General features: G+C 40.7%; 3 protein-coding genes across 3 annotated transcripts in view; 2 read left to right on the top strand and 1 right to left on the bottom strand.

Moving 5' to 3' along the window:
- Window positions 1-484: 484 nt before the first annotated feature.
- On the bottom strand, window positions 485-43,458 carry igf1rb (insulin-like growth factor 1b receptor). Its single transcript, XM_053316685.1, has 21 exons — window positions 43,368-43,458; window positions 35,406-35,972; window positions 13,895-14,198; window positions 13,371-13,507; window positions 12,875-13,019; window positions 11,827-12,035; window positions 11,437-11,563; window positions 9,691-9,926; window positions 8,446-8,613; window positions 8,144-8,351; window positions 6,355-6,659; window positions 5,995-6,128; window positions 5,617-5,779; window positions 5,395-5,494; window positions 4,581-4,651; window positions 4,210-4,439; window positions 3,991-4,098; window positions 3,694-3,856; window positions 2,595-2,724; window positions 2,315-2,449; window positions 485-1,115 (listed from the first exon to the last, which is right to left on the bottom strand). Exons 1-21 carry the CDS (start codon window positions 43,456-43,458, stop codon window positions 590-592), a joined length of 4,257 nt encoding a protein of 1,418 aa, XP_053172660.1. The 3' UTR covers window positions 485-589.
- A 7,538-nt stretch (window positions 43,459-50,996) lies between these two features.
- The window catches only part of ap3s2 (adaptor related protein complex 3 subunit sigma 2), a 10,698-nt gene continuing 746 nt past the window's right edge, over window positions 50,997-60,948 (top strand). The window contains exons 1-6 of the mRNA XM_053316753.1: window positions 50,997-51,164; window positions 52,435-52,526; window positions 53,083-53,194; window positions 54,035-54,106; window positions 56,758-56,865; window positions 58,889-60,948. The exon at window positions 58,889-60,948 is cut by the window's right edge and continues 746 nt beyond it. Of these exons, the coding sequence (XP_053172728.1) occupies window positions 51,096-51,164; window positions 52,435-52,526; window positions 53,083-53,194; window positions 54,035-54,106; window positions 56,758-56,865; window positions 58,889-59,014 (579 nt within the window). The 5' untranslated portion in view covers window positions 50,997-51,095 and the 3' untranslated portion in view covers window positions 59,015-60,948. The remainder of the gene's footprint in view (window positions 51,165-52,434; window positions 52,527-53,082; window positions 53,195-54,034; window positions 54,107-56,757; window positions 56,866-58,888) is intronic.
- Window positions 60,369-60,948, top strand: part of LOC128356214 (aminopeptidase N-like) — a 14,236-nt gene continuing 13,656 nt past the window's right edge. The window contains exon 1 of the mRNA XM_053316696.1: window positions 60,369-60,497. The gene's annotated coding sequence lies outside the window, so the exon portion shown is untranslated. The remainder of the gene's footprint in view (window positions 60,498-60,948) is intronic.

The following is a 60,948-nucleotide window of genomic DNA, read 5'->3' as shown; positions in this document are numbered from 1 at the left end:
TTCTTCATTAGATATGCTTAACAGTTTCACCATAATGCCCGCTCAAAAGCGACCAAAACGCTAGTCATTTATAAAGGCCTACACATTTTTCTTTTTTCCCCTATTTGGAAATACATATAAAAAAGTAACAAACGACAATTTATAAAATAAGTTCAGCCAAAGGGAGAAATAGAGAGCTCTCATAATGATTTTTTTTCTTTCTTTTGTTCTGTTTTTTGTTCTTCCGACTCAGCAGCAAGGCCAGTGTCAACATCTGACAGCCAGCTGGTAGAAACCAAAACTAGAATATGAAAAAAAAAAAGTGTGTGGAGGTACAGCAGAACATTGACCAATGACAGCCTTTCTCAACCTAACTGTGAGTCTCTGCTCCTCACCGAGAATCCACGCCCAGCTGGTGGACGTGGTTTTGCTGTATTTCATTTTAAAAAAAAAAAAAGAGAGAGAGAGAGAGAGAGAGAGGGGGGAGACATAGAGAGAGAGAGAGAGAGAGAGAGAGAGAGAGAGAGAGAGAGAGGTCCCACCCGCTGAGACATCAGGCTCTGCGGAGCAGCGGATGGCAGGGTTTGCAGTCTGGTGGCTGTCTGTCCCATCAGCAGGCAGAGGACTGCGGGAGGGGCATGGCGCGCTCATTTTTGCGTCCTCCGTTCATGTGCGCGTACGGCGGCAGTTCGTCCAGAGACGGCCGCATTGTGACACCTGAACCTGTCCCGAGCCCCGACCCTGCTGCGAGGCCCGCCCCCGACAGCCCATTGGCCGCCTGCTGGCTGGAGGGCTGCTTGTCCATGGCAGCGGTGGATGTACAGGGAGAGGAAGGGGAGCTGGGGGCTAGCGAGGGGGCCGGTGGGGCCTCTGAGCTCGGGGAGGGCGGGGTCTGTAGCGGGACTGGGGCTTGCTGTGGTTGGGTAGAAGAAGGGGGGTCCAAAGGAACGTCATCCATGTCGTCGATCTTGTCCAGGTGGAGCTGCGGAGCGTCGGCCGGCTTGTTGTCGGCGCTGTAGAAGAAACTGACCTCACTGAAAGACGGCTCCAGCTCGTCCTTTATGCTGTTGATGATCTCCACGAAAGATGGACGCATCTTCGGGTTGTACTGCCAACACATTCGCATCAGCTCGAACCTACACACACACACACACACACACACACACATACATACAGGTTAACTCGGTCCACATCAACAACATATCCCCCTGTAGTAAAGACTCTGTACCCTCCTACCAATAAACCAATATTTACTTTTGCCAAATGTTTGCTCTCTGTTGCTAAAACGGCTGTATGTAACCCCCCACTCCGTGTTTATGAAGCGCGGAGCCGATACCGCTTTCACCTCTGTCCAGCTACTGACACTGAGAGGTCTGCGTCTAGCCCGGATCTGACAAACAAGCCTGATGTACCACAACGGCAACCTTCAGGTCACAGTAAATGTAGAGAAACTGCAGCATCAGTGTGCTGAGATGCAGATGTGTTACACTCCTAGTGTCTATTTATGCAATGACAAAGGCAGCAGTATCTGATCTAAACCAAATGCTGATTTAGTCATCTGTGACACAACATTTGATCTGTGATTAAAAGTTTTCTCCGTGTGTCTTGATACAGTGACAGCAAGCGAGACTAAAGTTACATTTTGGAAAACATTTGGAAATCACTTTCCTGTCATCAGTTTAGAGAGAAGATTGATTTTGATTTTATAGCCGAGAGTGGTATTTATCTTCTCATCTAACTCTCAGCAAAAAAACCAAATAGGCACATTTCCCAAAATGTTTAACAATTCCTTTAAGGCTAAATAATATTCTTGAAGTGAATATGGTACGATAGCATCCTGTCATTATTTATTGGTGTTAGAAAGCTCTCTCGTCGATAGAAATTAATTTTTGGAAGTAAGACATCATCCTTGTTCCCACAGGAAAAATAAACCCTTGTGGCTTCACATTTGTTCTCATTACGTCACCATCTGATGCATCCCCAATCTTTTTGTGGTGGGTGGCCAAATTTGTCTGCCACGCTCACAAGTCGTTTGATGTGGATTTATACGTGGGCTGTTTCATATTAAGAACAAACGCATCACAGAGAACGCGACAGTGCCCAGAGAAAAACAGACGGGCTGTGAATGGAACGGAAATCCTCGTGACCACAGGCTGAAGAGCGGCAGTACTGCTTCACTTGTTTGTGTGAATAAACAGCAGTCAGAAAAGAGGAGAAAAACAGTTGAGAAACAAACAGGAAGTCGAGGGTTTATTATAGGCATAACGACTGCGTTATTTAGCATACATGAGAGCATAAAATGTGAATCTGCAGAGTGTGAGTGTTGATTACTTACAGCATGTCAGGACAGTTCTGTGGTTTCTCCAGCAGTCCTCCCTCCATCACAAACCGGAGAACCTGCTCATTGGACAGACCCTGGTAGGGCTGTTCTGCCAGAGTGGCAATCTCCCACAACACCACCCCAAACGACCTAAAGGGAAGGAGAGAGGAAGGGAGGTTAAATTAGTGTGTCTCCTCTTATCGCTATCGTCCTCTTAAGATGTTTCTTGGAAACGATACACACAGAGAATGAAGCTGCCATGTGTGTTTGTTTGTGTTTACATGGACCTGCTTACCAGACATCAGAGTTTGTAGTGAAGACTCCGTCTTTCAGAGACTCGGGTGACATCCAGCGGACAGGGAGCAAACCTTTACCACCTTTGCGGTAATAATCTGTCTCATAGATGTCTCTGGTCATGCCGAAGTCTACACACACACACACACACACACACACACACACACACACACACACATGGCAAATATAGCCAAGATGTTAGAATGCTATTCTGCAGAGAAAATTGTGTTTCAGAGCTGCAATTAATTAGTCAATTTACAGAAATGTTTTCTGGTAAAGTATTCTGCTAATCAATTAATTGTTATGTGTCTTTTTTTTTTTAGAAGAAGAAGAAGAAAAGCTGCTCAAATGTGAATCTTTCCTGATTCTTTTCCTGAAGTCTTCAGTGACGATGAAAATAACAGAAAAGACACTTTTTTTGGGAAATTGTGATGAACATTTTTTTTTTACATTTTATAGATGTAACCACTAAACGATTAATCCAGAAAATCATCGCAAATAATCTGTCATCATCTCTAATATTGTTAATACTTCTTGGCACCTTGTCAAATGTAACACCTTCCTTGTTTATATGACAGTAATCAACTGACCAACAATGCCAGACTCCACCCAATTAAAACTTAACTTCAAGCTACTGCCACCATTTTCTTGCCAAATTGTATAAAGTGTATACACTTCTTCAAGCCTTTAGCTTTACTTGTTGCCTACCCTTATATTACACAGGAGGGCGCTCTTTACTGAGATTATCAGCTTGAAACAACAGCAGTCAGTACCATACAAGTCACTATTCTGCTATTCTAAACTTAAAAATAAGGTGTACAGATCTTGCAACCATAATTGCCTGGATGGCGCTCTATAAATATTTTTTTTCTAAACTCAAAGAGCTTTAACATTCTAACTGGGTTGGATTTCATTTCCTGTTGCAGTATTTGATAATATCAGCAGCTGACATAAGATGTTTACGAGCAACAGATTTCAACAGAAAAAAGGTCAGCTGTGGATCAGTGCACATAAACATGTTGACACGGCAACTGTGCTTAATGAGCATGCTTCTGACTCCCTCCCATTCATTCTCCAAAGCTGAGCGCAACCTCCTTTACCTCCTATCTTAACGGTGAAGTCCTCGGCCACCATGCAGTTCCTGGCTGCCAGGTCTCTGTGGACAAACTTGTTTGCGTTGAGGTACGCCATGCCGTCAGCGATCTGCCCGGCCATCTGAAGCATTTTCTTCAGAGGAGGCAGAGACAGGCTTGACCATTGCTGCTGCAGATGTAGAGAGAGGGATGGGTGAGAGAGTGAGTTCACAGAAGAAAAGTCCTCATCGACATGAATTAGAAGGTCATGCAGATTTTTTTATTATTAATTTATATTATATTATATTACAAGCCTGTCAATACCTCTTTAGGTCGGAGGGAGCGCAAGTAAGTCTTCAGGTCTCCTCGCGTCATCAGCTCCATAATGACCAGGGTGGGCTGACCCTGAGAGACCACTCCCAGGAGACGAACCTGCACAAATCACACAAGCATTGACTACCGAGCTTGTTTTTTTACACAAAATTACGTCCACCCTACCCATCCGCTACTCTGCCTCATCTGAATATGTGTGTGCGTGCGTACCACATGGTGACAGTTGAACTCCTTCATGACGGAGGCTTCGTTCAGAAACTCTATCCGTTCCCTCATGCTGGCTGACTCGTTCACAGTCTTGATGGCGACGCGGGTCTCCGGTTCGTCTTTGACCACGCCCTTCGCCAAGCCCTCGTACACCATGCCGAACGACCCCTGGCCGAGCTCGCGACTCAAGCTTATTTTCTCCCGTGCGACCTCCCACTCATCTGGTACGTACACTGCACAGGAAAAAAAAAGACACGCAGTGGTTATAAGTTAGTCCGACCATAACAGTACTACTAATACTACAGATATGTTTAGTCGATTGTGTCATCTATAAACTCTGCAATACATTTCACACATATTCAAACTCTACTCACTTTCAGCTGCACTAAAGTACTCTGGGTTGACTGAAGCATACAGGACACCATTTCCAAGCCGATCGCTGTTCCTGGCCAAAACAAAGACAGACAGTTTACAGACAGACAAGACACACATACACACGTGCACATACTTTCACACTCACACACCACATGCATGCCTAATTTGGGGATCTGCATGGCGTATAATCACACATATCACTGTTTTAACTTCCACAGAATACTGCTAAACTGCAATCACAAAAAAAACCCAACATTTCAGTTCCACAGCCCAATAGCCTGCAGCTATTCAAAATATTGATTCAAGCTGAAAAAATGAGCTAATTTCATTCCCTACAGAACACTCCCAAGCATGGCAGGAGTTGTTTATTTCCTGCATAAAGTTAAAGTCATTTCTTTGTATTTAAATCATATTAAAACTTTTTTTTTTTAACTATCTGGCACAAACACACAAGGAACTCCCACCAAAAAGAAGGCTGCCAGCTTTATTTGCCACTTTGTTTTAAGGACTAAAACTAGTAAAGGCATTATGGTCTGTATGTTGGTTTGAATCCTAATGTGACCACACAGTCCATTAGCAACAAATCTAAACATTTATTCTGGGAATGGAAAAAAAGGAAAAAAACTGCACATTTAGCTAACTCAATGTATTTTACATGTTTCCCTTTTTTTCTGAGGGTCTTGTGCTCAGGATAGGTAGATTTATTTTATATTTCTCTTACATGATACTCCACACTTTGTGTTTTGCTACTGGATACTGTATTTTAATGTAATGGAGTAGTTGCTGTGCTGTACCCACAGACATGAAACACACCTTTTCTTGTTGAAGACAACCAGCATTGAGACCAAGAAGCAGATGAAGAGGATGATGGCAATAGGAACAAAGATCATAGCGTAGAGGGCATTTGCATATCCTGTTGAGTCAAACAGTTTCATTGCAGATTGTTTCATTTAAATGCATTTCTATTGTTATTTGACAAACCGGCAAGAAATACAAAGACACAAAGAAGTGAGCGCATGAGAGTTTGTGTCTTACGTTCTGCCACATAGAGATCCAGAGCGTGGATCCAGGATCCGTTGCCAGCCAGGGACGTGGCTCTCACTCTGACTGAGTAGTTTCCTGGACTGAGGTTGGACAGCCGAACACCGCGCTGTGTCTGATACGCCTGACCAGAGACACAATCGTGCTTCTCAGTACTCTGACCCACAGAGAGAGAGAAAGAGAGAGAGGGAGGGAGAAAGGGCTTATTACAAGCTTATAAATTGAGATTACAAAGCTGGTCAGTCATAATAAATAAAAATCTTTCAAAGAACAGTGAATTAACATGACTTCTGAAAGTATTTTCTGGCTCCAGTGAGTTCTTGAGGGAGCAGCAAATGGCAAGTACAGGAGAAACGCAGATGTTTGTCTTACCTCAGCAGTCAGTTTATACTTGATCTCATACATGAGGATGAGTCCGTTGGGGCGAGGTGGCTCTGGCCAGCGCAGAAACAGCCAGTCCTCGTGGCCCTCCCAGGTCAGTGCACCGGGGATGTCGTCAGCTTTTTCTGAAGAGGCACGGGGAGGAAAGGTTACCAAAGTGACTACAGAGGTTACAGGTTGGATTCTTGTGACTGATTTTTTTTTACTGGTATAAGCTGCTAGTAAAACACACTGACCTACTTAAAGCTTCTTCTAGTGTTTCATCAGTCTACCACAATGCAAGACTGAGTACTTACTGTTGCTCTCTTTTTTAGTGTACAATGGTGCTAGTTTAAAAAAAAGTTAACTAACCTGCAGGCTTAGTTCTGGAGAAGACGAACTCGGCAGCGCTACAGCGCTGCACCTGCCGATTGCAGGCGTGAACGTCAATGCGGTAAACTGTGAACGGCTGCAGGCCGAAGATCTGCAGCTCGGACTCTGTCACAGATTGTTCAATGAAGTCAAACTCGCGCTCTGCTGGCTCTGGGTCCACGGTGCTGCTGTTGCCGGCGGCTTGGAGAGGAGGGACGGTGCTGCTGTTTGTATGCAGCCGGTTGCGGCGGGGGTGAGTGGCGTTGGCGACACCGAAAAGATCTCTACGGCGACGATCTGGTGGCCTGGATGAGAGAAAAATGTGTTGAGCGAAGAAAAAGGAGAGCTTAAAATGAGTTTGTAACATTTTACAGCACAATCAAAGTACTTAAGTACTCTGAAACAGACTGGCAGATCGAAAATAAAGAATGTAGCATTCAGCGTAAAATATGACTGTCACAAGCCCGTTGCAGAACTGTTGAAGCAGAACTCTGAATGCTGTTGTAAACCACAAGAACATCCTCTGCTGAAACCTGTGTCTGCGCGCTTTGTTGTTTCCTCTTCAGCTGTTTTGGTTTTCTGCTGATCCTAGAATTATTGGAAACCCTTCCTTGCTCAATCTTTCAGTCCAGAGTGGTTTGATTGTTTTCGTTGCCATTTGGCCTCCATTTCAGCCTCTGGGATGAAACTTGGTGGGCATGTTCTAAACAGAATCACTGAACAGCTCAGTGGATTTTGTAGCTATTGAACTTTCACAAACAAAGTTACACTATACGCCGATATGTGATATTGCACACCCAGTGCTACTATATGCGATACTAGAACTTCAAGTTTTTCTTGAGCATGTGTATTTAATTTGACAACATTTTGTTGAATAGATTTGGGACTGTTCAGTTAAGACGTCAGGTGATGAGTACCAGGTTTTGCTTAATCTGGAACCAAATATATAAGAGTTTATCCTTTCAAGGGCTGTAACTAATCAGAGCAACTTAACTATTGTCAGACTGTTCACACCACTGTGCAAAAGTTGCTGGTCTTAGCAAATGAGAAGGAGGAAAAAAATTAAACAACAAAACAAACAATTACCCACATCTAAAAACCCCAAAGTTGTTCAGCACTACATGCCTCAACCGCTAACTATCACAAAAGTTGCAGATGCAGTCAAATTTACAATGTGGCATGGTTCACATGCTGGAAATGTACATAAGTGCATCTATCAATGTCTTTTGTCTCTGAAAAACATGCTGAGAACTAATTAACATCAACTGGACTTGCCTTTGTATATGTATGTATATACGCGTGTGTGTGTGTGTGTGTGTGTGTGTGTGTGTGTGTGTGTGTGTGTATAAAGGCAGAGGGAAAGAGAGATAATGTGATGCAGATGTCTGATTTAGGGAGTCGGCCTGCTGCCTTGCACTTCACACAGAAGCCGAAACATAAATTAGAAAGGAGCCGAAAAGAAAGAGCTGTCCTTGTTTCATGTGTACTGAAACTCATACGGGAATGACAAAGGGGACCAAAAAAGATCATATCCTCCTCCTTCTTTGGCCTACCTTCTTGGGTCATTGGGTTTGTTTAGATAAGTACAAAGCAAAACTATACAATGGCCAAACACTGTACAAAGTTACAGATCTGCACTGGACTTACATGGAAAATAACTAAGATATTAAAGACAAAAAAAAGCATATTAACAATGCAGAAAAGTGTATTTTCTTCTGGGATAATCCATTTTTGGTTGAGAGAGAAATGTGTTAAAGATGATGTTAAGTCTGAGGTCTATGGAGCTCACCTTGGTGTAAAAATTGAGTTGTGCAAGAAGTTTTCAAAGACTTTTCGATAGGATGCGTCAGCAGCCTCAGCTTCCAGGTCTTCCACTGACTTGGGGCAGGGGCAACAGGGGCCTTTATCTGGCCCATCAGGATCCGGCTTTGTGGGTTTGGTGTCGTCGTCCTGGTCTTCCACCCCTATGGCAGCAATCCTTATGGGGTTCTTCAGGTCTGGGGGAGGGGAGAGGTGCATTGTATTGACATGTGTACTTTGTATTCTAGGCAACAACTAGCAGTACTGGTGTGTGTGTGTGTGTATGGATACCTTTAGAGCAGTAGTTGTGCTGGTACAGCTCACGGTCTTCGGCTTTTTGCTGCCATCTGACCAGGTAGTATGTTTGGTTCCCATTGGGTGAGACAGGGGGCGACCAACGCACCACCAACTGGGTAGATGCGTTGGAGTAGGCTCGCACATCCTGTGGCATTGAGGGAGCTGAGAGAGAAAGAGAGAGAGCGAGAGAGAGAGTTTTTATTATTATGATCTGACTGTCATCACTCTGTGGCTGCTAAACCAGATTTCTGAGAACTTTTCTCTCTTTCAGGCTAAGATTCACAGTCTGCCAGTCCAGATGTGATTTTCTGACATCACAGCACTGCTATGTCTTTACTGTGCAGCTGGATTTATTTAAAAGCACTCTTCCATTGCATCTAATTGTGTGAGAGTGCAAAACAACTTTCTCACTTTTGTTATCTTCATTTATTCATTAATTATTATTAACTACTTCTGTTCTGTTTGTCAAACTAACATGTTTCAGTGCTTTTTTAGTATTTTATTATATAAAAATGAATAATGTCAATGAGAGGTATTTTTAAAGTTGATATCTCAAAAAATAAATGTATTTATACTTTATGGACAGACTCCCCATGTCGAAATGCTAAACATGTTAAAACATGGTAAATATAGCGCCATCACGTGGTCAGTTACATGCTATTACGTGTTTTACATTTTGGCTTGCAAAGTATGTTAATTAGATGAATCTGATTTGACTAATATAGAACCAATCAATTAAACCTTTTAAAAGAACACAGCACAGTAACTTTACATATTTAATACAGTGTGTACCTGTGTGCTTACTCAAGTCTCAAAAATTTCTTCATCAGAGCTGTCGCTGTGCCAAATACTGCTAGTAAAGGCTACTACGACTACTGCACCCAAGTTGCGCTTTTGCTCATCACGCTTCAACATCAGTTTGGTCTGTAAATACTAAACATCACAGCAACTAGTGTCCCTAAATACTTCTGATCAACACATAATCATTTTTCTGCACAACATATAGCATCAACGGGTCTACAGTATTCGGAAGATCAAGCATCAATGTGAACATATCCTTTGCCTGTGAGTAAATGTGTTCTGGTGGGGTACTACAGGTTAAACTAAAGAACAGTCTCACTATTTTAATACTTCTCTGTCATTTGAAATAATTGTAGGATCATAGTAATATTTGTTTCATCCACTATCAGAGTAACATTGAGTTCTACCTCTGGTCAGCTGTGAAATGATCATATTTACCTGAAGGGCTGGTGCGGATGTAGACCACCTTGCTCTTGGCACCGGGATTATGTTTGTCCTGCACCATGAGTGTGATAGCTTTAACAAAGACAGCATACTGTGTCCACGGCTTCAGGTTTGACAGCAGGACGCCAGGATCTGATTCCTTGTCCTGCCTCAGCTCCACATCCACCATGTTCCAGCTGTTGGAGCCACAACCGTCCTGCCCCTCAAACTCTGTGATGTTCTGGAACGGCCTGGGAAGAGGACGGATAGTGTCGGAGGTTGATGAATATTCTCTAAAATAATGTTACTTTTTATTCAGAGATTTTAATTCATTTTTGTTATTCTATATATTTAAAGTACAAATTGATTGTAAACTCGCAGATTTAAAGGACCAGTGTGTAGGATATAGTGGCATCTAGTGGCGAAGTTGCAGAATGCAAAAAATTGAACGACCCTTCCCTCACCCTCCCCTACCAAGTGTGTAGGAGAACCTATGGTGGCTGCAAAACCACTGAAAGGCCCTCAGTAGAGCAATGGAGGCTGCCGGTGTTTTAAACAGGGGAAGCTCACTTTACATCTTCATCATAAAACTAGTCATATTGAAGCGAGGCAGTGTTTAATTGAGGCTGTTGTATGCTTCATCTATGCCATAGAACCACAGCAACACACACCTGAAAAAGATTTGTGTGGGTCTCTTCTCTGCTCTCACTGCAGCTGGGACTGCTGCGCGAGGTTGCTGTGAACCTGACCACCTGTGAGTGCTTTGGGATGGGGGAGGGGCTCGTGGCATCACCCGCTGCTCGTTGAGGACAGAGTGATACGTGCTTTCATGTCAGAGTCTCCAAAACATCAGAAAACTCTCCAGTAACACCAGAAAACGTCGCTAGATTTGTCGATAGTCACTTTTGAGACAAAAAGTCACTAAGAAGAGTTGGAAAGTCGCAAGATTTAGCGAGAAAGTCAAGCCACATTGGCAAAGACTTCCCAAAGCTGTCTATGAAGGGCTTTGAGCCCTCCAAACATTTCCTCCAATTATCATACAGCAGCAGAGCGTCCGACCCGCCCACTGCTCCATTGATCGCCAGAGACGCTCAGCGCCCAGGGGCGGGACGAGTTTGTCGCATTATCGAATGAGTGTCTTATCCTGGCTTGTCCCGCCCTAGCCCAAAACAGCTGTTGGGAGAAGCCTCATTGAACACTGTTGAGGCTCTGAGTCTGCAGTGGACTGCCAGTGTGTGACAGGGAAATCGCGACGTAAAATAACAACGCTGGCAATAAATCGAACGCATTCAAGTGCAGATTTGATGTGATGTAAATTATAATTTTAGTGTGAATTTAATATGACAGTTGTGACAATTTATTTGATGAAATTTTAGGGGAAGGTGAGCTTCCCTTGTTGTCTCAGAGCAATCGCCCCTGCAGTAGAGCCAGTGTTTGGTTTGTACATTCTGGGCTACTGTAGAAACATGGCAGTGCACTATGGCGGGCTCCAAGGAAGAAGACCCGCTACCCTTGTAGATATAAAGAGCTCATTGTAAGGTAACAAAAACACAACAATTTTTATGGGATTCCACACTAATAAAAACATACTTATGAATATTATAGTCCATTTCAGCCAAGTCTGTTCTGCTAGATGCCACTAAAATCTACAAACTGCACCTTTAAGTTTTAAATCCAGCAGTCTTATCACTGCTCTGATCAGTTCTACTCTGCCAAGGGAAGGAGTAAGGCAATGACTGGGGCTGTTGTGAAGAAACCTACGCCTCCTTGTAGTAGACGATAAAGCTGATGAGGTCTCTGTAGTCGGGAGGGCGGTAACGCTGCCAGGTCAGTTTGATCCTTGTACTGCTGGTGGTGTTGGACGTAAACTCTAGGATAGTGCTTTCACCTGTGGGAGACGAGGGAGGAAGAGTTAGTTAAAAGAGAGTGTAGTTAAAACCAAAAGCACTTCAATCTGCTGCTTTTAAAATCTATAGCAATTAGTCTTGTTTACTTAGTGCAGTAATTACTGACACGTGTTACAGAACAAAAGCCCTCTAACAGACCTGGAAGAGGTGTTTGCATAGTAAGCTAGAGTAACTCTTGTGCATGTACGGAACATAGCGATTAGCATTTTTGTGGTTTTCGGACTGAAGCTTGTTTGATCCTTACAGCTGGCTCTGTCGCCGTTGTTTCGGAAATCGCTAACATCGAAGCGGCCCTGGATGCCCGTCTTCTCCCACATCTTGCGGATCTCAGATGTGCAGAGTTTTGGGTTGGCTCTGAAGAACAGTTTTCCTGCCTTGATGGTCAGGTTATGCTGCTTCCAGTCCCAAAGGTACTGGAGCTGCTGGTTGTCAAATGCTGAGAAGGCATACATGCTAGAGGGCAGAAGGAAAAGGAATGACAGTCAAAAATGCTTCTGCATTCATTATATAATGTTTCTGTGTTGCTTTATTGTGTGTGGTGATTTATGCCACGCTGAGGACCAACTTTCCCATCACAGACAATGCCTCATTTTTCAGTGCATGATGGAAAACAGCACAATGAGGTGTCACACAAAGAGTGAACAAAGAGTAGCATGGTAGTGTACTCTTCCATTTTCAGCCGGTGGTTTAATGACCCAGTTAGATGCTAGAGGGAAATCAGACTAAGCAAGGAGTGATTGTTTTAGTTTAGTATTCAAGATCAACGAGAGAAGAGAAAAGAGGTTTTTATGAGTCATTTGGTAACACCCAGACACCCAGTAATGACTGTAATGTGGACCTTGGGACAGTAAGACTCCTGTGAACTCACAGAAAGCAGGAGGAGGGGGAAGTGAAGGCCTTGCAATGACCCTGAGAGAATCTTTCCTTGTACTGTTGGGAGTTAAGCTGCATTCAAGGTCTCATAAAAAATGTCACGTGTTTCTGGCAGTATAATTACCTTTTCAGTTAAGAAACAGTAACTCAAGTGAGTTTTTTAAACTTAAGTGATGATTTTACAGTTACTGACCCAAAACAGGTCAATCTGACGTAAAAAAAACTTTCCAGTCTGCGACCTCACAGTCAAAACATCAGTTAATGAACTGAGCGCTTTCCTTTCTTTCTCTCGCTCTCTCACTCTCTCTCCAGCCAACAGCTCGGTGATTACCTTGACCAGGACGCAAACGTTTCACAACTACTCACTTGAGAGGAATGTAAATGTTTGTATATAAATATGTGTGTATGTGTGGTCGTACTCGTCCAGAAGTTCTTCTCCGTCAATGTATCTGAGGCTGCGGAGGAAGGCTAGCGAGCTCAGAGTGTGTGAGTGTCTGATCCTCACATAACCGGTCACTCTCTGGATCAAACCTGTAAAACTCTCCAGCTCTGCCACCATGTTGTCTGAAAACACACAGAAAAACACACTACTGTTAATAGCTGCTGTATTTTTCCTCATATTTTTAACTTATTTATGTATCTCTGTAATCTTGCTTTTATATTCCATGTTCACCTCCCTCCTTTTGCGCCTTCTTGCTCATCATAAAATGCTTTTTCATGATTTCTGACACAAAGTGACTGATGTGATCAGTCACTGTGACTGATGTGATCAGTCACTGTTTAAGCATGTAACTGACAGCACCTTTTATATCTCCACACCAACTGAGAAAATGTAAGCTACACTGGCAACAGTACAATTAACATAGTGATGTCAGTATTAACCATGTTGTTGTCTTGGTACGCTGCAGTACTTACGGCCTCTGCGGATGTTGATATGCAGGTTGCCTTTGATAACAGTGCAGCCTTTGAGAGACTGAGCGGCATCCATGGAGTCGATGACCTTCTCATCGCACTCTTTATCGCACAGACCATCACAAGCTGTACAGAACATACTGGAGACAGACAGGGAGAGATAGACGACACAGTAAATGTAGAGTGTCGTCTCACTGACGTACATTCATTCAACTCGCTGAGTTCTCTCCTGACCTTTCATTTTTAATTTCCGTCCTTTATGTCAATGTTTCACAGTTCACACTAAATGACGTCAAGATTTAACCAGTAACTTTCATTATTTCACCAGTTACTAGGGGTTTACAATGGGATTAAAGATGGTTCATTGCCTCAAAAGTAACTGACTTGCAATTTATTAGAGTTGTAGTATTACATTCAGTTTTTGCCCTCATGAAATCTTACAATGGAAACTAAGAACAGGGTGTTGACCTGGTACCAATGTCAGGCCAACAATAAGACTACCTCCACGTCAGCCAACCTCAGCTCACCTGTTTGGTGCGGTGCGTGTGTACCCAGATGGGCATTCAGACATGCACTCTCCACCGTGGATGATGAAGCTGTCGAAGTCTGGGAGGTGGACCTTGGAGCAAAGCTCGGCACTGATGCAGCGCCAGCCCTCGAACTTGTAGGTGCCGGGCGGGCAGTTGGCCACGCAGCGGCCTTGGTGGTAGTAATGCACACATGCAGCACAGGCTGTGTCACTGCCTGGGACTGTGCAGCTGCCAAGACACTGAGGGTGGCAGCACTCGCCGTCAGCTGTGCACGCTCGCCGTGCACATTTCTCTGGACATTCTGGTGGGGAGGGAGAGAGGGAGAGAGGAAGTATCATACCAGTGCAGGTCAACCAAAACATGCATTTCTTTTCCCACACAGGATGTTACATTTTTTTCCTACAACATAATTGACATTTAGGGAGCCTTAAAGACTTTTCCTTGCCCATAACAGTGATCTGTTTTATTTGGTAGAATATCTGTTCAGAAATTTACATTTGTATTTACATATTTATATTACAGCTGCACCAGAACTGCATTAAAATGGGTGAAGCAATCTGACAGTTGAATAGTATTGCATCATAGACCTGTATTCCACACCATAACTTCTCTTTAAAAGGAATAGATACAAATTTTGGGACACATGCTTATTGATTTTTTTTTTTTTGAGAGATAAATGACGAGATTGGTACCAGTCTAATGCAGTCAATGCCGTAAATATGAAGCTACCACCTGCAGCCATTTAGCCTACCTTAGCACAAACACAGAAAAACACTTAACTTAAACTAAATCAACGCATCAGTGCCTTTAAAGCTCACAAATTAACATATTATCTCTTTAACAATATTTTTGGGTGATTTAATGAACAAAAAAACAAAAGCATTCAGAGAGGTGGGAACACCATAAGACAGGTGGTTCGAACAGGTTGTATCTTGTTTATTTGACCTATACAAAAAACTAAAGTTTAAAATCAACACATTGTGGTTTTACAGGGTTTTGTGTGCTGGATTATTCCCTGTCCAGGACTGGTCATTTACTGGAGTCATGTCATCGCTGTGGGGTTACCAGGCAACAAGTGGAGTCTCCAGGAAATGACTGCGTCTGGCCAAAGGATAGTCCAGCACACAACCCCCCGTAAAACCACAATTCAGCGTTTGTATGCCTGTTTTCAGTATATAAGGTGTTAATTAGTGAACAAGAAAGCAAATAAATGTGTGTCCTAAAACTGCTCATTTCAAAAGGTTTCCTATAATATTTTGTATTGTGTCATGTTCTGTGATATGTTATTCAGCATCTGTGTAGAGAGCAGGATCATTATAACAAGTATTTCATTTTTTAATATTTTGTGGTACTTTAGGAATTTGCCAAATGTCAACAGGGAGCAATAGGATACAGTTCTAATGTGATAATCTAAAGAAAGCAGTATGATGTTTAACAGCTGGCATACTTGGTAGGTTACAAAACAAAAAACTTGGAAGTGGATCAGCATTTTTTTATTTTTTTTTAAATACTCCAGGTATCACCAGCAATGCCTGCTGTAATGTCCCTGTTCCTTTCAATCATATCTCTTTATATATCTAACAACAAACATGAAACTTTGCATTAAAGTAAAGGAGCATTTCCCTGATTTTGCAAACATGAGAGCTTGATAAACAAACACAACCAGTGAGTCCTCAGCCTGATTTAGACCCAGCCATGACGCTATTGGCTACAGTCCCAAACAAATGATTTGCATTTACTGGAAAGGGATCGACAACACACATGCACACACACATACACATTATCTCTCTGAGGCCAGATTAGAGTGTGTAAAACACCCACCCCCCCTACCCTACAAAAAAAAGGCACCTGTGAGGAAAGTGTGTAAGCTGCTACAGATCAACTGAATCCTTTTTTTGTCTTAAAAATGTAAATGCGGCTAATAAAAGCGCATTGAACAAGACCGGCCTGTCGGAGGTTTTGTCTAACACAGCTGTTTGCTGGGTGGGCCGTAACTCAGTCTCTCGGGTCAACCCGGATCCACGGTGACAAAAGCCCCTCCGTTCCGGGTTTTCCACCGAGCACTGCTGCAAATAACTCTTCCAGTTGCTGTGGTGCCCCTCTAAATAAGAGGATATTTTAACTGATGATAGGAAAAACTGATTGAAGAGCTCCGAGAGGAAAACACTGGACTGACCCTACGTGTAGAACATAGCCGCACCTTGTGGTGATCTTTGTCTTTTACTGAGGGGTTTTCCTTTTCTTTTTTAATCTAGCATGATGGCACTGAAGCTGTTCACTTCACTAACATCCAGCCTGAACCCAGCTTTACAACTACTACTACTACCAGCAGCTCATTGGTTCAAAACAACAGCACAAACAGACAGGAGCTGATTGGTTGGTAGTGACTCGACAAACTGTCTGCCGCACTGCAAACCGCTGCTTGAAGTGATTTGTGTGTGTTAGTGAGTGTGTGTTCTGCAAGGCATAAACAAAGAGACAGCAGCATCTGAACCAGAAACAAACTTGATGAACAGAAAACTGTAATCATGATTATGTCACCCGCTTAGGTTAGCCCGGGGCTGTTTAAAAATACAACAACCAAAAGTCAAGTTATGGGAAACGAGGTGCTGTTTATAAGATGCAGAGTGATTAAACATTAAATGTGCCTCAACATGTTGCTTCCACCAGCTCTGTCCAAAACACTGACTACTTTTACATGCACATTATGTTACACTATTGTCCCAATTATCACAACATTCCTAATTTGATACAGTGAGTCATGTAAACAGCATAGTCCGTTTTTAATATTCCCAATTAGGACTTATTCAGAATGTAGCATCTTCCAATTGAGACATGCTGATATTGTTCAGGTTTTAGGAGCATGCTTTGGACATGTATACATTGCATTCAGAATATACATCTCAAATTAGTTTTTTTTTACTGTACTAAAGGAGTTTGCAAGGCTGTGGTAGAGATTTATTCCCACAAGAAAAGCCTACATTTCTGTTCGGAAGGAGAAACACACCTACTTTAAAACATTTTGAAAGACTTTAATAGCAACAGGCTTTTTGATATGTGCAACGTCGTAACGCCGAGCTAATGAAGGTAAACACGGTTGCTGAATGGATGAAAGAGTGAGGCTGTGTTCCTCAGGGTTGAATAAGTCTGCCACAGTGGAAAACTTTAAAAAAAATATCCTATTTTGACGTAAAGAAGCAAGCAGCTCCGGCTGTTATTTTGACGTGATAAATGGAAATTGCACGGCTGCATGTGATCAGGAAAACTAGTGGAATATTTATTTTCTTTAGTCTTTGTAAACAGCTTAGTAGAAATAAAGTGTTTTTCAGAATAAGGTCAAAACTGGAATATTTTGTGCACCTAAACATGGTAACTGAAGACACCAGGGCATACATGCATAGTGCTGTTCCTCTTATTTATATTTCCATGATTTATCCACAATATCTCCAGAATAAATGGTTCAGTCAGTATATGAGGCTCACATTTGTTTTCACAATGGTTAACTCATGCCGAAAGATCTGGACACTGACTCCAAGGCTGTTTGAAGTGCGGCATCCAAAAACAGATGTCAAATTGGAGTAGGAAGTCACTTCCCAGTCCAAAAACACTTCAGAAAGGTTCCAACCATCTGCCTGATGTTTTACCTTGCCAACTTTGACTTTAAAACTTAAGGAAGTATGTTTTTCAGGAAACATGGCTGCCATAAAATGCAATGCTGTCCTTCCATATAAGATGTCTGTTAGTTTGAAACTGGGTAGTTAATGCTTAAACATCTCAGGGTTTCTGCCAGTGTGCTGGAAGCTCGGCGGCCCGCCGGGCCTAAATTGATTCAGCACCGGTGTTACAGTTTAACTGGTGTTTCTGATTAACTGGCCAGACTCACGTGCATGAGACAGATGTGTTGTAGGCACAGCTTGTTCTGACCCATTGTTGACTAACCAGGAAATAAACATTCTGATTACTTCACCTCTCTGTCGTGGGTGTATTTCTCTTCATTGTGTCTTTTGAAACATTGCAATAGAAACATTTTACTGGAACATTCAATTTGGTCTCAATAAAAATACATGTGGAAGCAACCCAGTGGACTGCTGAACATTATATTGTGTCACCACTGATGTCTTAAAAAGTCCATCATTGAGACATCATGGCAACAGGAGAGACATGAAACCATGAGTCCCACTGCTAACATTAGAAAATGCTTTACAGTAATAAAAACCTGAATTATTTTAACCTCATTTGTGGAACTTGGTGACTTTAGGACTGATATTGGAAAGCTACAGTGAATAGTGGTTTTCTTTAATATAGCCAAACAATATAATGCTAGAATCACATCATGTAAGCACCTGGTAGCTGAGTGGTTACTGCACATGCCACAGAACTGTAACCTCCCTGATACGACTATAGACAGGGAACCTTGTTTCATGTCTACCTCTTTTCTGCCCACCTATCTATCCAATCCGTCTTCATCTTTGAAGCCAATTAAAACAGCACAGGCAACATGCCAACTCTGGTGTAAAGATATAAAGGAGAAAAAAAAACACCAATAATGCATAAAACATTAACAACCAAATTCAAGCTCAAGTATGCAAAGCAGCTTTGTGTCTTGTTACACAGTAGCTAGGCTGACCCAGTAATGTGACATTGTTTTAAGGAAACACAACAGTACTGATTGGTAGAGACACTATTTAAACTCGTACAGTGCAGTTATCCAATATAAGTTCCTGTTTGCAGAATGAAGGTTGACAGTGATGTGTTGAGAGAAATAAAAGTCTGACCTTCCATTAAAAAAATATGATGCGTGGCAGATGAATCAAGTTAATCTGGGCATATCACGCTTTACAGACTACTTACTGCAAGCTCCCTGCTGCGTTCAAGCCGAGTACGAGACACGTTATGTTTCACTTCTACACTGTATTCAACAATCCCCAAATCCACTTTACATCAGATTAATCATGATATACAGTGGAGTCCAAAAGTTTGAGACTGATACTGACATTATAAAAAAATCTTCTACTAATCCAGGTCAATACATCTATAACAGTAATGTCAGCTGCCGGACACTTTAAACACTTTCTGACAGGTTTTCATTTTCGTTTTGGGTGACGCGTGAATCCAGGAAGTTGGGAGAAATCTGCTGTTCTTCCCATACGATAAGAATGTATCATCATCATCAGGCAGTGACCATGAGATGACCTTCCAGCCCGCCTCCTGACAGAAACAAAAGCCAATCAGAACCTTCAAACTGTGTGGTCCCACCAACCATTCAGCTGGCTTGTTTGTGCTCAGCAGGAGAGAACCAGTGCTGCATTTCTCTGGCACAGAATGTTCTCTCTCTGCTCCGAGCCCCTGCCACCCCCGACAACGTCTTTCACACTGTGACCTCTGCAATGGGGTGATGGGAGCCATGTCGGTAAGGTGTCATTTTGCAATGTGATAATGTACGGCCTCGGGCGTGTAGATAGCTGGTGGAGAAGGAGGAGATCATCTCAAGTTTGGCTCAGGCTGTTGAAGCTTGTCTGAAGCCTCCTAAACACGAGTCGTTGACAGACTGCCTGACCAGTAAAAGGTGGACACTGGTGGAGGGGTGAGATGGGTTCATGTACTGCACATAAGCATTCCACAGGATGTGCGCAACATAATGGATACCAGCTTTCATTCTCCAGTCTTTTCCTTACTGGTCTTTCACAGAGAGGCTGATGCAGTGCTATATACTAGGGGAGGATATGGAGGAGTAGAAGGAAGGGTTAGGAGGTGGAGAATGAGAAGGAGGTGGAGAAAAGGAAGGAGTATAGACGATGGGTGAGGAAGAAGCGAACGGGCTGTGACGATGATGATAGGAATGAACTACAGAAGAGGAAAATGTGACAAGATTGAGGAAGATAGAGAAGGAAGAGGTTAAAGATGGAGATAAAGGAGAGAACACCATTTAACATGTATGTTAAGCATGATTTAACATACATGTTAAATGGTGTTTAACTGACAGGGGGATGCCAGCTGGGGGAGCCACACAACACAAACCACTGCTGCTATGCAGAACTGAGCTGGTGGTGCACAGAGCACAGAAGATTGAAAATGCATGACACTGGAGTTCAGTACTTGTATACAATCCTGAACCACATCTGAGGTAAAAAAAAAAATGGATCATCAATTTAAAAACATCTGAGACCAATAAGCCATGGTTTATTATACTGTATATGACACTGCATTGACATGAGTCACCTGAATAAAGCATTGTGGTTTATGACAGTCAACATTTGATATGATGTGCGCTGACATATTTTTATTTTGCTGTATAGAAACCCTGGCTGTCTAGCTGTTGCAGTACATCAGTACATAGAGAAAAGAGGGAAAACAACACCAGAAAATGTATTTAATATAATGTTTAATATAATGATCAGTTATACATAACACAGGAATTGATTTTAATATCTAGATTGGTATTATGTTCTTATCTACACAGGACAGCGAAAACCCAAGAACCTACCAGTTCTTTCAGGGTTTATTAACATACAATCATTTATAGTGTTTAAACTGTGCTACTTTAGATTTGTCACTGTGATAAAAGACACTGAACCTAAACTAGATGACTAATAAAATTGTAGTAAGTTAGTAGTAAAGTGGGCTACTAGTAACTAATTATCATTTGGAGTCTGAAGTGCACTACTACAGTAGTATCATAAAGGTTTTAAATTCTCACTGAAAACAATGAGAGCTGATAAATAAGTCAGAATGTGCCTCTATGTCTTATTAACCTTACTTTTGAAGGCAGCTGGATTTGCGAGATCACATCATCACAAAATCATGTGTTAATCCATCTTGTCAGGCTTCAAGTTATCAGCTTCTGTCAGAACCATCAGTGGTTCTGCATCCTATAAGGATTCTCACATTTTTTTGTGATTTCATAAATCCAGCTGCCTCGCAAGGTTAGACGGTGATAGACAGATGTTCATCCAATCACCTGCCAAGTATTTTTTGAAAGTGCCTGCCCATTTCCAAACAGTTTCCATGGATTCTATGTATTAGAAAGTGAAGGGGGAGGCCGTGAGAGGTTACGTAGTTATAGAGCTACTAGAGTTCAAACGGTTGTACTTCACCTTTTCCATTCTACCATGACGCAGCACACAACCTGTGGGATAAAGATCGCTGCTGTGGGTCAAAAAGCAGATACGGGGCTTCCTGGGAGACCAGCAGCAAATACCAGCCCAGCAGGAAGGTAGGCAGGGAAATTCACACTAGCCACTAGCCAAAAAAGTGGAAAAGTCTTGCCTCTAAACTTCATAAACTTCAAATAAAGTAATATTTGATTCTACCCATCTTGTTGACTGGTTAAAAAAAAAAAAAAGAAAGCAGCAGGTGGACTGGTGGCCCATTTTTATCCCAGCTGATCAAGTATGAATTAAATGCCATCCTAATTGTTAATCCTTGTTCTCAGCCCCCACGCTAGGGTGATAGGAACAGGATGTCCCGCACAGACACACAGTTGCTGTGATCACGCTCCAGGCTTTAGCAGTGTATGCTACTCAGCAGCACAGGACAACAATAACAGGGCACGGCAGATGTCTAGACTGATGACAGCAGCTGATTCAAAAACACAGATAGAGATCTATATTGGCTTCGTTTTCCAACAGCACTGACCAGAAATTCAAAATCAGTTCATATTTCAAAAATGGAAGTTCAACACACAATACTAAGTTATTTTATGAGGATAATTTAATCTTGATAAAAATCTGATTAATAACTTTAGTCTTAACCATGACATAGACAAGTAAAAATAGATCCACTAGTGTCCACCTGCTTGCATTTTGATGTTTTTGTCAAAGCCGCTCTATGACTTGCAAGACACTTCTTTAAATAACTTAACTTTGATTTCTTAATACGGGAAAAAAAAATATCACACTTATTTAAATTAAAATAAAAACAAACCAAACAAAAAGAAAAAAAAGTTAAGTTTAAACTTTTGATTTGGGCGATGTAAATAACTCTTTGACTTGACTTGACTTGACTTGACTTGATTAGGAAGTGAGGTGGACATTTCTGTAATCAATACTGGGATTGTATTATCATTTTTTAATTAATTGTGTTACCGCAGTGACAAAGACAGTCAGGAACAGGACCCGTTGCTCCCTCAACTTGCTGGATGATCTGGTTTTATAAGTTTCCCATCTCATTTTAACATAAACATCCTAGCTAGTTCCAGGACAGGTAGTTTAAAATTACATTTTTCAGTAATGTCACTTACACTAAATTCCCAGTATACGGTTATACATACACAGAGACTCTGATGTGTGTAACATAACTGAGAGACAGTTATCCCTAAAAACTAAAAGCCCTCCTGGCCCAAACTGCCAGGCAGGCAAACAGAAATACTCTACAGCAGATATCTTAGTTTAGTCCCCACTTATTCTCCTATTTACTATCTCTGAAGTTAAATTCCAACAAAATACAGCATTCAACTCCGAACATAATCATTCGGAAAGTGGAAATACCAACCACTCACTACTACCAACAAGCAACCAGAACATGTGACCATCTCTGACTGACCGGCAGACAAAAGAATATTGATCTGCACCATTTCATTCATCAACATTCAGCCCCATCCGCTGTATGTGTGCACTACAACTGTGACTCTCAGTCTGAACCTGAATGTAACACAGCTTGTTTGGCTAGGGTCACACTGCATCTGCTCCATGGCAACACATAAGAACTTAAGATAAGAACATATACACTGCAATTGGGCTGGAAATGGATGAAAACAAGAACATTGAGAAACACTTCCACTAGAAAAACAGAGGTGAGTCAAAATACAACAACAGAAGTTTAGAGCTGTCACTAAAAAAAAAAATGATGTTACCCGAGTCACCTATGTGAATCACTGACGAATGATTCGAGTGAGCAATTATCCCCACCCTTTCTCCAAACTCCACATACTCCCTGCCCTCCCACTGTATTCCAGTATTTGGGCTGAACTGGGAGACAAACAGCACCAGTAAAAGTCTCCTCAGACAGAACAACAACTTGATGATGGTCAGAAAACACAACAATATGGCTGAATTTCCAGTCTTTATACAAAGCTTGTTCTGTTCTGGCCAGACAGTCTGTCAGTGTGTAGGCCAGTCAGTGAATCAGTCATTCAGAAAAATCAGTCAGTCAGTGGTGCGCCTGGTGTCTACAGGCTGGCTGGTGTCAGTAGAACAAGGATCTCCATTTATTGAGCTCATTCACGGCTCTACGTGGCTGACCGGCACTGTCCTGTTTATCTGCGAGCCTCGCAGCGGATACCGGACACCGCGACTGATCGGTCAGTTCAGCTGGTCGAACTGACAACCTGCCAGTCAGACAGGCCTGATAAACAAGCTGGTCGCAAAGTGCTCTGAGCGATAGAGAGTGACAATAAAGAGTGAGAAGAGAACACCATCGACTGTAACTGTGACATGTTTGTGGTCGGGCTGCCAAAACCTGCCAAAAATTGAAATCTCTAGATTCAAACCAGAGTTACAGACATTCTTTTAGCTAATCTTTGTGATCCATCTTGGGAGTATTCATTGCAACATATATTTTATATTTATTTGGTTGAATTTCAGGGGAAATTTGCTGGAAACATGCGCCATTTAGGAGAAAACAATTACTGGAAACAGCACAGAGGAGGTGTAGTTTTCATTGGCTGGTGCCTGGTGGCTTTTTTTGGATCCATATTAGAAGAGTCAGACGGTTTCAGTGGGTTCAGTCCTGTTGAAATCAATAAATCAATGACGTATAAAAGCAAATCAAAAGCTTTGCCGCACTCATGTGAAGAGTTGGATATCTAGGTTAGTTATTGAGGCAGATGCCTGAACAAGTACAGGCACTGTTCACATTAAACAGCAGCTGTTTGGTGCAGGTGAAGAACTGCGCAGTGTTGCTGACGGGAATATTAAAAGTAATGCTGGATTTCCTCCTCCGCTCCTCCCAGTGTGAAGAGGCGTCCCGCAGGACATGTGTGGTCTGAAGCTTCCTGTTGATAATTACAGCCTGTTCAAAGAGGAAATACACTAACAGAGGTGAAGCGCTCTCAGGATATCATTCCTGTAAGTGATGGACTTTCTCGCTCTTTAAAGAGGGGATTGATACAGAGCTGTGAAGATCCTGCAGCCTGTCAGCTCATCACAACACAACGAGGTGAACGGTAATCCCCGAGTCAAAAGGTTGAATCTCGGTTTAATTCCTGCAGGGGTGGTCTGACAGCGTAAACATACAGGTTAATGTCTGTGCAGAAAAGCCACACAGTAGCTGACCCTTTCTGTCCTGGCATCCGTCATCGTTTTGGAAACTCCTAGCGTTCCCCCGCCTGCGCTAAAACACCAGCATGCCCTGATTTATGCACACGGGGAGGGGTGATTTTGCTGTTTTTGGGTGTGAAAACGCTGGCTTAGTGTGATCAGATGTCAAAACAAGAGAGCTAAAGACGCCTGGCGTGATTTAGTGTGAATATGGCAAAACACCTGCATCTGGGCCTCTGTCGGTGCTGGTGCATATTGATAATAAGATATAAAATCAGCAGAGCCCGGTCTGAAATGTTATCAGACGCTAAGATACAAGATGGCAGTTTATTCTCGGGTATTGTACGACTTTGAAAATAATTCTGGCTTACAGATCTTGTCATTGTTATCTCTGCTGCTGGTGTGGTGAGGGTGCAAAACAGTAAACAGACATGTGTTACCTCGGTGCCTCCAGTCTCATCTTTTCACCAGCAAAGCGTTACATGCTTGAAGTTCCGTGACCTTTATGCAGGTGCCTGAACAAACCAGTATAAGTTGCTGGTGTAGCAAAAAGGGGTAAAAAAAATCCTTCACTGGTTTCCTACATGCAGACCCTTTACTCTCAATTGCTCAGGTTCTAACCGACGATGACCTATTTGTGATTCAAGCCACGGACACATAGAACACATCTGGATACTTATGATTGAGGATTATGCACCAAAATACTACATACAAGTGCAAAACAGTATTCTAGTTTGATGACCATACAAGGCAAGGAATCAAATAATATATAAACAAGCCCTTTTGATGAAAACCAGAAACCTTTTACATACAACTTAAACAGAAACATTTCTCCATTAAATCCTTCAACTCACCACTCCTTCATGGTACAGGAGCAATGTGAAAACAAGGCTTATCAGCTACTCAACAACACAGCTTGTTGGCAATTCATATTGCTTGTAATTACCTTATAGTCAAAGCATCAGGGACTACATCGGAAAAATATTCTGTTACAGTTAGTCTAAACAGAGCCAACGGCTAACCTTGTGGAACTTGTTGGGAAAACACATCTGTCAGATCAGCTGACACTACAGGATAACTAAAGACAAAAGGAATTCTTGGCATCCCCCAGCTGACCTGGAAAAGACAAGACAAATCAAATGCTTTGGTCCCTGGAGCTCTAGACAGGCCAGACAATAGAAAAGGGTGGGTGAGGTTTACAGAGAGCTATCACGTTAGCTGTCTCTTGATACCTGCAGCTGCATGATAAAGAAATGTAAGATTAAGACAGATAACACGATGGATTCACCTGCAGGGACGACAATGGCCACAATAAGAGTCTGTCACTTCTGAGGGTTAGACCTAGGTCATAAAACAAGATGAATGAAATCTGACACAATGCAGAAAAGACTGCATGCTGTTCTGTACGCTGTGTTCAAAGGTACAAAGAGCCTCACACACATCAAAATTAGAAATCACTCATAACACGATTTCATCATTGAAAAGACAATTCAATAAACCCCCAAAAACTTATCCTGGAAATAAAATATAGAGGTATGTCACAAATGTAAACCATCATGCAACATTAAAAACCACACACACACAAACACACACACACACACACATACACACACAGACCATTTCTGATGACACGACATCTGGGTTCAGTTCAAAAGTGTAGACAGAAATTTAAAATCTATTTTTAAAACCTTAATGATTTCTACTTGTATACATGTTTACAGCCACCGACAACTCTCTCTCTCTCTGTCTCTCACCCCCTCTCACACACACACAAACACACATAGCACCAGAATGAGTTGTCTACATTCCTGAGTCTTTGTGTTTGTGTGTTTATTTGGCGCGGGAGGACAGAAATATCTCTGGAATTTGATGGAAAGGATGGAAGAGGCAGAGTATAAGATTCCCTTTCACCTTGTGGCAGGCTGGCCTGGTTGGCTGGCACTAATGAACGACCTTCTCTGGCAGCTTTCAAGCACGTTGTGTGACTTATCGCTACTAGACTTCAAGGCCTGGGTGTAATGTCAGTTGACCTAGCCTTCGGTTATCATGAGTAGAGATACTACATACAAAGGGTATACAGTACATCCGCCTTGTATGAAGAAGGCAATGTATAAAAAAACAAGAGGTCAGACAGAAATGATACTGTGATTCACTTCTTTGCCTTCATGGATAAATGACTAAACTGGAACTCAATGTCAGATACAGATCAATTCATTTATTATGATAAACTGCTGGATATTGATAATAACGAATGTTCCAGTTAATTGTGTTACGGGGCCATTCAAGAGTTTGGTTACACTTTCTTATTCAACTGAATAGAAAGGCATGCCCATTTTGGGGCGTAATATGAGATAAGGAAGTCTAAATATTGCCATATTGATTATTTCATTTTAAGCAGGTTTCCCTGCCCAGGTCTTGAGAGCCAAACTTACAAAAAAAAGTTGAAAATGTAAACATTTACTAAATGGAGATTGTTGTATGCAACACAGAGAATGATAAATATAGAAAATTGGGAGCCAGTTACACAAATGTAACACGAAATTCTAACCTCAAACCAGAGGACGCAAGAAACCTCCAACAAGGCAAATATATTTTGCCCTTTTTCTCTGTCTTTCATCCTATTTCTCCACTGTGATCATGGCCGAGCAGAATGATGGAAAATGGGCCATTGTAACAAAACAAACTATTCCGACCAGCCTCGAATCCGCAAACAAGAGACTCATCTCAGTCCCTGGTCGCAGCTCATCCCGATCTGACGGTGTTAACAGAGCACAATTAAAGGCCACATAATTACAGTAGGCACTTCAACACAGCCAAACCAGTAATGTTCTCTTCCAGGAATTCCAGGGATGGGTGTGACTGTTCACTAAAAGTAGTCATGGATGTGCCTGGTTTACAAAGCAGTCCCTATAATTACCAGCCCTGACAGCCTCTGGGTTCTGGGTCACGGGCAATATGGCCTTAAAATAATATCACGATATCGTAGGCCTTTTTTTTTTTGCTGTGACGATATTTTTGACGATATGTTTTATAGGACTGCTGCATTTCCATACAACCTGAACGGAATATGCGTGTTTTAATGCAGAAAATGTGACAAACTGCGATGGACAAAGCCTTTGTAAATAAATTATACGTAAAGCATGGGTCTCAATCATCCACTAAAGCTTTTGCTCCACTAAACGCACGAAATGATGGCAGGCGAAAACATCAGATACAAATAAACATCATATTTCCATGGTTTTCCATTCTTTAAAATGTGACTAGCGCACTTAATTACTTCTACAATGGCACCAGACTAAACAATTACTGTCATCTTGATGAGCACCACTGTTAAAATTTAAAAATCTGTGCTTTATTTGGATATAAACTTGATTATTGAAACCAAAACACTCGCTGCATTAACATTTAGTCATCTGAGCGCAGCTGATTAATACCAAACTTTAACTTCTACTCAGTGCGGAACGTATTGGGTAACACAGCTGGTCCAGCTGCTGATTATAAACTAACTTCAGCCTGTTGTTTGAATGGCAGTGGTGTCTGCTCCGCTCTGCTTGTGTGTTGACATTTTCCTCCCACGTCTTGACTGTGACTGGCTGCAGCTTTATTCTTCCCAACTAAAAACTAAAACTGAATGGTTTATTTTTTGTGCGGCGTTGCAAAGTGCTAATCTGATTAATTTCTGCAATATCATTATTGGTCAATTATTGTCACCTGAGCTGAATCAGAACCTGATGCGACTTGTCTTATGGCCAATGTAGATACCATCACAGACTACGCTGTAGCCTCTCTGCTATTTTTCTTTGAAAATTTAGTGTACAGATTTTACAAGAATTACAAAAATTGTTTTGCTTCTTTTATTTACAATTCATCTCATTTTGTTGTACTACATTTATGTTAGCTGCTGCGTCGTTTCTTCTAAATTTTATTTAATTACTGTGCTCAGCTGAATGGTTACAGAGCAGCTTGAAAGACACCTTTGCATCTGTTTCTCACACACCTGTTGAAACTGCCAGCAAAGAGAAGACTATACAGTAGCTGTCTGTTAATCTGGGTTTATGGCAGTAAAGAAGCCCTATACTAGTTGCATCTTCAGTCACCGCCATGACCATTTGTTTTGGCAAATGCAAAACTCTATGCATCGCAAAGTCACTCAATAAAAATCTGATTTTGCCACACTACAACTTCACAAAAATCTAACAAATTCAGACAGGTGTCAGAATTTCATAAAACAAGTATTTTTGCATACCATCGCAGGTCTCTAAGTGCTTTCTCTGCATCGGCCCGATGTGCAAAAAGACCCACAAAAAAATGCTGGAATTTTCTAAAGTCTGTTCAACATATGCGTCTTGGCATATTGACAAACATGATCTACTGCTGAGTGGCTGTCAACCATCAATCAAAAGCTCAGCTGTAGATGGAAAGGACACATCAGCTAGCATCAGATAACAACCAGATTTGGTAGAAACTACCAAATCTGGTTGTGTGTATGAAAACAGACCTGTAATAAGTAAATATATCACATTTTAAGATGATTTACCAAAAGCAAAAACTGAATATAATTTCACCATTCCTTAGAGACATGTTTGTAATATCTCAAAAGGTACAATTAATGAATCTCATTCATTTTCATTCACACAGGAATCCACCTGGAAACACACCTGCTTTACCAAAACAAGACGAATCCTGTGTGTGTGTGTGTGTGTGTGTGTCAAGTGAGGGAGTGGGTGTTTGTAGAGTACATGATGGTATGGAGCTAATCATAGCAGAGATTAGACAGACATCAGCAGGAGCTGGTAGTCTCTGGGCTTCCTTAAGCCCTAAGCACTGGGTCATACAAGTCAGACTGTCTGGATAGCATGTCCTCTTTGCTGGAGCTGGGCTGCTCTGACTTTGATAGAGTCTGATCAAAAACACCTCCGCCCTCTCCCCTGTAGCACCGCATGCAGTCATGTATACGCCCCATACTGTCAGTGCAGTATGAGTCAGTAATGCTCTGTTTGATGTATGAGGTCCTGTTCACATGCATTATATATTAGGAGTTGAAGTCATATATTTGTTTTATAGACTAATTCATACACACATACAAAGAAAGACACAATCAAACACTAGTGTCATCATCTGCTTCAACCTTGCGGACCAACACACTCACTGCCTATATTTCACAAGTATTACAATGTTGTTCTGTATAATACCTAATACACAAACAATGCTCTCCAGCTTTATCAGCAGGCCAGCCTGTTTTTGTTATTTTTTTTTTACAATAGCTTGCTAGCTAGCTAGCTAAAGACTAATACCACAGAAACTTTGGGGATGGTGTCGGTTGATAAGGACAACAGCAGAGGTCTTCCTCTCTTTGAGAACTGTATCCAAGTATTGCAATCGGTATTGAATGTCAGTGTTGTAACAAGCTGTAGTTTATTAGTTCATTTTATGTTTTACTTTATCAAAATAAACATGATTTATTTAGACTATTATCTCTAGAGCAGTTCAGTCTATTTGATCTGTGTCATTCGTCAAAAAAAGGCCATCCATACCAACTTCAGAGGCTTCATAAGTCCTTACACACATAGTCCATGTGGCTACCTCCTACCCAGAAAGCAATACTCTTCAAGTACCACACATGTTTTGTAGAGCCACGAAAAAGCTCTCTGTTATAAAGAAGCAGTATATTGACGGTTGATGTGCACATAGCAGAAAAGTGACTAAGACTAATTCCACTTAGTGATAATGGAGCCACATGCTCCATCTCTTTGTTGTGATGTTGTGGTCACTGTGAGCTACACCTAAAAGGAAACAGCTGTACTGTAGAGAACAGAGCTGAGCCGATCATACGGTGATATCAGACCCTCGCTACATGATGAATAAGAATGTACAGTGGCAGATGTTTGGTTGTCTTTAAAAACAGCAGGGAGACAGTGTAGTTGAAAACGGGATTAATTAAGCAACTTTCTTATTTCCAGTGAAATCATGTAGCAAACCCTTAAAAAAACCACAATTCTTCACACACAAATCATCAACTCAAGCTGTGCTCAACCCCGCTAACTTATCTGCAACATGCTGGGTGAGAGCGGCAGATGCAGCAGAGATTGTTCAATTCTAAAAAAAAAAATCCACAAAATGAGGTAGAAACTGATGCTTTCACATTAAGAAAATATGTTTAAAAATGGCCTCACATGTAGCACTAGAGGCGCACTGGGTAAATAAACACTGGATCACACCACATCCAAAACCAAGCAGAAAACAGGAGCGGGAGAGGGGGGCCGGGACTGACGCCGCAACTCACTCGCTTTCTCTTTGCTCTCTGTGACACACATGGAAGTGTGTTTTCCTGCTAGACAACTGAGTGTGTTGCCTGCATGTCGGCCAGTACGCATGATTTCACTGATGCCACAGCATTTGCATCTCTGCTGAAAAAAAACACGACGGGACATATTAACATGAATTGCAATTTGACTGGCAAAGATTAATTTAAAGCGAGTATATCCGATAACACACACTTGTTAGTTTTCATTCACGTTTACACCAGCCAGCCAACAGTTCCTTCTTACATTCCTGCTAGAAATGTGATGCTTACTTTCTTGTATACATGTGTTTTTCTCTGTGTATATATATATATATTGATTTAAAAGGGTAAAAAGCGACAATAAACTAGTCACTGATGTGATTTACATTGAATTCAACACACCTGAAGGGGCTGCATTCAAGAACTAATGTCAGTGTTTTACATTTAGGCTGAATTATAAAGTTTGGATTCTGAGGCAAAAAAAAAAAAAAAAAAAAAACTCTGGCTCCAACTCTGACCCCAAACCCCAATTTGTAGAGTCAGGGTACATTTTTATAGGTTCTGGCTTTTGTATTGAAGGTTTGGGGAAAAGATGAACTGATGTCTGCCACAATGTTTATTTAGATGCTGCCACTAGGTGTCACCAAAGTCAGAACAATCTAATCCTGCACATGGGGGTTATTAAGTTCAGGTATTTTTTCCTCCCATACTTGCAACCACAGTGTTCACAACAAAATGATAAATACACAAATGTTGTTCCATTGTTTAATTTTTAAACTATTTGTATTCACTGTAAAAAAAAACCCACACATTTTCCCATTCAAGGGAATCGGGAGATGTGTCTAAACTTTTGACTGGTACTGCATATACTTTTGTCTTACTGCCTTTTAACAACTGTTAGAGAATATATGTTAATGTTTGTCTAATCGGGTAAACACTGACACGTCAGAGACAGTACATTAATCAGGTAGCAGGCTGGGCAACAACCCTGAAGACAATCCTTCTAGTTTAATGTGTAATCCCTTCACCCAGAGGTTAAAAAAAAAAAAAGACAAAAAAAAAATTCCTTCCAGTAAATCCCAGAAGACTTACTTTGTACTTTAATGATGTGCTTTCATCTCCTCCGACCATACAAAGCGCCGGAAAAACATCCCCCATGCTGTTCAGTGTGTGAGCGTGTGTGGTTTGTGTGCTCGAGGGTGAGTGTGAGGCAGTGTGTTTGCTTCCCAGCATGCACGGACATGGCTCTTCTTTGGGTGAAGCTTACGAGTTATGAACGAGACAAAACACCCAAACCAGATTCCAAAAAAACAAATGAGGGAAGTAAACACGGGAGAATGTAGCCCCCACCGACACGAGAAGAAAAAAAAAAAAGGAGAAGGAGAAGAAGAAAAAAAAAAGCTTCACTTTCCCAGAGAAGGAAACAAGCTTTGAACCCTTTTTGCCTTGTAATAGTTTTATGAATGAGTTCAGGCTGAAAGCATGTCCTTTATATTAACTCAATGAAAACACGGCTGGTACTTTCCCCCTTCAGCCATTTATTGATCTGATGAATGAGCCTGGAAATAACATTGACTGTCATGCCAGCACAGCACAAGGCCTGTGAGGAAGCCACACATTCAAATAATGGATCCCAGATAAGATTACTGAAGCTTGATACAAAAGGAGTTATCAGAGGACACTAATGACTATCACAATAATACTCTACTTTCTGTTACAAATGACTATCATGATAATATGGCCCTCTGTTACTCCCATCTACAGTGAAACAACAAGTAAAACAACACAATTCCAAAAACTGTAACCCCACAACACTGCCATCTTTTTATTTTTACATACTATCAACACACAAGACTGTGCAGCATACATGTAGACAGTGGATCAACCTAACATCAAACTTGAGGGAAATAGGCTATTTGGCCAGCGAACTCAACAGCTCCAGCTATCAGCCTTCCTCACTTTAATGAAGCCTGGCTTTACTACCACCAGACTTCTCCAATAAACTGCCCTAATAAATAGCACAACAATGCAGTCTCTGCGGCGAGAGCAGGAGCGCTCATGTTGTTTGAGATCAATTCTGTTTTAAGATTGTTGCAGTGGCAATGGATGGCCCATTTGCCCCTGCTGACACACTCACTCTGGAGCCCAGCAGACTGCGTATACGTCTTCACGGGGTCACTGTCCCATTTTTACTTCAACTTGACTTCGCAAAAACATGTCGACCTCTCCAACAGAAAGAATCTAACTGAGCGCCAGCACAACACTTTTAGTCATGGCTAAAAAAGTGCTTCATCTGTCCTGTTAGTCACGTTTCAAAAAAAAAAAAAAAAAGTCCCGGGACAAACTGCAACCACAAGGCTTTGGGACAAGTGTGGTAAAATTATCCGGACCTCCGGAGTAGTAGAGTCTACTTTAATTCTCCAGGGGAGGTTTAACTTTTCCTTCCTGTCTATTTGTACTCTTATCTGCTGTATAATTGAATTTCTAACGTTTAAATAAAGATATTTTTCACCCAGACAGCTCTATAAACATGTTGGCACTAGTTTGTCAGGACAATAGTGGAGCAGAGGTCTGCATGTGTATGCTATGACATCATACAGCTGCAAACAAAAGAAATGTGGCTCCAGTACTAGATCTCTCCGAGTTGCAGTAGTTGTGATAGTGGTCTAAGTAGAGGCAGTAGAAGAGACTGTATACCTATATTTACAGTTGTAATCTTAGGAGGAGGAGAAGTAGTTGTAGTAGTAGTAGCAGCAGACGGCCTAGTCTTTAAGGCGGTAGTAATATAACAGTTGTAGTGGCACCTGTTGCATAATAGAAAGCCAAGACAGTTAGTGTTAGTTCTTGGCTATTTAGAGCCCCTGAAAACTTGCATACTTCATGAGATGAAATATTAATGACAAAAATAAGCAACACAAGAATTAAAAGACACCTTTAGATGCCTGTATGCAACACTTGAGCCCAAAACAAATATCCCCTGAGGGACAATAAAGTAAATCTTATTTTATCTTATTATTCATCTGAAGTTTAATACAAAACTGTTCGTATACTTCATCAGGACTGTGCTGTGGGTAATTTGATTGGATTTAATTGACAGTGACCAAACAACTAATCGACCATCATCAGATTGATGTGACGTGTGCAACATCATCTTTTTCCAGCTGCCCACCTTAAACTAGCAGGAAGCATAACAGTCCTAACTTTTGCAGAAATGACGCGTTTGTGTAGGATCCCGTCACACAAGAAGCTAACTGGTAGAGTAAGTTTTCAGGACCTTTAAGGGATATCCAAAATCTATTTCCTGTCCTTCACCACCTCCTGCCCTCTGATAAACAATAGCTATGTTTTAGTGTAGTCTCAACACAGTGGAGTTAACAGACATATCTGAAGAGATTATACTGTTTCTGTACAGCCCTAAAACTTTGACCTCCTCACATACGGCTGCTTGTAGGACTAGGTCATATAGACAAAATACCTCCATTACATCCATATTTCTGTTATCAGACCAATCCAGGAACTTCACAAACTATAACTGTATTGTGTTGTGGCTTTAAGTCCAGAATGTGACCTCGAAGTCTATGTCAATATCAGGAATAGCTAATTATTTGACATATGATGGTGTTTTTTGTCAAAGCAATACAGCTGCCAGTTGTTGAGTGGATAATGTGGACAGGTGACCTTCTAACATGTGAAGATATAACTGTTACTGTAGATAGGGCTTTTTGCTAGTTTTAAGTTTTAAATGATCTAACCTGATATTGTTTCTTATTGGATGAGAGACATTATATGTTTTCTGAATGAGTCTAACCTGCTAGTACAGGAGGAACACAAAGAGGAGAGGTCCAGATTTTTTATCATGGACTCTCTGTAGTGTTTTCCTGCTGATGGGAGAAGTGATAACTAAGGCAGAGTTCGTCTTCACCTGACACCCCCCTGGTTCATCCAACACCTTTATCCAACAAGAACATCTTCTTCCAACCAATGCCACCTCCTGATGCCCACACTCTGCCACTCCGACAACGCGCAAGGCAGACCAGGCGTATGCATCTCTGTAATTTGCCTGTTTTAGCGTGTGCCTGTCTGCATCACAGTCTGTGTGCTTTGAGTGTGTTTCATGGTGATGACTGTGTGTGTGTGTCTATTTGTTTGTTTCTACATGTATGCAGTCGAGGCCAATCCTGCGACAGTTCCATGTCACAAGACTGAAAACATCAACATGCTGAGTCTGCAGCAAGGCGCCAGTCACCAGGGAAACAATTCAGCCAGACACACACACACACGCACACACACACACACACACACACACACACACACACACACACAGTCAGCCAAAACACATCGTCTGAAGCGCACCAGCAAAACAAGCCATCTAAAACACTGCAGTCGTAAACACAAAATTAAAGGGCGAGTACACACTTATTGTGCTTGGGATAGTTTAATTAAAGTCTAGAGCATTTACTCCTTTAATTTGTTTGAAGCAGGTGAGAAGAATTGAACTGAACAAGACACCTGAAAATGTAGGTTACTGCCTCTTTCAAGAGAAATGCAATAGAAATGACAATATAATCCACAATAACTAGAAGTAAGCCCTAAACACCAAGGTTTGGTAAGTGAACACATTGTGACATTTGAAATCCTGTAGTTGCACATACTTAGAAAACCTTGCACAATGACGACATCAGCAGAGGAATAACTAAAACCTCAAAAGTATGTTTAGCTTTTTCTTTGTGTCCGTTAAATTGTACAAACACTTACGATGTATTACAGTAAAGACCTGCAGAGAACATCGCCTTCCCTCCTTTACATTGCCAGTTAAAGCAGTTAAAGAGGCAGACCAAAGCTGTACATTATGCTCCCAAATTCACATCTACACAGATCAGACTAAAGGCTAGATTGTCGGCATGATCTTTTTATAATTTTTAAAGAACCCCTTCCTGAGCTACAGTATAGTGTGTGGTGGTCCACTTACCATTCTGACATTGATTGGAATTCCAGCAGCGGTAGTTGTAGTTGTTGTTGAACATGGTCTTCCGGCACTGAGGGTTGTTCTCCATGATGCCTGGACAAACATCGCTGCACTCCTTGGACTGCTTGTTCCCAGCGATGAAATTGTTGAACTCTGCGTCCATGATGAGGGACCAGTCCACTGAGTCCAGGTAGCAGAGCTCTGGGTTCTTCTCGATACGGATGGCACCGCGGGTGATGTTCCTCAGGTTGTACAGTCCGATGTCCTTCAGGCTGGTCATCTCGAAGATCACGAGGGCGTAGTTGTAGAAGAGGTTACGTCCGCGGATGACGGTGAGGTTGGGAAAGAGCGTGCTCAGACTGTCCAGGCCGGACACCCGGAATAGCAGCAGGTAGTCTGTGATCATGGTCAGCTTGGGAAAACTGAGGGACCGGAAGACTTCCTGGTTGATGTTGTTGTTGTTTTTGTCACCGATGAGGAGAATCTGTAGGTAGCCCTCCACCACTGTACAGTTCTCTAGACGCCTAAATTCACTGATGTCATTGCCAATGTCAATGCTGGGGCCGCAGACTGCAGGTGGGAAACAAAATGAGACTGTGAGGTGACAGTACAATTGTTATATACGAAAGAAAACAAAGTCATTACCACCCTATTACACATTCTACTATTTCTTTGCTGTATAATAGATAATACAGATTGTAACAATTTTGCCATAACAACATCTAAAGAGAAATTCTTACAAATGATATCGATATTTCAGAATTTATTTACACATTCTTTGCAATTAATATCTGTTAAATGTAACAATTCAATGAACAATGTACTCCATTTCTGACCCAGAGATATTTACAGAGAGACGTGTATCTAATACAATTTTCAAATATTGACAGTACACTTGAGCTGTGGCGTTGTTGACAGAACATGTTTGCCTTGCAGTACTCATTTTAAATGCCAATTTAACTTGGTGCGACAAAGTAAATACTTGAGTCAGGTTCTGGTCAAGCTTATATTAACAGCCAAATAAAGTTAATAGTCCTCCACCTTCAGGCTATTGTTGCCATTGTGTTCAACCAATATCTCCATGATTCGAGGTTTCATTGTCTGATGTTATGACACTTTCATTGTGTAACAAGATTAAAGCCCTGGAAAATATTCTTCTATAAAAAGCGTCATCCATAAGTCATGTACACACAGCCAGTTGATCAAATACAGTGTATGTATCTAATAAAACTACATGTTTAACAAAGGGCAAAATGAATCATAGAGAAGTTTCCCAAGTTGGCAATATAATTTTTCATGAACCAAGTCGTCTATCATCACACTTGGGATTGTTAGCACGCCCAATGAAAATGCCAATGTAATTGTTTAGCAGGTATACAGATTGGTTTATGCTCTATGAGAACTACTTTGGATATTACTACTACTTATTAAGTGTTGAAATAAAAAGCAGATTGTAGTAGAAATGGGACAGATGGGATATTGACAGTCTCTTCTTAGTGTTACAAGGTCAGCCAGGGTTTTCCTTGTAAAGCTAAAAATGTTTTCCTTCCCCACCTCCACATGCCTGGCCTATGATACACAACCCCCCCCCCCTAATCCAATGTCGGAAAGGTGTGGGGGCAGGAGGTTTCCGAAGCTATTTCACTGTCTGACAAGCAGTTCCGATGGAGTATACTGGGACGTAATATTTACCATGTTCACCCTCTTAGTTTTGTTAACACAGAGAAAAACTGAGGCTGATGGTAACATCATTCATTTTGTAGGTATTCCATAAATCATAGTATAAACCATCCATGAATGTCTAAAACAAATTTCATGGCAATCCATCCAATAGTTACTTAATATTACTCCAAACTACAAGTGTCAACTTCAAGGGGAGGCTAGTGGAAAAGTCAGTAGGATACATTGAGTGGAAACAATCAAAGGCAGAATGGTGTGCCAATTCACTGATTAGATGAGATGAGATATTTCACAATGTAAGTGAAAACTGTGATCTGCTACATGAAAGTCACAAGGGTAGCCAAACTCAGTAAGATTCATTGTCTGGGGACCATGATTATCTGTGCCAATCCATGCAATAATTGAGATATTTCACTAAAAAGGTAAACTCATCCTCATAGGAACACTACAGGATCAGCAAAGTCAGTAAACTTCAACCTCTGAGGACCATGAAAACCTGTACTAAGTTTCATGGCTGTCCATTCAATACATGTTCAAATATTTCTGCCTGGACAAAGTGGTGGACCTTCAAACAGACACAGCATCCCTACTATCTCTAGCATGAGAGATAAAAACAACAGTGGAACTACATTGTAGCGCCCCCAAGCTTCAACCTGTACCTGTCTTTGTACACATTATGATCTTCTGAATTGAAGCCACCTATTTACAGTAGAGGAGAAATGTCTGGGCTTTGGATCAAACAGATAGCGACAGCAGACAACAAAGGACAGTCGTCTGTTCTTTGATATGCACAATTTGTAAAATATAGATTTATGCACTTCTATGTTCAGTGTAAAACAGATTTGCCCTTTGTTGTTCAACCACTCGGGTATTACTTAGGCGTTTACACCAGCACAGCCAGTAGAGTTGGATTCTATTAGTACAAGAAAATAGCTGGTACCAAACCAACTACAAAGAAAATGTATGGACAAGTTTCCACTCTGTGGCGTTTGAATAATCAGAGCCCTCATCAGAAAAAGTTTGGTCAGGCATGATGGTGATGATCGGTGATGACTGGTGAAGTGTTTGCCTCTCCAACTCATACTCCCACCTGCGTGCTGTGCTCTAAACAATACTTAGCCTGAAGCCCCAGCAGCACCCACAGAAACATGGAGGCCATTATCGCACATCACTGTGAGGAGGATTTAGACTTCAAAAGCTGGAGGGCGGTGAGTCATGGAAAACTCACACCAACCAGCTAACAGGTTGTCACAATACTACTTTAATGCTGGTCTATAAAGTTTTACTGTATAAATGTGACGCAGGGAGGTTTGGGAAAGTCTTTCAGCAAACAATAATTTGCTTTCTTAATGACAACCTTTCATAATTCAACATTAGAGCTGGTGTTGCAGGTTTAGGGTTAGTTCAAATAAAAGTCAAATTTCCTAAAAGTTAAACCTGAAGCTTGTGCAACGTGCTGCTGTATAAACACTTCCTTAAACCAAAAGTCACACCTCAGGGTTGCGAACTGTATAATTAAAGAAAATAAGTAATTGTAATAATATGCAATAAACTCTACCTTTTTCTAACAAGTTGCAATAAGGTAATGAAGTGGTTTGCGCACATCAAAGGTTTAAGAGTAGAAAGACAAGCGAAAGTCTATTCTCAAACTGATTTGGATAGTATGTCATAAAATAGTTTCAATGTGAAATATTTAGAGTGGTTACAGACAGTACCCAGTACACAATAATCTATAGTTCCCCCAAATGTGGAGGTGTCTGCTGAGAAACCACACCACTATTGAGGTGGAACAAAGTTTAATTTCCAATCTAAAAGTACACCCTGAACCTTTCTGTTGGCAATGGGAACTATTCCCAATGTCCTCAACACAGTTTGACGGCGTAGCACGTGGAAAAAGGCACATAACTTACCAGCTACAGAGATCTAGCACCATTGCATATTCTCAAAAAACCAAAGTGAATCAGTAATTATTTACTTTTGCATCAGGAACTCTACAATAAAAAGGAATTAATTTCCAAAATGATCTATTAACTTATGTTTCCACAGTATGTTTAACCCTCACATACAAGACTGCAAACTGTGACTGATGTTCATGAACAGGGTATCTAGTCAATCAGGGTTTTGTCACGCAGCTCCTAGACTCTGAAATTATCCACTGAACAGCAGCTCTGAAGTCGAACCGTTTTCACATTTGAACTCCGGAAATTGTTTGGAGAATCAGGTCCAGACATTTCCCAGAGTTGCCCTTTCACACATGTAGTATACATCAGGAGATTGTCCTAGTAGAAATACTCTGTTTGGTGTAGGTGAGGGGTGGTGCCTGGGGCAGGACATAAAATACAAAAAGTGTGTGTAAAAAAGTGCAACCAAATATTACTTCTTTTGGGTTTATATTAAATAGAACTGTGTGACTGTATAAAACAGTATATACTTTGCACACTGCTAATCTTCTTAATGTAAACAGTAAAACACCCTCAAACTAAAACTCCAAAATCATAAACAATGATCTTTTTCAGATCCTATGCGCACACATATAGAACCAACAAAATAAGAAGTGTCTCCTAATATTTTGTTGCTGCTTTTCGAGATGACTGATCCCACTAAGATCAGCGGTATTTAAATTTAAAAGGTCCAGTGTGTAGAATTCAGTGATTGGTTTGTCCGTTCTGGGTTACTGTAGAAACATGGTGGTGCAGCATCTGCCAAGTTTGTACCGCTAGATGCCACCAAATTCTACAGACTGCACCTTTAAAAAGGTATATGGTAAAGAGAAGAAAAATAAAGTGACATCTACATTATATTATAAATATTATCGAGCTCAATGCCACATCTCAAATCTGCCTCTTTGCTCCAACTACAACATTCCTTGATCCTTTTCAGGGAAATAAAATACACGTAAAAAGCAGCAACAGACAAACAAAAATTGGCAGATAGACACAAGACTCTACTGAAAAAGACAAAAAAGAAAGTAGTGCCCATTTGTGAAATTTAAATTGGTAAACTGGCTCAAACAAGTCTACGATTGTCCTGTAATTTTTTCCCCCAAAAGCATGTTTTACCACAGTAAACTATACAGACAACAAATATACCCAATGTAAAAATGTCCCAAACTTGACCTCTTTCAACCCTACTTGGGACATCAATGCCAAAGCACAGTGACGCTGTGGCTCGCGGTGTACCAGTGTCCTGCTAAAATATGTTTCATTTGTATCGCCTTTCTTTGCATTTGGCATTTTAATTGGGGATAATTTGGTTCTCACATAAAATAGAGGGTTGAGAGCAGTAGGCATTTTCAAACTGAGCCTGCAGAGAGTTTAGGTCTTCTCAAGAGAGGACATGAGAGCCTTTGGTGTGCCATTATAAAATGCCTTTGGTGTGATTTAAGACCGGCAGTGTACTGGTATGGCAGTTATGTCTTTCTCTGTAATCTACTTGTCAGTGCACACTGTCAGCAGCCCTCAGCGAGCTGCATACCTGTTAATACAATCCCAACACCCGGGCCTGTAAAAAGACACACTGCCTAGTGATGTTACATCACTGCAGCCTCAACGCTTTACCCTCACTGGCCTCACTGCAGCGCCAGCATGGCCATCTTTCATGGGAACTGCTCCTAATCACGCTTGTGAAAATACTCAACAAAGTTCTGATCAAAATGTACACCTGGTACGCCAGCTAAGTGAAAAATATTGATAGCAGGTGTATCGGCTTAGTAACTCCTCCTTTCCTTCCTCCCCATACCAACACATTTTAAACAGCTGAGTACACAAGCCTATCTCTGCAGGCTTTGATGAGCCTCCAGATCACATATTTACTTTTGATAACCTTTTCCCAGCTGGCTGCAGCACCCAGACTGTCCACAGACAATCAGAGGAAATTCACTGGAAGCCCATTAAGAGAAGAAATAGGAAGCAATACGCCCTCTTAGCTCACTTCTCATTCACTGCCCATGAACTGCAAAAAGTCTGTTTACTCCTCATTTCCATCCCGTTAGTGACAGACCGCCTGAGGGGGTACGTATTCATAAATACTTTTCCACATGAGAGACAAGGTGAGAAGAAATGTTCTGAGCAGCTTGAGCGATGATCACTCTTGACAGATAAAACTTGTTTGGTTCATCTGAAAAGCTGTGTCTGCAGCAACAGAGCTGAACCTGGTTAACCCAAACCAGCCAACTGATACAGCAGACCAGTAGGAATGTTCTGAGTTTAGCCACACAAGGAACCTTTAGACGGCTCCACACCGAAGTGAGAATGAATGTAGGATTTCGATGGGAGAACCTCTCTGCAGCTCCCAGGTTTGTCCTGTAACCACTGGGGCTAACAGTAAACCCCATAACACACAGTTCACAAGCTCCTCACTCTTTCCAATCAACAGAACTTGGTCTGTTTTGCTTGCGAATGTACTTTGGCTTGTTCTATTTAAAACCCAGACCCTGGTTCAACCCCCCGACCCACCCAGCCCTCCCCAACATGTCATGATGAATGGGATGAATCGGGAAGCCCAGTTTACAGTATAGCTGGAAACATGGAAAATTTTCAGATGGTTATTCATAAAAAGATTTTTCTAAATAAATACAAAAGCTTAAAATTTAATTAAACTTGAAGGTTTACAAGCTGACAGAGCACATGAGCTTGAGTAGGCCAGCATAGTTTGTCACTAAAAAAGTCCTAATCCTTGCACTAAGCCATCTGTGTGGTACCAATTAGTGCCTCTCAAAATTATCTCAAAGTTTCAAAGGAGTATAGTTTACTTCAGTGGAAAACATTGGACCACAATCCATAACCTCAGCCCTTCTGTGATTTCCATCATTTGTCTAATGGGAGGATGTTGTTGCGCCTGTTCAACACAGCTGCAGCAGTCTGGTATTCATGAAACTATTCCAGTTCAAGGTATCCCCAGTTTGTTTTAAAAAGGAGAATAAATGACTACGTCCTGCCAGAAAAATACACAGTGACGCCTGTAGACAAATGGTGTTTGTTGCTGTGGTTTCAGTCAGTATTGAGGGAGATTTGCTAAAATGGACAGCTATTTTGAGGAGAATATATACATGCAAAAGTCAACAAAAAGCTGACAGTGATGGTTGTGCTTATTTTGTTCAAGTTAGGTCTGTTCTCACTGCAAAAACCATAGAAATAATACAAATATGATGACAAAACTCCTCCACAGTATTAAATGAAGTCAAGACCTTGATATACAATAACATCACTCTGTTTCTGGTGTTTACATATTTTTATGTTGCACTTTCAAGATCTGAAATGGACTTGACCAAACTGTACAACCACCAGACAATCAGGAATCAAAGGTTTCCACATCTTTTTTCTGACTACTTTTGACCCATTCGGAGGTTTAAAAAAACAAACTGGTGACATGCGACAATGAAAAACTAAATAGTGCACACGCGTCGGTGTGTGCTTGTTGGTTTTACAACTCTATGATAGGATACACAGGACGTTATTTGTCGAGGCTGTTAGTACAAGCAGGTCCAGTGACAACTGACATGATTGCCCACAATTTGCAACAGTGCTTCTCACGTCAATAGGAAAATAATACACAGCATTTCTGAATGGAGGAGGAAGATGAGCCCAACTAAACTCAATTAGCTACATTTTAATGACCCAGTTCCTAATTCTGTTAGGGGTTTTTCTCTTGAGATCACAGATACCTCCCACTTTTTGTTGATTTTGATTTACCAAATTGTGACTCAGAGTGGTTTGCATATATAGCATGACTGATTTTCTCCACTGGCTGAGTCATGGTAATGTATTTACCAACAAACTTAAATTAAGTCTTTCTTCTTTGTAGCGGGGGATTAAAACTGACTTTTCAAACTAAACAGACCCTTTACAACTTCTATCACAGTAGTCACCAAAACCATGTAAACTACACATATTTGCACTGCTGACACATGGCATATTAACTATTTTCCCACTGAGGTTGAATCTTTCTTTCAAATACACTATTGTACTGCACAATACACAGTTTTCATAAAGTAGGTTTACTGTAAATTCAAAAAGGTAGTCCCTAAAGCCCAATGAAGAACAGCAGAGTGATGTGAGATATATCTGATCTAATAATAAACAATACAAACGTTTGTTTTGTATTTTTGAAATGTAAAAAAAAAAAAAGATGTTTGAGTAAAGAGGCGTCTATATTTTACATAGTGCTATGTATACAGTATATATGTAATGAATGTAGTTTTCACCATAAGGAGAGTAGCCTTTATTTTGTCAGTATAGTTAGTATTTAAGCATGTAATGAACAGCAGTGTGGAGTAGCAGTACTTACTCTCTGCGGTGGCGGGCCGGAGGCAGGACGACAGACCCAGCATCACACACCAAAACAAGGTCAAGCGGTTCCTTTCCATTCGAGACCTCATTCCTGGAGAAGTAAATCCCCCCCAAATCCTGTAAATAAATATGTCGAGGGGAAGAAACGTCGGCACAAACTGCTCAGAATGATTTCAAAGGCTTTTTTTTTTTTTTTTTTTTAAATCTCCAGCCAGCACCTTTTAGCTGTTAGCCGGCTAATGGAGCTAATAGCTACTACAAAACAGGCTAGCAGGACAGTCCAACCAGAGCTCCAAAGATCACCGATTTATTAGCCTGGCTGGAAAAAATGTATTCATATTTCTGTTCATTCCCGCCAAACAAAAACAACACCACGCCGCTGTGTTTAATGAAACCGGTGCGGCTGAACTAGCGGTGGGGGATTCCTCTGTAATCCGCATCTTCACACTCCATATCTGGAGGAAAAAACGTTCAACGTCCCGCTGCTGGAGTATCCTCAGGAGGTAGGGGAAAACAGAGTCAAATCCCTCTACAACTGAGATGGAAAGAGAGGGTCTTGGGAGTACAATAACATATTAAGAGGCTGCACAACCCCCTTGAGTGAAGGACACGATGTTTTGTTTGGAAATATCCAGGATAAAAATCTGCTTTTCAGACCGCAGCCTCCTTCTCCTCCTCCTCCTCCTCCTCCTCAGCCGCTCATCATGCACTCACACGCCGCGTTGTTGTTGTGGCTGCAATTCATCTTCATACCAACGGAAAATGGAGTATTTGACCTTACTGCTCCGGGCCACTTCAAGTCATTTGGTTATCTAACGTGCTCCGTCGATAGATAGCCGAACAGGTAGCGTCGTTAGACAGATTAATGTACAGGTACATACCGTACACCGTCTCTCCTTCGGTCGGTCTGCAGTCTGCCGTGTCCGCTGTAAACACGCCGCCGTGCGCAGAGATCGTCTCTGTTACAACAGATGCATCACTCGAGCTTCTTTCTGCCCCGCCTTCCAGTCTGTGAAAGTGGGCGTCGCTCCTGCTGCAGTTCATCTAACATATGAGAGCAGTTACCATAGTGACCGGTCTGCTACTCATCACAAGAAGGTCAGTTTTTATCTTTGTGTGTTAAAAGTATCGTAGACAGAATAAAACACCACAGGTCATTACTGCATCAGTCATATTTGTGCTGTTGGAAGAAGTATTGCGATATTTTACTTGAGTAAAACAGAAATACCACGGCATACAACAACTCTAAAACATGACTCAAGTAAATGTATGTAGTAGTATCAGTTATAAAAATGTATTTAAAGTATTAAAATGAAAATATCTCATTATACATACTGCTGCATATGCCTGTAAAATGTTTTCACCACTCTTGTCATGTTTTGTTGTCTTCAAACATTGAATCAAAGATGATTTAATGCAGATTTTGTGACACTGATTGACAGAAAGAGTCCTTCATTGTCAAGGCGAAACAGAGCTCTGCATGGTGATCTAAATTAATTACACATCTGAAAAGCAGGTAAGCTTTGAGGTAGCTTAAACTAATAGAGAAAAAAGTAAAATATATCCCTGCGAAATGTAGTGAAGTGGAACTGTAAAGCAGCATGAAATGGAAATACTCAACTAAAGGAAAAAGTACCTCCAGACTGTACTTAAGTACAGTGTTTGAGTAGCTACTTACTTTCCACCATTGCATATTTGCAGCAGAGGACCACTTCACAATGCCATCTTTCTTACTAGAGGGTTACACAGCAGTAACTGGAGTAGAAGTTACTAGATACACTCTCATTTATTCACAAGTAGCATGTAAATAAACTGATTTCCAGATTGATATGAGCTATTATGTTGTGCTCTTCCTCGCTGAGGGTACCCTTCAGCATTATAAAGGATCACAAATGCAAACAGAGTGAGACCTCTACTCTTCTTCTCTCTGGTCACCGCCGTAGAGACTTCGTTTACGACGCGGTGTGAAGGAAATCCGGGATGCTGATCCAGGATCAGGGTTGTTTTGCTGCTCACAAATACTCAGCAGAGGGCCGCCTATACAAAGATCGTGTCTGTCTGTCTGCACCACCTAGAATTACATTCTCCATCAATCTGCGTAGTTCCAGGTGTGTCTGTGTGCACAGTCTTATGCCTATAATTCATACATGTGCAAATATCACTTGTGCCATCATTGCCTTTATTAATTAACCCATGGGTCAACGTTATGTCTGGCTTAGAGTAAGTAGACATGTAGCCATAGTTTTCATGTTCTACATGTGTGCATGCTTATATAGACTTCATGTAATGTTTTTATAAAATCACAAAAATGTGTTGTCTTTTAGTCCCGTGCCTTGTGATATTACAGTAGGCCTAAATCTTAAATAAAAACACACATGTAAGAGTAATTTGACTAATTTGAGCCTAAACACATCACATTAACTCTGAGCTCTGTAAAAATCCTGCAAAAACATAAAAAGAGCCTGTAGGCGATATCAGTAAACCAGTAAATACAATAAAATATCTGTACTTTAAGGCTTTTCACCTCTTGAAGGCAACACTGATAGTCTTACATGACTCCTGTCTCTTTCTTCTTTTTTTTTTCTTGATTTTCGTTTAAATAAATGTCTGTATTGCTGAATGAGGTGACAGTGGTGATTGACCCCATGGCCCACTGATGGAAGCCCTTGCATTTGCAGTATTATGATGATTAGAAACTAGGTGCCGGTGGCGACATTCCCAGGAACATTTCAAAGGCAGTGCACATTTAGTGATGTGTTTTACATCATCCAGCAGTGGTTGGTCCACCAGAGAGGGGGCCCTTCTCTACCTCTGTGAAGCAGCACACTATTTTTGTTGTTGTTGTTGTTGTTTTGGTCTCTGCTAGCATGATGTCACACAGGGGACACTGTTTGGATCTCAGTGAGTGAGGTTAAGTGAGATCTAAAACCACACCTGCACTTACTTTTTATCGCCTAGGTGCCATAGCAAAAAAAAAAAAAAAAAAAAAAATAGAGATTTTCAAGATTGTTACTGAAATTAGTTAGGTTTTTGGTTTTCGGTTGGAGGTTCAGTTCTGCTATGGTTAGTCACACTGAAATGTGTGCAGAGGACTGCCTCTTTGTGGAGTTCTCTCTCCTGATTGGATAAAGTGGGAATGGGATACCAGCAGATTTATTTTCTGTTTACTGCAGAGCAGAGGAACTAGGTGACCCATGTTACCAACCAAACACACTATATCAGTGATGGCTGTCAAATGTAGAACTATTTAACACTTTAACAAAGAAATAAACAAATTATCGCTTACAGCACCTTTAAGTTTTGGGTTTCCTCTGAATTTGCACCAAAATGCTGCCATCTTGAGGACACAGGAACAAACTGCAGTGTTTTAATGTACAGTAAAATACAACACAAGGGGGAAGTCTGGTGTGAAATAAGAACTTTTTTCCATATTTATTTGCATTACAATGGTTTGATGGGTGGTCACAGTAGGTATATAACCCTGGAAGTGTTAATGATGTATTCTACCTATAGAGCTAAACAGGCGTTCACACCTTTAATTTTGGCTTTGTTATTGCCCTGCTCTACCTGTAGAGCTCCAGAGAGTCACACCATCATAAGATGCAGAATAGTAATACTGTAGCATTGTGAGCTGAATATACAAGAACACAGAAAAGTTCAGGTTGTGCCCTTCTTGGTACAAAAACAACTCGTCACATCAGTCTTTTCATCACACTGACTTTTAATTTGTTTGAGATGCAGACAGGTAAAGTTGCAGTGATCTGTTGATATCTGAAGCCAAGGCTGAGGAAGTTGAGGGCCAGCAGTTTGTGATGCTGTGAGAGAAGTAGACAGTAAACAAAACCATCCATAGAAGAGCCCCTGACAGTTTTGACTATCCCTGTAATTACAGGCCGCTTTCATCACTTCACAGAGCGGAGCACAGAGGCATTATTTGAACGCCACACATTACCTCAGCTCTGGCAGACAGCACGCAGCATCCGTCGCAATTCAACAATTAGCACTGAGAGAGAGAAAAAAAACGCACATTAAAAATGAAGCGAATATCAGTGGCCACCCAAGAGTCCAAATACAGTGAGTCACCCTCTAACAAGTGCTCACTGTACCAACATGACCCGCTTGTGCCAGAGAATGTTGTGCCTGTCTACATGCATTTGTTAAGTCCCTATTAAAGTCCCCATGAAGGCAGCCGGCGGGCCCACCTACCTCGACTGTCCCGGTGGAATCCATTCTCACACTGCACTCATGTGGAAATAAGCCTGTTTACCACCAACGGGTCACACATGCTAATGAGCGTCTATTTGTTTTCCACTGTGCTCATGTAGGAGGAAGGGAATTTAGGGGTGAAATAATAGATGATACACAGACAACAACCCGGGTGGCTTTGCAGCACTAATGATGGAAAAGGTAGGGCAGAGAATTAATGGATATAAAATCAGAACAGGAAATGCGACTTGACATTTGATGTTGCTGAGGCTGATTACACAAAAAGACACAGAATGTTGTCTGATCTAGATCAAAAGTATTGGTGTAGTTGTGGGTCAAGGACCCCCAGGTAGATTTATCACAGATCACCTTAAGGTTTGTCTGTTGAACCACCATCAGAGAGATGTAATGTCTAGAGTCTAGACCATAGGTTATAGAAATATTCAGCCTATAGTATATTTGAGGACCAAAGTATTACACACACCACAGCATATCTATACAGTCTGACCATCCTGCACACCCATGAAAAAGTGTTAAATCCCCTTTTGAAGAACTTTTCATCAACCCTTCTTTCTCAACTGAAGTTAATCAGGTATTCCTCGTAACAACCATTGGGGTTCTCTTGAGTAAGGTACAGGTGTGAAATAGCTTGAAACCAAGCGCGGTACAATTTGCATTTTGGTGTTAACTTGAAACTGCAGTGCACATACACAGAATTGACTGTTCGGTATATGTTTCTGTATGTTTTAAATGAAAAATATGTGCATATTCATATATTCAAAATATTCGTATATTCAAAGATTAGATGAAACTTTTAGACATTTTAAGCTAGTTTTCTGAACTATTTTGTGGAAAAACCATATTATACACGAATTATCTTTAAAATTACAGTAACCACATATACAAAAAGTGTAAGAGAGGCCTAGTGTGGATTTTTTTTCTAAAACTTTGGAACATTCAAGTCAGTGTTTGGAAACAGTCAATATAAGACAAAGACAACCTTAAGATGTGGCTTAGACTTTACGATTATAATGACAGAAGTTATTAACTAAAGATGCTTGAAAGATTTTATGAGATGTTTTTGTTTCAAAAGGCAGATGTTGCTGATTCTCTTGTGGAGTTTATGTGGATTGCATCTTACAGTCCAAACATATGCAGGTTTGGTGAACTGAAGAATCTCACTTACCCTTAGATAATAATAAAAAATAAAAAAAAAGTGGGAAAGCATTAAATTGTTTTTCTGCCTCTTGCCAATTCATGTACTGGCTCCAGCTCCCTCATGACCCCAATAACCCTGATTAGAAAATGGAGACTAGATACATTCTGATTTCATGAATATTAATAGTTTAAACTGACAGTGTTTTGATTGTTAATTCAATCATTATATTACTTTAATCAGTTACAATTGTTATTTTTGGAACACTAACGGTCTGAGATTAGCTATAACAGTATTCATTGGTGGTAACAGTGACATTTACAGAGCAATGTAACACAGGTAAGAAAAGTTTTGTACCTTTATTCCTCTATTCTATTGACATTTTGCGGCTACTTGACATAATGTTTTAAACAGATTCTCCACCATTTAGAGCAAAAACCAAAAAAAGTAAAGCTGCTGTAACATCATCGCTTTGAAAGGTCAACACAGTGTGGGGCAGCTTACAAAGGTACAAAGGGTCCAGTAATTGCATGGTGCCTCGGTTGCTGGTCCATCAGTCACAAAGGCTCCAAAATTATGTAATGTGGCAAGGGAGCAGTCTCAGCTTTCATGATGACACATGGGTCACACAGAAAAAGAGAAGAAAGTGTAAACCTTCACCAGTGTTGACTGAGGACACTTTGTGGGATACCAGTTTAACAAGACTACACATTTCCAACAAAAACTATAATTATGAGCTTCACTAAACTGCAGTAGGCTCCTGTATTATTTTGTGTGGTGTCTGAAGGATATAACGCGTCATGTCAATATGTTTTGAGAATTGACATACGAAGAACAATTGTGCTGATGCTCAGGGAAAGCAGCTAGACAATACAAAGTTTTAGATGTGTTCCACAGGGATAATGTAGTTGAGTTAAAAGCCATAACATATGATGTAAATTCAATTATCTTTACAGTTTTCCGGCTATATTTGTTCATATCTACATTTTTTTTCTTTGAAGTTTTTTATAGTCTTTTAGAGTGTTTCTAACATACAATACATAATCAGGATCATTTTCACTAGAAAAGTGTTTACACATGCAAATAGTTTGACTGTGGTTTAGTGGCTCTCAGTGTACTACACAGAATAACAATATAATGTGTATAGGAAAGGCCTCTATGACTACAGGTGAAACCATTTCTCTGAATTGTAAACAGAATGAAAATTATGATACCTAAAATCGGAATATTTGCATTTTCTGAATGTGTGAGTGATGGAAGCTGTTAACTGCTGCCCACAATGTTTTACATTTTAGCGTCACATACAACTGAAATTGCATCAAACGCAACAGACTTGTTCAGCATCCCCACCTGTGCGAATTTTCTAAATTTGATTACCATAAAATTTTACAGTAAAGATATGTGAAAGTTAATTAGTAGTATGATGGTGTTTTACTAATGACTACAAAGTGGAGCTGTTATAGCTCCACACAATATGTACTTAACCTAAGGTTATTACAGAACTGCAGAAATATCTTGTTATAATGTGACTGTAGCGCCCCCTCTGGACAGACCTCAAACGTTCGATAACAAATTACCATAGGTGAGTGATACCCAAAAAAACCCAAAAGTTTTGTTCAGGTTAATTTGATTATTAGTATCAGGTTTGGTGATAATTAAATAAAGTATGTGCCAAAAGAATTAAAAAATGTGTTTATCAAAAAATCCAAAAGGGTGAAAAAGAATTTCGCCGTGGCCTGTCACTGGAGTCAGATTCATTAGCTAAAGTGTTAAATACGTAATAACTGAACACACGGTGACCTTTTATGTGCCATGTTTTAATAGCCTATATTAAGCATTTCCACATGGAACAACTGTCCATGAAATACTTCATCACGTTTAGGTTTTAAGATATAAGCTTTCAAACATTCCCACAGACTTTTCATTATAAATGTATACTTTAAATTAATAATTAATTACGTAAATGTAATTGTATGCTATAATTATATAAAAGCTGAACGTTTTAATATTCGAATGTTTTCTGTAGCTGAAAGTAGGCAGAAATATACACTCTCCCACAACTATATAAGAATGATACAATAATAAATAATAATGTGTCACACAACAGAGAGAGGAGATTTTAATCTATATTTGAATGAAGAACCAATACTACTTATTTCTTAGTAACCTACCCGGAACGAAAGTGATGGTGTTTGTTACAGGTCGACTGCTGAATGTGAAGACACACAACCGGATGTAGCAATTTAACTCATCCGGACAGCTGAGAGGCCATTTAGCACTAAAGCTAGTGTCATCTAAACAGTCCAAATAATAACATTTGAACCCTTATTTCTTCTTGTGCTTTGATAACGCGACACAGTAGAGATGATTAAAGCCATCTTAATATTTAACAACCACGGGAAACCGCGGCTCATCCGGTTCTATCAGTATTTTGTAAGTATATTTTGGGGTTTTCAGTTCAAAACATTAGTAGCTTATCTAATGCTAGCCTGCAGCTTAATGAACTGCCATCTGTTTAGTTTCAGTTCCTCCTGCTTAAGCAAACACCATTACTAACTTCTTTCAAGACTGTATTAAAACGAGCACTTTCAAACTGATATTATTACGTTATACTTTGTGTAGTGTAACAAGGGTCTTATGCTGAATTTAAGCTACCCAGTTAGAAACAAAATGGGATAAAAATGACTTGAGTTATAATAATAAAAACAAAGTGCTTTACAAAGACATAAAACAAGAGAAATGAGCAATCCGATAGATGATAAATACGTGTAGAATTGATTCAGTAATATTAACAAGAGGTATGAATTATTAGAACACAGTAGAAAATAGTAAAAACAGAAGAATAACTGATTCAAGAGAAAGCAGTTCTGATAAAGTGCGTTTTTAAGCGAGATTCAAAAGAAGAAACATAGCTACCCTGCCTGATCTCCTCTGGCAGGTTGTTCCAGAGTCACGGGGTGCTGACTCCAAAGCAGGGCCCGACCGATACTGGATCTTTGGTGCCAACACCGATATTGGAGAGTAAAACAAAAACAAACAAAAAAAATCCAATATCAATATATCGGCTGAATATCATATACAAAATATTACATAAAACGCATTTTTTTTTGCAATGTGGTTTTCAAACTCTTGTGAAAAAGACCTGTAGCCTACTGGTGACTGTGATATTTTATAGTTTAACTATAAACTTTATTGTATAAAATGACATCAGGGCCCTGAAACAGTAAACTTCACTGGGAATTCAATAATTATAAACAATGAAATAATAAACACATACAACACAAACAAACATATGATAAACTTGAATTATGTTAAAATATACATAAAATGCTACCTATATTACTTATTATTAAACACAACATATATACCGATACCAATATATCTTTGACAGGCCAATATTGGCTGACCGATATATCAGTCTGGCTCTATTCCAAAGGCTCAGTCACCTCTGGTTTTTAGCCTTGACCTCAGAATTACCCACAGACCTCTTGTACCTCTTGTCTTGTAAGAGGTTAATAAATCAGTGAGATAATCAAGGGCTAATCCCAAACATGATTAAAAGTAATCCTTAAGATTTTAAAATCAGCTCTAAAACATAGAGGTAACCGGTGTTGAGGTGCTACACTGGTTACCTGCAGGATAGATTTATAAACCATACTGAGTGGCTATCATTTAAGTAGATGTGTACCATGTTATCTTGCAGGCAGAGGACATGCAGCAGCAGATCATTCGGGAGACGTTTCATTTGGTATCGAAGAGAGATGACAATGTCTGCAACTTCTTGGAGGGTGGAAGGCAAGTAGTGCTTTTGAAGAACTAAGTGTGTATATGCACTAGTAAAAAGACAAGGTGTAAGTGAGGCACCGCTGTTCGGACAAACTGCATCAACTAAACTGGGTTGGTTAATGCTGTGACAGCTAACTATGAGTTTTTCATGTATTAAAAGAATGTATGGCAGACTTCCAATTGGAGTTATGATATGTTATTACATTCAAATAATAGTTTAGAGAATAAAAGACAGATAAAAGAACAAAAAAGTGGCTGACTATTATAAACCCTGAGCTGCTTTTGTGGGATTTTGCTGTTCAGCTTGATGTCACATGAAGTCACATGAAGATGAGACAGCTGCTGACCACACATGCAGTAACACCACTTTAACCATTAGATGGAGCCAAACCCACAACAGATGACTTGGTCTTGACCACTGTTTTTGACTTTTCTCAATCAATTCATTTATACACATAAATCAAACTGATAGCATGCATGTATTTCACTGACCATGTCGACCTTTGTTATCTTTTCACACACAACATAGATTTTCCCTTCAAATGGTATTTTGATCTGTTTTCAGTCTCATCGGTGGCTCTGACTACAAGCTGATTTACCGACACTACGCCACCCTCTACTTTGTCTTCTGTGTGGACTCATCTGAGAGTGAGCTTGGCATTCTGGACCTGATCCAGGTCAGCTGCTACTTTATCGAAATGTCCCTCCTTTTGTTTTCTTACCAAGGCTCCTCTACATTAAAATATGTTTGATTAGTGTATTCTAGTATCCCACATTTCTAAGACATTCATGTCATGACACAACGTGAATGAGGGAAGCCTGATATCACAGATACAGGCTTTATAGACAGTTTATCAAAGTTATCATCTGAACATGCTGATGCACTTTCTTTTTATCAGTTCAAAAATATGACTTTACATCTTTATTATGCCTGTGGGGAAATGTTTATGTACTTGAGGCAGCACACACGAGACAAGAATCAGTGTCCTCAAATGTTAAGCAATATCATTATAAGGTTAATAAATCTATTAACTTAGATAATTATCAGTACAGTTCTGTACTAGCAGTCACAGATAATTATGATGGTGGAATAACAAATGCAAAAGCACCTATTGAAATGTCAAGAATCAAATGAAATGGAATAGATGTGACTTGTATTAACCTTTCAGTCAGCCTATTCCTCAGATATCACTGAAGTACACTGCATAGACTTCTTAAAATGTTTTATACTGAACAAACCAGCACATCAACTATAGTAAAAATGTTTCAAAGTTAAAATAAGTTGTTTTATGATTACAGAATCCTTAAAGAAGCTTATTTTACATGTTGTGATGACTCATCACACAGTAATCTGCAGACTAACATTAAACCCAGATGTGTAGATTTTAAGATGTTCTGTATTAGGGTCAATATGAGGCGTGATGTTTGGACCACGATGATCTTAGAGTACAAGAACTGTAAATCCCTCGTTTCTACTTGTATATGTTTGACCGTTTGTGTCCTTCTTTTGTTCCCAGGTGTTTGTGGAAACGTTGGATAAATGTTTCGAGAACGTCTGTGAACTGGACCTGATCTTTCACATGGACAAGGTGAGACCTCACAGGGTTCAAAATTAATTTTTTGTTTGGCAGCCAAACTGCTGGTGAATGTGAATTTTATCAGCAACTCAAAAGGCTACTATTGTTTTTGACTGGTGAGTGACGCAAATCTACCATCTGCTTGCATATTTTACCAGCATTTGAATAGTGTCTTGAGCTGATTATGTGTCGGTTGTGTGGAGATGACATGTGAGCAAAGGTTCAGGAAATCTGACCCCACCTCTGTTACATTGATCTAAATATCCATCCTTTAAATCCATGTTTATTCCATTATGTTTACTGTACGTGCTGTATGTGATGAGAGGTCGACATGACCCCAAACTAATGGGGTGTGTGTGTTTGCGTGTCCACAAACAGCTGTTGTGGTCTCATGATTCTACACTCACGAAACAGCTGTTTTTCCCGATAGTCTATATTAACCAGAACTACTAGCATCATTAATGAGGTCATGAAAGAGTAATCCTGCAGTTTTTTATCTTGACATTGTCAACTCAGAAGGGTGTGTTGAAGTGAGCATATGTCAAAGGGATGAATAAACAAACAACACATGTTGAAGGTTTTTCCAGATATCTTTCAGTTAACTGCTTCAAAAAATTGCATTTAGAAATGTTGGACTCGCAGGATCTTTTTAGTAGGACCTCTAAATTGCTCATGACTCCTTTTTTCTCCCGGGCGCTCAGCTACTAGTGTTGCTGGAGACTAATCAGACACGTCCACGACCATCTTGATTGAATTTTCGCAGCAGGAAACTGACGTCATGTGGCGCAGTGGGGTTTGGCCTGAGGAATGTTGGAAAGATGAAACTTGAAGCTGGACAACAAAAACTTGCATAGCACAGTAAAAGTGTAATTCTTAAAGTTATGCAACATTCAGTGGGTGGTTAGTGTTGTTTTTGAAAGCAGACTTTATATCACCAGTCTCTCATAGACATGTGAATAATAATAAATTACAGACTTAGGCTGGGTCACCAGTTTTAATGGGGTTATTATGTCTTTGCCTAAAGTCACATTATGTAGCTACTATTACTGATACAGTCAAAGCTGTGCTAGGTGTGATTTTTTTTTTCTCCAGTTTATTATCATCAACCTCAAAGTGAGACTGCAACTGAACACAGTCTCATGTTCCCCTGAAATATATATATTCTGCCAACAGGAATTCACAGGGCTAAACGTGAAATTGAAAGTGAAACGTCTAAAAGTGAAATTGAAACAGTCTCCTAATGAGGCGTGAGTGAGCGCCACATTCCAGAGAGAGAGAGAGAGAGAGAGAGACGGACTCTCTGAAATTAAATTACTTCTAAAGTCAGAAGTTTACTCACAGTTTTTCACATTTCCTGGCATTTAATGCTAGTAAACATGCCTTATCTTCAGTCAGTTAGGATAACTGCTTTATTTTAAGAATGTGACATGTTGGAATAATAGTAGAATGATTTATTTCAGCTTTTATCTCTTTCATCACATTCCCAGTGGACTAGACATTTACTTATACTTAGTTAGTATTTGGTAGCATTGCCTGTAAATTGTTTAACTTGGGTCAAACATTTCGGGCAGCCTTCCACAAACTCCTCGTAGTAGCTTGCTGGAATTTTGGCCTCCTAACAGAGCCGGTAGAACTCAGCCAGGTTTGTAGGCCTCCATGCTTGGACACACAATTTCAGCTCTGCCCCTTCCTGATGATGCCATCTATTTTGTGAAATGCAACAGTCCCTCCTTTAGTAAGATTTTTGCTTTTATGGCTTATGGATTATGCTAATATAGGAGTCATTTTACTGTGGCTATAGAAACTTTTCCTCCAGCATCATCACAAGTTCTTTTTATCATTGTTCTGGGATTGATTTGCACTTTTCCTGCCCAAGTACGTTCTTCTCTAGGAGACAGAACGCGCCTCCTTCCTGAGTGGTGTGATGGCCGCGTGATACTTCCGTACTGTTGTTTGGACAGATGAACGTGATACTTTCAGGCACTTTGAAATTGCTCCCAGACTTGTGGAAGTCAGCAATTCTTTTTTGCAAGGTCTCGGCTGATTTCTGATTTTTCTATGATGTCAAGCAAAGTGGTACTGGGTTTGAAAGTATGCATTAAAACACATCCACAGGAACATCTACTGACTCAAATGATGTCAATTACCCTTTTAGAAACTTCTAAAGTCATGATATCATTTTCTGACATTTAGCAAGCTAATTAAAGGCGCAGTCAACTTAGTGTATGTAAACTTCTGACCCTGTGGTATTGTGATATAGTGAATTATAAGTGAAATAATCAGTCTGGAAACAATTGTTTGTAAAAATGAATTGTGTTATATACAAAGTAGACATCCTAACTGACTTCATAAAACTATAATTCAACATGAAATCTGTGTAGTGTTTGAAAAATGTGCGTAAAGTGTACAGAAACTTACAACTTCAACTGTATTAAGAAACAACAGATAAGCTGAGTTGCTAAACGGGGCAGTTTTTGGACCTCACACAGCTTCAAACAGCTGCATCTGGCTGCCATTTGTCACAACCAGTACAGCATGTTGTGCATTCCAGTTTGTGTTTTTTATTTATTCTATTTTAGACATCATGCACAATTTTCTTTTGAAATGTTCTTTTGCATAAACTGTTACTGTTTATTAATTGCTGTATTGAACTTTGTCTGCAGGTCCATTATATCTTGCAGGAGGTGGTGATGGGAGGAATGGTGCTGGAGACCAACATGAATGAGATCGTAGCTCAGGTGGAGGTGCAGAACCGGATGGAGAAGTCAGAGGTCAGATTTGCCTACCCACGTTAAAGCAAGATGTCAGGGTCTTTGCTCACAAACCTGAAACAGTGTAGACTTCAACAATCAATCAATCAATCTTTATTTGTATAGCGCCAAATCACAACAAAGTCATCTCAAGGCACTTTACACATAGAGCAGGTTCTAAACCGAACTCTTCAGGTTTTAATTTTAAAGAGACCCAACATTCCCACATGAGCAATCACTTGGCGACAGTGGCAAGAAAAAACTCCCTTTTAACAGGAAGAATCAGGCTCAAAGTGGGCGGCCATCTGCCTCGACCGGTTGGGGTAGAGAGGAGAGAGAGAAGCACATTGAAAATCAACATTGAAGCTAGTAGGCCCGGGACTGGACCGGATCTATCATCCGGACGTCTACAGGCCCTGTGAGACGAGAAAGCACAGACAACTCCGGGGAAGAAGTTTAGGGTATTGAATGCATTAGTGGTAGATGAATGTTAATGGATGGATAGAGAGAGAGGAGAAGAGAGGAACTCAGTGCGCCGTGGGAGTCCCCCGGCAGTCTAAGCCTATAGCAGCATAAACTAGGAGCTGGTCCAGGACAAGCTTGGCTGGCCATAATTATAAGCTTTATCAAAAAAGAAAGTTTTAAGTCTACTCTTAAATGTAGGGAGGGTGTCTGCTCCCCGGACCAAATCTGGAAGATGGTTCCACGGGATAGAAGCCTGATAGCTGAAGGCTCTGCCTCCTGTTCTACTTTTAGAGATACTAGGAACCACAAGTAGACCTGCATGCTGGGAGCGCAGTGTTCTAGTAGGTACATAAGGTACTATAAGCTCTTTAAGATATGATGGAGCCTGATCATTAAGAACTTTGAAAGTGAGGAGAAGGATTTTAAATTCAATTCTAGATTTTACAGGAAGCCAATGCAGTGAAGGCAAAATGGGAGTAATATGATCTCTCTTTCTAGTTTTTGTCAGAACGCATGCAGCTGCATTCTGGACCAGCTGGAGAGTCTTCAGAGACTTGTTAGGACAGCCTGATAATAATGAATTAATGAATTTTAATCAATATTGGCTGTTCTCTAATACGTAACATGAGTTTTTCAATAGTATTTCTTTTGCCTCCCTGGCAGGCACTGCATCATTTACTTTACTTATAAAATCAACATTCAGAATTAAAGAGGTCATCCATCACATTAAAGGTCACTGACACTGTGACCCTGGATCCAGACTTCCTACTCACCACCCACATTTCATATTTGTTCAGTGATTCAAATACATCTGGTTTTGGTGCCATTGATGGCTGTTTCCCGCCCAATCAAAGTTTAGTAGGTGCGGCTAAGAACGGATCTAGCTACATTCATGAAAAAGTGACAGAAATATGGCAAGAGCCTGAATGAGAGCGGTGCAGTTGTACAAGTTGTTGTAAACCCACTTAGAGAAATAGCAATAACATATTCCTATCGTTAACTGCTCTTACAGCTGCTTCCAGTTAAACTCACCACTGATTGGTTATGACAAAAAAACCTCTCCAAATTTCGTAACATGCACTAAAAAGGAAGCCTTTGTTTTAAAAATCTCTCAACATGTGAAAATGTTGGCAAGATGACGCTATAATGGAGCGAGTCTCTCCACATGTCCAAATGCACGGATTTGATTGGCTGATTAGTGTCACGTGAGAAGATTGGCTATGCACAGTGGTCTGTGAGGTTCTGAGGGCCGCTCCACTTTTATCATAATAGCCGGAGATGCTGAGCCTGTTAAAATAGAAACACACTAACAATCTTCAATATTTAATCAGTTACAGGTCCGTGTCTGGATCATAGTCTGCCTGTTAATGACCTCTGCTGATACATGATACTGTATGTAATAAATGGGTGTAACATGGAAAAACACTGTCAAGACTTCTTAAATGCCTACAGTTATTATTTTCTATGAGTTTTCTCTATGCATAAAAACTACTGCCAGTATTGTGAGGTGCTTTAACTACATCAGAATTCCACACGCGGTGGCTTTAAAGTTGTTTTCCTTGTCCTCCTGTTTGGACAGGGAGGTCTGTCGGCGGCCCCCGCTCGCGCTGTCTCCGCCGTGAAGAACATGAACCTGCCTGAGATTCCCCGCAACATCAACATCGGAGACATCAATATCAAAGTGCCGAGCCTCTCCCCGTTCTGAACAAGCATCCCAGCTGAGCTCTGCAGGAGCTGATGTACTACTGACGGCCTCTTTTTTTCTTCCCTGCAACTCCCCCAACCCTCTCCCCCACCCTCCTCCTCCTCCTCCTCCTCCTCCTCCTCCTCCTTTCAGCTCTGTTGTTAATACAGAGTAAACCATTTTTATATATGTACTACAGAAAACCACCGCAGCTTTGCCCCCCCCCCCCCCCCCCCCCCATTCCAATCTTTTCACGTGTATGGGAGATAAGCTGCGGATTATTTTTGAGTTCTACTGTGTACTTGTTACAGATGACTCCAGTTGAAGGATTTGCACAAATATCTAAAGTTCAATTCTATAAAGCATCAAGTGAGATATTAATATATATATTTTCTGCGATTGTATGTTTTCTTTCCTTCCTTTTCTTCCCCCGCTGGTTCAGTTCCTACTTTCCTAAAGAAAGATGAGAAGTGTTGGCTCAGCGTACATTTTCCTGTACGACTCTTCCAAATGTCTGACATTCATCACAAGTGGTCCCTCCAGTTTGAATACATTCCCTCCTGTCAAGTGGAGCTTTTAGACAGAGTTAGCTGATATATGATCGTTTGGCTTCTGTGTCGGATTGTAATTACTCAGACGCATCTTTATCTCTTGTTCCAAATGTTTGTGCATTCAAACTTGAATAATCTCTCATGTGCTTGGCTCATTCACAATTTATTTTCTCATCTCTCTATAATATAGTGTTTCTGACATCTGTGGGATTTGTGAATGATATTAATTGTCCTCCTGGGTGCAGATTGTGCTTCATATATCAAATGTAAATGATGTTTAGTTCTTGCCAAATTTGACTGTAATTCTGTGGTAGGTTCCTGCCAACATCTGTGCAGAGATGTGAGAAACTAACTTTGACCCCTTTTTTTTTTGGATCTGCAAGTGTTTGTATAAAGTGTGTTTGTGTCTTACAGACTGTGTGTGGTTTTCAGATAGAATCAGAGTTGTCATCCTCAGCTGAGTGAAACCACAAAATCCTGTCAAGCTTCTATAGAAGGGAGACGTGTCTCTGTGTCAGAGACATTTCTCGCAAAGGATAAAATGCAAAACAGCCTGGTTTAGCAGGTTACCTGAGTCACCGGGTTGCGTTCAGACAGCATCATGTGAAACAAGAATTAAACCAGTTAGAACACTCTGTGACTCTGTGCCAGGATAAGATCCAAGGATCTTTCCTCTTCAACACTGAGTTATCAGCCTTGTTGATATAGGCACATTCTTTCAGCCCTCCTTAGCACAAATTTGGGTTTTTTTTTCCTTTTAATTTAAGGGACTTGTTCCCTCCCTACGTCTCCGGGAAAACCTGTGGTAACTCACACCACCCTCCCACCTCCACTCCACACAGATGCAGTCCGTGAGCGTTTCACATCAGCCTGGATCATTCTAACTACAACTTGTGCGTCTCATGCAGACTTAAATCAGGGCTTGCAGTGGACATTCTGCTATACTGGGTTTGGTATGTACTGCTTTTCCTGTGTTTGGCAGTTTAATTTACATGCCAACTCGCTCTTTTTGTTGCAGGTTACCTCTTTTTCTCCACTGAAACTGTTCTGCTGTCGCCTGTACCGTAAGCGTTACTGCTTTTGGCATCTGGCACAGTGTTTTGCAACAGTTTCTATGCCAAAGAAGGTTTCTCAGAATTAGTCTGTAACCAAACAAAAAGATTTACACCTCAGAGAGAAAAGCCTGGGTCATGCTGATTGATTTACAGCCTTCAGTAGTGCTAACAGACCACACAGTTTGTTTCCACAACTAAAGGCTGCAAATCCATTTTTGTGCCACAGTGTTTTCTCTCTCAACTTTGCTGTTGCCTGATCTAAGAAGCACCTGGAAAAAAAATTATATGTGACTATAACTCGTGCGTGAATACAGTATAGACAGAATATGTCCACAAAAAACTACAAAAA

This window comes from Scomber japonicus, chromosome 1, assembly GCF_027409825.1.
Source record: "Scomber japonicus isolate fScoJap1 chromosome 1, fScoJap1.pri, whole genome shotgun sequence".
Classification (NCBI taxonomy): domain Eukaryota; kingdom Metazoa; phylum Chordata; class Actinopteri; order Scombriformes; family Scombridae; genus Scomber; species Scomber japonicus.
Note: the sequence above shows the minus strand (reverse complement) of the source record. Positions and strands in the feature narration are given on the sequence as shown.

Coding starts and splice junctions, on each gene's coding strand:
- igf1rb (XM_053316685.1), bottom strand. CDS start 43,458: ATGAGGTCTCGAATGGAAAGGAACCGCTTGACCTTGTTTTGGTGTGTG. Junction 8,352..8,445: donor GCACAACTACTGCTCTAAAG/GTATCCATACAC, acceptor CCCCTCCCCCAG/ACCTGAAGAACCCCATAAGG. Junction 1,116..2,314: donor CAGAACTGTCCTGACATGCT/GTAAGTAATCAA, acceptor GTGTGTGTGTAG/GTTCGAGCTGATGCGAATGT.